The following is a 51,729-nucleotide window of genomic DNA, read 5'->3' on the forward strand; positions in this document are numbered from 1 at the left end:
CTGAGTCACTCCAGCACTGTGTCTATCTTTGGTATAAACCAGCATCTGCAACTCTTTGTTTCTACCAAAAACATCTCCTGTCCAATCCCTCTACAGACGCTGCCTGACCTGCCAAGGGACTCCAACATTTTGTGGGGGGTTTCTAGATTCCAGCATCTGCAGTTGCTTGTGTCCCCAAATATTTTGTGGTTCACGTAAACTGAGAGTTTGGTGTTAATGCCAAGAGATTTAATGGTAACAATTTTACTCTGTGAAAGTTACAATGTGCCTCAAAGCACTTCCCTGTTGGAGTATTGTATTGTATTGTATTGTATTGTATTCCTTTATTGTCATTAAGACTTTTCAGTCTGAATGAAATTTTGTGTCTTGAAGTCATAACATAGAATAAAATAACAAAACACACAATAAACACAGATTTAACATCCATCACAGTGAGTTCACCAGGCACCTCCTCACTGTGATGGAAGGCAAAAGTTTTAAAGCCCTTGTCTCTTCCCTCCTTGTTCTCCCTCTGCGTTGAGGCGATCCAGGCTTCCGATGTTGCGAACCCACCGCGTGATGGTAAGTCCCGCGGCTGAATCCGAGCTCCGCGAACGGGCCGATTCAAACTCCGCGTACGAAGCTGCCGCCCTCCAGTCCAGCAGACGAAGCTGTCTTTGCGGGAGCTCCAGAAAACAGGTCACCAACCTGGGACCTGCGATCTCCCGACGTTGTCGTCCACTGGGCCCGCGGCCGATTCCACTGGGCCCAGATCCAAGCAAGGTTAATGGAAGGCTGAAAAAAGCAATGGAAGTCTTTAAGATAGAGAGAGATAGGGAGAGGTTGGGCAGGTAAATATACAACAATCAATAATACAATAGACTATTCTATTGTATTTTAATGCCACTAACATATCTGCTTCAACCACCACCGCTGGCTATGCATTCCAGGCACTCACCATCCTCTGTGTAAAATAAAAACTTGCCCCCGCACATCTCCTTTGAATTTTGACCTCTTACCTTAAAACTACACACTCTATTATTTGACAAGACTGTTCTGAAGAAGTGGCCTGACCCGTAACATTGTCTGTCCATTCCCCTCCACAGGTGCTTCCTGACTCATTCAGTTCCTCCAGCAATTTGCTCAAGTTTCTAAATGCTGATGAACAAAGGAGGCTGCACGAACTGGTGGACATTTCCCGGTCCAACATGGGTATTCACATTCCCACAGTCGAAGGGATCGACAGGAAGCACTGGCTTTAAAAGGCTGCTAATATCATCAAAGACCCACACCACCCTGGCCACGTTCTCATCTCACTTCTACCATCGGGAAGACGGCACGGGAGCATGAGGTTCACGAACAGCCTAGGTGGCACAGTGGCGCAGCGGTAGAGTTGCTGCCTTACAGCGCCAGAGTTGCCCGGTTGGATCCTGACTACAGGTGCTGTCCGTATGGAGTTTTTAGGTTCTCCCTGTGACCGCGTGGGTTTTTTCCAGGTGCTCCAGTTTCCTCCCGCGATCCAAAGACATACAGGGTTGAAGGTTAATTGGGTTTAGTAAAAATTGTACAATTGTCCACAGTGTCAGTGTACGGGTGATGCTGGTCACCGCGTACTCAGTGGGCTGAAGGGCCTGTTACTATGCTGTATATCTAAAGTAAAGACAAAAGTAAACGAAAAATTGTTTAGAGATAGTGTGGAAACAGGCCCTTCACCCATCAAGTCCACCCCGACCAGCGTTCACCCGTACACTAGTTCTATCCTACACACTTGCGACAATTTATAGAAGCCAATTAACCTACCAATCTGAACGTCTTAGAGAGTGTGGGAGGAAACTGGAGAACCTGGAGTAAACCCCAGCGATCACAGGGAAAATGTACAAACTCAGTACAGGCAGCAGCCATGGTCAGGATTGAACTTGTATCTCTGGCACTGTACTGCTGCACCACTGTGCTGCTCTGCTTCCTCCCAGCAACCCACAGACTCTTGCACCACCATAAGAACAATCCTACCTCAGCAACAGCAACGATCTACTATCAACTTTGTTTTGGTTGCACTGTACTTCAAATTGCATGGTTTTGGCTTGGTCACCTACTAGAACTGACAATTAATTGTATTATTGTACATTTATCTGTTGCGTTGTTATGTCGAATGTACCTGTGAAGCCACTGCAAGGAAGAATATCATTGTCTCTATCCCTATGACGTAAACACTCGACTTGACTCCCTTGCCTTGACCTGCAGCTGATGCCTCAGAGTTTAATTCTCACTGGCAGCTGAGTATCAGACACCACACAATAATAATAATAATAATAATAAATTTTATTTATGGGCGCCTTTCAAGAGTCTCAAGGACACCTTACAAAAATTTAGCAGGTAGAGGAAAAACATGTAAGGGGAATGAAATAAATAGTAGAGACATGACTAGTACACAAAGTAAAGACAGAATTCAATGCAAAACACAATATGAGGCAATTGATGCACAGATGAAAAGGGAGGGGGACGTGGGGCTAAGGATAGGCAGAGGTGAAGAGATGGACCTAAACATGCATTGTTTAGCTTAAATACCTTATCTTGTTCCAAGATATCAAAAGCTCACATGGATATTTTAGACACCAATAAACGTGTCAAATTAATAAAGAGATTTTTTTTACATATCTGTTGTGTTGCTGCAAGTAAGAATTTCGTTGTTCTATTTCGGGACATATGACAATAAAACACTCTGGACTCTTCGAAACTGTGCTTAAAAAAACTCTTCAGACATTCTCTGTGTCTGTATATTTAATAATGTCATACTCAATAGTGATAGATGATCGTGAAGCTATCTTTAAACATGAACAGGTTTAAGGTGAAAGGGGGGGGGGAGACTTAACAGGAATCTGAGGGGTAACATTTTCACACAAAAATGTGCATGGAGCAAGCTGCCGGAGTTGAAGCAGGTCCTATCTTAACAAACATTTAGCCATGGACAGGATAGGCGTAGAAGGGAAATGGGTCAAACGCAGGCAGGTGGGACAAGTATAGATGGGCATGTGTTTTGGTCAGTGTGGGCAAGTTGGGCCGAACGGCCTGTTTCCACGCTGTATGACTCCATGAATAGAGGAGACGATGCACAAGACTGGCTGAATGACTCAGCATAAACTTTAGACCCCACCGCACTGAAGTGGGATCCGGGCCAAGACGTGATGAGCGGTCAAGGCCGGAGCGAAGGGAGGGGAGGGGGGGGAGGGCTTGGGGCGGAATGACGCGGCGGTGAAGCTCCTCCTTTGAGCTTCGACATCCTGCTGTAACCGTGTGGGGATGGCCATCATTCCGGCTGCAACCTTGTAGCGCGGGTGTCGGCAGTCAATCAGTCCCACAGCTCAGCTCAGCACACACAGCGCTGCGTCCAGGACCGAGCACCTCACTCCACAGGTAACATACACACACCTACATGCTCTACTCCCGCTCGGCGGTCAAGCGCGGGGTTGGGGTTAACCCCAGTCGTTATTGTGTTGGCCTTTATCGTTTGCTCCAGAACAATCAAAGAACAATCTCCCTCGCTATCCTCTTCCCACTTCCTCTCCTCTCCCCACTTCCTCTCTTTTCCCCTCTCTCCCCCCTCCCCCCTCCCCCCTCTCGCTGTCTCCTCCCTCTTCCCCCCCCCCCCCCTGTCTCCCCCCCCCTCCCCTCCCTGTCTCCCCCCCCCTCCCGCTCCCCCCCCCTCTCCCCCCTCTCCCTGTCTCTCCCCCCCTCCCTCCCTGTCTCCCCCCCCTCCTCCCTCTCCCCCCCCCCCCTGTCTCCCCCCCCTCCCTGTCTCTCCCCCCCCCCCCCCTGTCTCCCCCCCCCTCCCTCTCTCCCCCTCCCCCTCTCTCTCTCCCCCCTCTTATCTCTCTATCTATCTATCTATCTCATCTCTCTCCCCCCCCCCCCCCCGCCTCCTCCTCCTCCTCCTCCCTACTATTTTTAAACCTACTGTAATTTGCAAAATTGTGGAAGACTATTTCAGGTCTGGTTGAACGACAAGCTTTGGGCTCCGTTTTTCCTCCTGTGAGTTGATATAATTTTACAATCTTTGGTTACTCTGTTCGTTACAGGGAGGGTCACAGCCTGTACTGGCAAACTAATAGAACTTTCACAATATCCTCCCTTCAAAATGGGAAACCTGTTTGTAGCTCTTTATAAAGACGGCATTTCTTCGACCGCGTAACGTGATCCGGTGTGCTAGCATTTGAGATAGCATCTGCCTTAAGGCCATTTTCGTTGTGGTTACAATTCCTAAATTCTCATTCACAGCATAAATGTTTCAGTCTAAATAATAATGAAGCAATATTTCCCTCCGAGGTAAGGCGCTGTTATCTGATTTCAGGGAAGTGGATTGAATGTAGAACTTCTTAATGAAGGACTAACAACATGGTTGTAGAAACAGAATTTTTGGATTGCAAATTTTCTCCACTGATGTTGGTTTATTTGTCTTGTGTACTGCCATTATAAGGAGAGTAATGGTCGCCTTTTATGAGTGAAGGCTGAGTGGCTTTTAGTTTAATTTAGAGTCAGCATTGAAACGGGCGGAATCCACGCTGACTATCAATCATCCGTTCACACAAGTTCCATGTTATCCCATTTTTACATCCACTCCTTACACACGGTGGGGGGGTGGGGGGAATTTACAGTGCACCAATTAATTTTCAAATCCACACATCTTTGGGAAGTAGGAGGAAACCAGAGCACCCGGAGGAAACCCACAGTCACAGGGAGAACATGCGACCTCCACATGGACAGCATCTGAAGTCTGGGTGATGTGAGGCAGCAGCTCTACCAGCTGCACCACCGTTCTGCCCTATTGCGGTTTAGAGGGATAAATAGTTAGCACGCATCAAAAGCGTTTCACTGTACCTCTGTATACGTGACAATAAACTAAACTACAGTTTAAATGAGATGTGCATGGCAAGATTCTTTTACAGAGGATGATGGATTCTTGGAACGCACAGCTAGGGATGGTGGCTGATACAATAGTAGCATCCAAGAGGGTTTTACATCGGCACATGCTGGGAATGGAGGGATATGGAACATGTGTAGACGGGGGAGATTAGTTTAACTTGCCATTTTGTTTTGCCACAGACATTGGGGGCTGAAGGGCCATTTCCTATGCTGAGATGAGTTCAGCATAAATATCACCTAGATCTGGTCTGCGTATTCCATGTGGTGACAATATGTGCGGTATTAACTAAACATTTGGGCTGGATGGGTCTCATCTTGATTTCGTACAGAAACCTATCTCTGGGCAACTGTACTGGAGGATGTTGGAATTTTATAGGCTGCGGTATTTGTTTCTTAAGTCAACAGCATTGGATATTGAGTATAGAAACAAGGAACTGCAGATACTGGCTTACAAAACAAGACACAGAGTGCTGGAGTAACTCAGCAAGTCGGGTAGCTTCTCTAGAGAACATGGATTGGTGAAGTTTTGGATTGGGACCCTTCAAGGGTCCAATCCAAGTTTTCCAGAGATGCTACCTGACTTGCTGAGTTACTCCAGCACTTTGTGTCTCTTTGTTTTAGATATTGAGAGTAGTGGAGAAATGGCAACAGACTGCTGATTGAACAGTGGCAGAGCAGATTGGGTGAGAGGTACATGAACTGGTGGGATGGCTGCTAAGAGCAGTTGGTTGGATGCTGATGGTTTCCCCTCTACTCCTTCACCTATTTTCTATGTTTTTATGGTGTATCGCGTTGAGAAAAATATTTGATTGAGGGAGAGATGTAAAACTTCCAAAGGAAGTGGAAAATATCTTGCTTAATCTGGTGGTGAACTCGAGCCAATAGTAATGCAAATGGTTACACAAAGATGAGTGGGGAAATTCAAGTCCTGTTCATGACTTCATGCAAGGATAAGTATTGTGGGGAAAACTTAAAAATCAGAAGCCCATTTCATGAGGGGTTTTGGTGGATGGGGTCGTAGTTTGAAAAATTTTTAAGGAATATTTGTCCTTTTGTTTTTAGTGAGAGTTTCAGCTTCCATTGTAATCTTGTTTGATGCCTTTTCATTTTGCAGTAAATTGAAGTTGCATTTTGCTGGTGGTGAATGTTGCAATAACTCTAGTGGGGAAAGCAGAATGACTAGGCAGAAAACTATTCCCGAAGAGGAACTTGGGTGTTTGCAGATGACACAGTGAAGGCGTGTCATCTGCAAATGCACACCTTGAAATGGATTGTAGGTGTGTAACTACTGCAAAGCAAAAAGTGCTGAGTGGCGCAGCGGTGCTTTACAACACCAGGCATTCCTTCCTCAGCTGACGCCTTGCCCAGCTGATTTTAGATTTAGAGATGCAGGGTGGAAACAGGCCTTTCGTCCCACTGAGTCTGTGCTGACCAACACCAGTCATAGTCTTACTGCATGCGAACGGGCCCTTCGGCCCAACTTGCCCGCACCGGCCAACATGTCCCATACACACTAGTTCCACCTGCCTGTGTTTAGCCCAGATCCCTCCAAACCCGTCCTATCCTACCCACTAGGGACAATTTGCAGAAGCCAATTAACCTACAAACCTGCCCGTTTTTGGAATGTGGAAGGAAACCGGGGCACCTGGAGAAAACCCACACGGTCACAGGGAGAACGTACAAACTCCTGTAGTCTGGATCAAACTCGATCACTGATCATTTGAATCAGCACCCTTCCTCAGACTGTAACTGAAGAATGGGTTCTGGAACGCAGTCTTGAAAATCACACAGTGATCAAACTGCTCCTTGAGTCTACACTGCCTTAGTATAAGATAAAACGCAAGCAATTGAAGATGCTGGAATTGTGTGTAGTATGCATAGAGCTTGAGTAACTCAGTGGGTCGGGCAGCATCTCTGGAGAACAAGAATTGGTGATGTTTTGAGTTGGAGTTGGGACGGAAACGTCGCCTATCCATGTCCATCAGAGATGCTGCCTGACCCGTGTTACTCCAGCGCTTTGTGTTCTGTGTAATATGATCAGGTTGATGAGGATCCAATGTTCTTCTTTGCCACTTTCTTCACTCTCCCCATTCTCCTCGACTCCCTTGTGATTTGAATGTCTGTCGAACAATACTTTGAATATGGAAAGTAGAATGGGGTTGAGGGTGAAAGATAGATCAGCCAATGACTGAATGGTGCCAATAGACTTGATGGGCCGAATGGCCTAATTCTGCTCCTATCACATATGGACTTGTGAAACAAAGAACTGCAGATGCTGGTTTATACCAAAGATAGACACTGGTTTTGGAGTAACTGAGTGGGTCGGGTAGCATTTCTGGCGAAAAAGGATATATGACATTTTGGGCCAGGACTCTTCTTCTGAGGGAAAGTAGAGTCCTGACCCGAAACGTCACCTCTGACTTTTTCTCCAGAGATGCTGCCTAATGCTTTCAATATATTCTGTCTTCACACTCTCCAGGCTAAAAATTCACGATCCTTTGAGAATTTGTTTGCCATCTTTCTTAAATGAGTCGTCACTTCTGAAACATAGACACAAACTGATGGAGTAACTCAGTGGGTCGGGCAGCATCTCTGGAGAAAAAGGATGGGTGAAGTTTTGGGTTGGGACCCAACTACTATCTCCCCCTAAACCTGTCCTATCCATTTACCTGTCTAATTGCTTCTTAAATGTTATGATAGTCACTGCCTCAGCTACATCCTCCGGCAGCTTGTTCCATACACCCACCACTACATTGTGTGAAAAAGTTACCCCTCAGATTCCTATAAAACCTTTCCCTCTTCACCTTAAACCTATGCTCTCTGGATCTCAACTCCCCCTTTCTGGGCAAGAGACTCTCTGCATCTACTTGATCTATTCCTCTCATGATTTTATGCACCTCTATAAGATCACTCCTCATTCTCCTGTGCTCCAGGGAATAGTCCCAGCCTGCTCAAACTCTCTCTATAGCTCAGACCCTCTCATCCTGGCGACATCCTTGTAAAGGTACACAAAAATGCTGGAGAAACTCAGCGGGTGCAGCAGCATCTATGGAGTCGAAGGAAATAGGCAACGTTTCGGAACGTTGCCTATTTCCTTCGACTCCATAGATGCTGCCGCACCCGCTGAGTTTCTCCAGCATTTTTGTGTACCTTTGATTTTCCAGCATCTGCAGTTCCTTCTTAAACATCCTTGTAAATCCTCTCAGCACCCTTTCCAACTTCACACCATCCTTCCTATGACTTGATGCCCAGAACTGAGCACAATACTCTAAATGCGGCCCCACCAATGTTTTATAAAACTGCAAAATGACCCAACAACATCTATACTCAATACTCTGACTGATGAAGGCCAAGGTGCTAAAACCATACCGGTGGGACAAGTGTAGCTGGGAGGTGGGACTAGTGTAGCTGGGGCAGTGTGGGCAGGTTGGGCCGAAGGGCCTGTTATCACTCTATGATTCTATCTGTGACCATCCATTCTCTGCCTCTTGCAATCTTGTACTTCAGCAAGATCACCCTTCATTCTCCTGCATGCCTCCTAGCCACGGGTGAATTTTCAGTTCAGTGAGTCGTCGCTCTGGTCTGCTCTGTATCTGAGGTCGGTACTTCTCATTACTTTGAACTGATTTTTATTTCCCCGGCGTGTGCTTCCCATCTTTCTAGACCACTTCCCCATGCTTCTAAAAGAAGTGGCTGGAATCACAGTGAATGCAATGAACATCTTCTGGGCTGCCCCAGCAGACTGGGAAACTGTCAAATGCAGCTCTGCTGGTGGACAGACTGACAACAGAGGCTAGAAGAACAGTTAAGCTGCTAAATTACAACAGAATGCTTGGGGAAGAAAAGTCATAGAAACATAGAAAATAGGTGCAGGAGTAGGCCATTCGGCGCTTCGAGCCTGCACTGCCATTCCATATGATCATAGCTGATCATTCAACTCAGTATCCTGTACTTGCCTTCTCTCCATACCCCCTGATCCCTTTAGCCACAAGGGCCACATCTAACTTCCTCTTAAATATAGCCAATGAACCGGCCTCAACTACTTTTTGTGGCAGAGAAATTTCAGTCCGACCAATGATCACCCGTGCACTAGTTCTGTCCTACACACCAGGGACAATTTACAAAAGCCAATTAACCTACAAACCTGCACGTCTAATGAATGGTAGGAAACTGGAGCAGCCGGAGAAAACCCATGCGGTCACAGGGAGGACATACAACGTCCGTACAGACAGCACCCATAGCACAGGCTAGATTAGTTAAGGAAGTCAAACTTCCCTAAGAGGCAGTTTTTTTTTGAAAAACTATAGATGTTACTAGAGGTAGGAGATACTTGCAACTGAGGGTCCAATACTAACTTTAACTATAAGCTAGACCAGGAATCAAATTTCCTGGCTACTGTGGAGGGAATTGATTTTGGAGTGCAGAAAGAAACCATAGCACCCGGAGAAAAGCCAAGTGGCCACAGGGAGAACGTTACAAACTGTGTACAGACAGCACACGTACTCAGGATCCAACCCGGGTCCCTGGCGCTGTGAGGCAGCAACTCTACTGCTGCGTCACTGTGCATTTGTCTCCTAAGTGTTAGTTTACGCCTTGGAGTAGCGAGACAGTAACAGTTCCTGTCGCCTCATTGCCTGTGTCTTGAAGTTGGTTGTAAATTTGGGCTGAAACCTGAGGGTAACTGAGCGGTGCAGGCTCGAAGGGCCGAATGGCCTACTCCTGCACCTAGTTTCTATGTTTCTAACATATTGGGATGAGTGGGCAGATATTATTATTGCCAGAACGCTGGTGTTTCCGGTACAATTTTAAAATTATAACAAGGTTAAGTGGGCAGGAAGGAGGAAAGAAAGGTTTGACTCGGTGGTGATTAACCCATGATGAGATAAGCATTTGTAGTCACACAGCATGGGAACAGGCCCATCGGCCCAACTTGCCCACGCTAACATGTCCCATCTGCACTAGTCCCACCTAACTGTATTTGCCCCATATCCCTCTAAACCTGTCCTATCTATGTACTTGTTTAAATGTTTCTAAAACATAGCAGGTGTGATAGCACCTCGTTCCATGCACCCAGCACCCTTTGTGTGTAAAATGTACTCATCGGGTTCCTCTTCAAACTTTCCCCCGTCACCTTAACCATATGTTGTCTGGTTCTTGATTCCCCTACTTGGGGCAAGAGACTCTGATCTATTCCTCTCATGATTTTGTACACCTCTATAATATCAAACATATATAGTTACATATTTCTAAATTGCAGATAAGACAAAGTGATTTTAAGAAGTGCAAGTTGGCATTTATGAGCTCAAGAATGGGGGTCAAAGCTCAGTCTGGCTGGGGATAGTGACAGGGAGGAACTGTGCCTGTAGCAATTTGCTCTCCATTTCTGTGGAGTGAATGTCTTGTTTGTTGCTCGTTCATGTTGCCCACCAGTTTTGTCCAGTAAATGTCTTGATTTTTTTCCTTGCCGTTTCCTGTAACAGAAGTGGTTTGGGCAGGAAACCACATGATTAGCTTGTTTTTTATTCTCCCCTCCCAGGCTTGGTAAGAAGTCGGGCGGCCTTCACACTCTGCCGGCGATGGATGAAGCCGCTAAAACCAAGGGGCCCTATGACTACGACCTGATAGTCATCGGAGGAGGGTCTGGCGGACTGGCAGCTTCAAAGGTAAGGCTCGGTGCAATAGAAAATGGTTGAGGTTTGCCTCAGTGAGTTTTGAGGTTTATTGTGGGGGGGTGTGTGTGAAACGTCTCTAGATATAGTGTATGATAGAGAGGAGGATATCTTCCTCTCAGTCTGTAGTAGGGTCTCAACCAGAAACGTTACCCATTCCTTCTATCCAGAGATGCTGCCAGTCCCGCTGAGTTTCTCCAGCATTTTGTCTCTATCAAACTTACAAAATTTTGTCTCTATCAAACTTACAAAATTCTTAAGGGTTTGGACAGGCTAGATGCAGGAAGATTGTTCCCGATGTTGGGGAAGTCCAGAACAAGGGGTCACAGTTTAAGGATATGGGGGAAATCTTTTAGGACCGAGATGAGGAAAACATTTTTCACACAGAGAGTGGTGAATTTGTGGAATTCTCTGCCACAGAAGGTAGTTGAGGCCAGTTCATTGGCTATATTTAAGAGGGAATTAGATGTGGCCCTTGTGGCTAAAGGGATCAGGAGGTATGGAGAGAAGGCAGGTACAGGATACTGAGTTGGATGATCAGCCATGATCATATTGAATGGTGGTGCAGGGCCGAATGGCTTACTCCTGCACCTATTTCTATGTTTTTATGTTTCTATGTTTCTATCTTCGGTGTAAACCAGCATCTGCAGTTGCTTGCTACATGGGATATCTTCCTAAATTAGTAAGCCTTTGAGAAGGCAGGAATGAATTGAGCGGAGTGTTGGGGGGAGGGCGATCTTTAGAACGGAGGATTTGATAGTTAAAACCGACTAAACTAAATCTGATGGCAATCAAAAGAAAATGCTAACAATTGCTTCAGGCAAGGTGTGTGTTTGATGCTCTATTTTGTGTAACGTCGGGGATTTTGGATGGGGAAGGCCATGTTGATGGTGTCGTACAGCGTGAAAACGGGCCCTTCGGCCCAACTTGCCCATCCGGACCCAACTCGTCTTCATCTCCATCGCCACAAGTCCCACCTACCACATCCTTCTGAGCCTTTCCTGTCCACGTACTTGTCTTTTCATGGAGTCAAGAGTATTTTATTGTCAAATGTCCTGAAATAGAATAATGAAATTCCTATTTGCTTCATGCAATTCCATGTTTTTAACAGTAATGTTCTCTGCATGATACTAACTACTTCCTCTGTAAGTTTGATCCTAATACCCACCACCGTTTGTGTGGAAACGTTATTATATCTGATGCTTTTTGATATTAGTTTCCTGAATTGCTCGCTGGTTGGTGCGGACCCGGTGGGTGGGCCGAAGGGCCTGTTTTCGCGCTGTATCTCGAAACTAAACTAAATAGTCGGCACACTTAAGATAGATGCAAACTGCTCGAGTAACTCAGCGGGTCAGGCGGCATCTCTGGAGAAAAGGAATGGATGACGTTTGGGTTGAGACAGTCTGGGGAGAGGGAAACTAGAGGCATGAACTGGTAAAGAACAAATCGGAGCCGGCACCGATGGCCAAGGAAAGGTGGAGCCCACAATGCTCCATTGTTGGCTGAGGACGAGGTCATAACGAAGGGAAGGTAGACAAAAATGCTGGAGAAACTCAGCGGGTGAGGCAGCATCCATGGAGTGAAGGTATAGGTGACCCGAAAAAGGGACCACATCACCCCAATCCTGGCCTCTCTCCACTGGCTCCCTGTGCGGTTCCGTATACATTTCAAGTCCCTCCTCTATGTCTACAAAGCCCTCAATGGGCTTGCCCCCTCCTACATTAAAAGTCTTCTCACCCACCACTCCACCTCCAGGCCCCTCAGATCGGCCGACTTGGGGTTGCTGAATATCCCGCGGTCCAGGCATAAGCTCAGGGGCGACCGCGCCTTTGCGGTTGCAGCTCCTAGACTGTGGAACAGCATCCCCTTTCCCATCAGAACTGCCCCCTCCATCGACTCCTTTAAGTCGAGACTAAAATCTTATCTATACTCCCAAGCCTTTCCTGACGTCCACTGAGTGACGGTTATATGTATATATGTATGTAGTTTGTTTGTTTATACTATTCTTATAACAAATGTAAAGCACTTTGGCCAACGAGAGTTGTTTTTTAAATGTGCTATATAAATGAATGTGACTTGACGACGTTTCTGGTCGATACCCTTCTTCAGAAATTAACGAAGGGATATAAGGATGCAAGCAGTGAAATTGGCAGGATGACCAGGGTGGGGGAGGGACAGAGAGAGAGGTAACGCAAGGGTTACTTGAAACCAGCATCTCCAGTTCCTTCCTACACAGTCGGCATACAATTGGCTCTGCTTCTTTTGAACATTGAGAGTTAATTAAATTATCTCTTTGTAGATACAAAGAACCACAGATGCTGGTTTAATATACAAAAAGACACAATGTAATAATACAAAGTAACAATCCGCAGAGTTACTCCAGCATTTTGTGTCTATTTAAAGGATGCAGTGCTGGAATAACTCAGCAGGTCAGGCAGCATCAGCGGACAACGTGGATAGGTGACGTTTCGGTGTGAAGAAGGGCCTGATCCAAAACATCGCCCAGAAATGCTGCCTGACCCGCAGAGTTACTCCAGTAGTTGGGCGGCACAGTGTTGCCTTACAGTGTTGCCTGTACAGAGTTTGTATGTTCTCTCTGTGACCCCGTGGATTTTCTCCGGGTGCTCTGGTTTCCGCCCACACTCCAAAGACGTGCAGGTTTGTAGGTTGTGTAGGAAGGTAAGATAAGCATTTTGAAATGTTGGTTTATAATTACTCATTGGGAGAGTCGGTGGAAAATAGGCAGTATTGAAGAAGGGTCTCAAGAGACGCAGCAGCGCCTCCACTTTCTGAGGAGGCTTAAGAAAGCTCACCTGTCCCCTCAGATCCTGTCCAACTTCTACCGCTGTACCATAGAAAGCATCCTGACCACCTGGTACAGCGGCTTCCCCACAGCTGACAGGAAGGCGCTGCAACGGGTGGTGAAAACTGCTCAGCACATCATCGGTGCCCCGCTCCCTGCCATGGTTGCCCTTCACCGCACACGGTGTCTGAGACGGGCTGGCAAAATCATTAAGGACCCCTCACACCCCAACCATGGACTGTTTGCTCTCCTCCCATCAGGGAGGCGGTAAAGGAGCCTCAGGTCTCGCACCAGCAGGCTAAGGAACAGCTTCTTCCAAAACACCATTACCCTGCTGAACTCACAGGCCTGGCGCTAGCCCCCCTCTCATCAGTATTATTTATAGTTTATATAATTATAGTTAAGCTCTTATTGACCAGAATATAGCACATGTCAATCATTTGCACCTTAACAACTATCTATCTATATATATATATATATATATATATTTTGTTGTACCTGTACTATGTGCAATGACAATAAAGTTGAATAAAGTTGAATCTAATCTAACCCGAAATGTCACCTATTCCTCTACTCCAGATATGATGCTGCCTGACCCGCTGAGTTACTCCAATTTTGTATTTATCTTCAGTGTTGAGATAAAGTTTGTTTGTAATGTGTCTAGGGGAGAACAGGAGGAAACACTTTAATTCCTGCATTGCCTTTACCTGAGAGATAGATGATGGTGGATGTGTGATTTGACTCCCACATACCTTGCCGTTTTCTCCCCTTCTTGTATCTTTTACTTGAGTCTCCTCATCTCTGATTTTTTTTTTTTTTTACAATAACCAGTTGGCCTCACGTTGATTGCTGCTGATGGGAGAATTGTAAAATCCCAACCACCCTCATTTTGGAGCTGACTCCTGGAGAAATTTGGTCTCTAGGTCTGAGGGAAATATATGAATGCAACAAAGTCTCTCCAACCCATTCCCTGTCACTCTATCTACACTTCACGCTGCCTCGGCAAGACCATCAGCACAATCAAGGCCCAGTCACACTCCCTCTGCTCCCCTCGCCAAGGCAAGAGGTACAGAAATGTGAAAATTGCACCTTCAGATTCCGGGGCAGTTTCTTCCCAGCTGCGATGAGGCAACTGAACCATCCTATCACCAACTGGAGAGTGGTCCTGCCCTTCCATCTATCTCATTGGACTTTACTAGACTTTATCTTGAACTAAACGTTATTCCCTTTATCCTGTATCTGTACCCCGTGGATGGCTGGATTGTAATCGTGTATAATCTTTCCGCTGACTGGAGTGCAAGCAACAAAAAAGATCTTCACTGGACCTCGGTACACGGGAAAATAAACTAAGCTAAACTGCATTGAACTTTGAGGGTTAAGATTTTTAGTTCCTCTCGAGGGGGTGTTGCATTAAATGTGACAGGAAAGCAGTGTTGCATTGCTGCAGTTTAGCTTGCAGCAATGTCTTGTTGAGTATTCGGCCAAGTGCTGAAACACACTGAATCCTTCATTGTATCCTGTAAAGGCAGCTCCCTTATAGTACTTGGTAGCTTCTCAGTCTTGTCCTCGTTCCTTCACAGGAAGCTGCCTCGCATGGGAAGAAAGTGTTGGTCTTGGATTACGTGGCACCCACGCCTCGAGGAACTGCCTGGGGTAAATACCTAGAATTTGTTCAATAAACTCTGAATGTCACCCAAGCCCTGTAACGTATTCAGGAGACCTATCAATCTTCACTTTTGCATTTTGCATTGGCTTTGCAGCCACAATTACTTCCCTCCTGCAAATAAGACAGGAATTGCTAGATTATAAGATGCAAGTTGGGTCTGTTTTTTCTACCATCTTGGCAGCCAACTGACAGATGGCAAAGAATTGCTTTTTTTATTTATAGCGGTGAATAGTTACCGAGTTGGGCAAAGCCTAGGGGTAAATAGATTCAACGTTTGCTTCTACTCTGATGTATTTGCTGAAAGAACCATTTAGTTTAGTTTGAGGTACAGCATGGAAACTGGCCCTTCGGCCCACCATGTCCACGCTGACCATTGGCCACGCCTTCACACTAGTTCTATGTTATCCCACTTTCTCACCCACTTCCTGCACCTCAGGGGCAATCTTACAGAGGGCCAAACAACCTACAAACCCACACATGTTTGCCGTGTAGGAGGAAACCCACGCGGTCACAGAGGGAACATGCAAACTCCACACAGACAGCACCCAAAGTTGTGATTGTACCTGGGTCTCTGGTGCGGTATGGCAGCAGCTCTACACACGCTGCACCACCCGTTATATTGAATATGTTTGAATGACTCTATTAATGCTTCTGCCGGCTCTGTAGATTTCCCACTTTTTCATTCTCGTCGAGCTTGTGCAAGAACTCTCCATTTTTGCCTTCCAACCCTTTATCTTTTATTTTAGTTTGCCCTCTAATGGAATACATAGTTAGGGGAGGCACAGTGGCGCAGCAGTAGAGCTGTTGCTTTTCAGTGCCAGCGATCCCGGTTCAATTCTGACGAAGGGTAATGTCTGTACGGAGTTTCCACGTTCTCCCTGTGACCAGGTGGGTTTTCTCCGGGTGCTCTGGTTTCCTCCCACACTCTAAACACATGCAGATTTCTAGGCTATTTGGCTTTGGTAAAAATGGTAAAATAGTCCCTAGTGTGTAGGATAGTGCGAGTGTATGTGGTGATCACTCATCAGTGTGGACTCGGTGGGTGGAAGTGCCCGTTTCTGTGCTGTATCTCTAAAGTCTGATGTCTAACTCTGGTCCCATTTGGCTGGTTGTGCGGTAAGGTACACATTACTCTTGCCCTTTGATGCTTTGTTACGAACTTGTAAGTGTGTGTGTGTTTTTCAATATTCAGGCCTTGGTGGGACCTGCGTCAATGTGGGCTGTATCCCAAAGAAGCTGATGCACCAAGCAGCACTGCTGCACCAGAGTCTCGATGACGCCAGGACGTTTGGCTGGACGTTTGATGAGAAAGGTTTGTTCATGATCTGTCTGTAGAGCCACATCCTTCACGTGGTGTAGATTCACACATTTAAAACAGGCCCTTTGGCCCAACTTGCCCACGTCAACCAACATGCCCCATCTAAACTAGTTCCGCCTGCCTGTGTTTGACCCATATCCCTCGAAACCAATCCTATCCATATATCTATCTAAGTGCATTTACCCGATCTATTCCTCTCATGATTTTGTACACCTCTATAAGATTACCCCTCATCTTCCTTCGCTCCAAGACATAATGTCCTAGCCTGTCAACCTCCCCCTACAGCTCAGGTCCTCGAGTCCGAAAACTTGCCGCTCATCTCCTTTAAACTATGCCCTCTAGTTTTTGATGCCCTCTCGTAAAGCAACGGGACAGGCAGCATCAGCAGCTCTGAAGAGAAGGAATGGAGAATGGGTGAATCTTCAGAGATGCTGCCTGACCCATTGAGTTACTCCCACACTTTGTGTCTATTTCTGACTGCCTATCCTATTTATGCCTAATTTTATGTACAAATGGAACATAAACACATTGAATTTTATTGAGCCTTGACCCATGTACATTTCTTTGTTCTGCAGTCCGCCATGAATGGTCAACTCTGAGGGAAGCCATTCAGAATTACATCGGCTCACTTAACTGGGGCTACAAAGTCTCCCTGAGGGAGAATGCTGTTGCCTATGAGAATGCTAAAGGAGAATTTGTGGGACCTCACAAGATCAAGGTAATGGCCCCATCAAGTTCTAAGTTAGGCCGGCACGGTGGCGCAGCGGTAGAGCTGCTGCCTCACAGTGCCAGAGACCCGGGTTTGATCCTGACTACGGGTGCTATCTGTACAGGGTTTGCATGTTCTCCCTGTGACCGCGTGGGTTTTCTCCAGGTGCTTCGGTTTCCTCCCACATTCCAAAGACGTGCGGGTTTGTAGATTAATTGACTTCTGTGAATTGGCCCTAGTGTGTAGGATAGAACTAGTGTATGGGGTGATTGTTGGCCGGCGAGGACTCGGTGGGCTGAAGGGCCTGTTTCCATGCTGTATCTCTAAACTAAACTAGTCTATAAATTTCCAATGTTACAGAATTCAACCTGATGATTGAATTTAAACATGCCTTAAGCAAATTAACTTCCACCAAAAAAGATATGAACTTCAGCCACAATAGGAGTGCAGTTGTTTAGTTTATTATTGTCACGTGTACAGATGTGCAATGATAAGCTTTTTGTTGGATGCGATCCAGTTGTTTGCGGTGGGTTGCAATGCAACAACCTGTTTAGCTGCATTTTGCAATTGTGCTTAGTTTCATTTTATATTTTTTTAATTACTTCTGGGTTGAGCACATTGATGGCAATTGTAGCATTTTCTTGTCAATCCCCAACTATCCCCTGAATCGGAGAGTTAGTTGAATCTCAACCACAAGGGTGGGGCTGGTGGGTGTGTGGAACGAGCTGCCAGAGGAGGTAGTGGAGGCAGAGACTGTAGCAACATTTAAGAACCAATTAGATAGGCACATGGATAGGGCAGGTTTGGAGGGATATGGGCCAAATCCAGGCAGGTGGGTCTCGTGTAGATAAAACATGTTGGTAGTGTGGGCAAGTTAGGCCGAAGAGCCTGTTTAGTGCTATGTGACTCTATGACACATGATTGGGTCTGAAGCTGCGCTTGGGTCAAGCTTGGGGTGGGAGGTAGTCTTCCTTTCTTGAGCACTAGTTCTATCCTACACACTAGGGACAATATTTCACAGAAGCCAATTAATCTACAAAACCTGCACATCGTTAGAATGTGGGAGGAAGCCGGAGCGCCCAGCAGAGGCCCACGCGGTCACGGGGAGAACGTACAAACTCCGTACAGACCGCACCCAAGGTCAGGATCGAACCTGGGTCTCTGGTGCTGTGAGGCTGCAACACTACCTCCATGGCGCTGTTCCGCCCCATGTCATGAAAGGTTTTTTTTGCTGCAGATTCTCCAGCATAGTGAAGCTTGGCTCTCTTATTCCTTTTGTTTACAGACCACAAATAAAAAAGGAAAGGAAGCGTTTCACACGGCAGAGACCTTCATCTTGGCCACAGGAGAGCGTCCTCGCTACCTGGGGGTTGCTGGTGATAAGGAGTATTGCATCACCAGGTACTCATCACTTTCTCTCTCCCCTTGCGCTTGTGATCATTTTCAGCGGGCCAGGTGACGGCTGTGGGCGGCGAGTGTTTCAGGTCCACTCTTCATTACCGCCTTGAGCCGCAACATTAACTTCTTCGCTTTCCACAGGTGCTGACTAACCTGCCGAGTGTTTCCAGCAATTGCTTTGTTAAGTCTGCAATCTTAAAACCCTTCTACCTACCTCACTGGGGACCCTCGGACTATCTTTAAATCGCACTTTACAGGCTCTATCATGCACCAAATGTAATTCCCTTTACCCTGTACCTCTACATTGTGGTCGCTCAATTGTAATCATGTATTGTCTTTCTGCTGACTGGTTAGCACGCAACAAATGCTTTCACTGTATACAAGACAATAAACTAAACTACACTAAGGGGGCTTTCTGTGTGTATGTTGATCACCTATTTGCAAGTGTATTTTGTATCTGTCTTAGACTTCACCTCGCATCTTTTTCTCTATTCTCTCTGGCCTGTGTCCAACCTTCTGCCCATCAAAAGGCTCCCTTGCCTGTATCCACCTATCCACCCGCCTCCTCCTTTCCCCTCCTCTCCCCACACCTGTATCCACCTATCCACCGCCCCCCCCTCTCCCCACACCTGTATCCACCTATCACTTGCCAGTCTTTGTCCAGCCTCTCCACCCTTCCAGCTTTCTCTCTCTCTTCAACCCTCCCTCCCCACCACAATCAGACTGAACAAGGGTCCCGACCTGCCCATGTTCTCCAGAGATGCTGCCTGACCCGATGATTTACTCCAACACTTTGTGTCTTTTTGTTTGAACTTTGTCTTGCAACTTTGTTTTATGCCTGATGTTTATGAAGAGTGTTGTTCATAAAAATGCGCGTTGTGAAATGTGGAACTGATGATTTTCCCCGTCTGCTTGAACGCTGATTCCAGTGATGACCTCTTCTCGCTTCCCTACTGTCCCGGGAAGACTTTGGTGGTCGGCGCATCCTACGTCGCGCTGGAGTGCGCTGGGTTTCTGGCGGGACTTGGGCTGGATGTGACCGTCATGGTCCGTTCCATCCTTCTGCGTGGCTTCGATCAGCAACTGGCAAACCTGATTGGGGACCACATGGAGTCCCACGGAGTTAAATTCCTTCGCCAGTTTGTGCCGTCCAAGGTGAGCGCAAATCCTTTTCTCCACGAGCAGCAGTTCCACTTTACAACCAAAAGTCTGTAGCTGCTTTTTACTCTGGTACTTTACTTCCACAAGTTTAAATTATAATGTTTTATTTTTAATTGTCTGCTGTATATGGTGTTTTTATCCATTTGCGAGCAAAGCACCAAGGCAAATTCCTTGTATGTATGTATACATACTTGGCCAATAAAATGATCATTCACATTTTTTTAATCCATTCATCATTCATTCATCTATGGGATGTGTGTGTGGGTTGCTACGGTTAATTTTGTTTAGAGACACCGCATGGAAAGGGGCCCTACAGCCCAACGGGTCCACGCCGACCAACAATCACCCCGTACACTAGCTCTATCCTCCACTCTAGGGGCAATTTACAGAAGCCAATTAACCTACAAACCCGCAAGTCTTTGGAGTGTGGGAGGAAACTGGAGATCCCGGAGAAAACCCACGCGGTCACGAGGAGATCGTGCAAACTCCAAACAGACAACACCCGTGGTTTAGTTTAGAGATACAGCATAGAGACAGGCCCTTCGGCCCACCAAGTCCACAGCCACCTCCGCCACCCGTTCACATTAGTTCTATGTTATCCCACTCTCTCATCTCTCCCTACACACTAGGGGACAATTTACTGAGACCAATTACCCTACAGACCCGCACATCTTTGGGATGTGGGAGGACACCTAGGCGATCACAGGGAGAACATGCAAACTCCACTGAGACAGCAGCCGAAGTTAGGATCAAACCCTGGTCTCTTGCTGTGAGGCAGTAACTCTACCAGCTGTGCCACTGTACCACCCCTTGTGAAACTCAACACCAAAAGTAAAGCATAATTCCTGAATTAAGAGAATTTGATTTTGTGTGATTCCATTGGCTTTACTTTAGACCCAGTGTCAAATGTTATTTATCATGTATCAGGTTTATTATTTGCCCATGTAACTGAGGTAAAGTGAAAAGCTTTATTTTGCAATCTATCCAAACGGATCAGATATACCACAGATAAATACACCCGTCAAACTCGAGTATAATAGATACAGCAAAGGGGAAATGTAGAGTGCAGAATATACTTGGCATTGGAGCACACTGGCCAGTTCACATTAGTTCTGTTATCCCACTTACCCATTTATTCCCTGACTGAATCAGTTTGAGCTCGTGTACAAAGACATGCAGGTTTCTAGGTTAAATAGCTTCATTAAATGTTGTAGGATGTGAAATTGGGATAACATAGACCTAGTGTACGGATGGATGATCGTCAGAGGGCATGGACTCTGTGGGCCGAAGGTACTGTTTCCATGCAGTATCTCAAAACTACAACAGATAGAGCATAGGGTAAGAAAGAGTGCAGAATATAGTTCTTTGGGTCCAATGTTCTCAATGAGGTGGAGGTGAATCGAGCAGTGACCAAGCTTATCTGAAGCCTGATACCCGAGGGGATGAAGCTGTTCCCGAGTCTGGTGGTGCGCGCTTTCAAGCTCCTGTATCTTCTGCCAGACTGGAGCAGGGAGAGGAGGAATGACCTGGGTGGGACAAGTCTTTGATTATGTTGGTTGCTTTTGGAACAGTGCTGTATTTGGTCTAACATGCATTCCTTGTGTTTGCAGATAGAAGAAGTTGAAGCGGGCACTCCAGGGAAAGTGAGAGTAACGGCTCAATCTACAGTGGGCTCGGAGACCATTGAAGGGGAATATAACACGGTAAGTGGTGAAGACTGAAGGTGTGATTGGGGCAGCGTTTGAAGGTTAAAAGAATCTTGCTTGACCTGCCAAGACTACACAGTAGCAATTGTGACCAAAGTGCCCAAAATAGCTTTAGACTTCAGACTTTAGAGATACAGCACGGAAGCAGGCTCTTTGACCTACTGAGTCTGTGCCGAACAGCGATCACCCCACACACTGGCACCATCCCACACACTAGGGTCAATTAATAGAAGCCACACAGTCACAGGGAGAATGTGCAAACTTCACAAAGACAGCACCAGTGATCAGGATCGAAACAGGGTTACTAGAGCTGTGAGGCAGCAGCTCTACCAGCTGCACCTCTCTGCCAATGTCTACAGCCCCTAGAACATAGAACACTACAGGCCCTCCAGGCAGCTGTGTGTGTACTGAACATGATGCCAAGACCAACTCTTGCCTACCTTCACTTTATCCCTGTCCCCTCGTTCCCTGCATATTGCTTGAGTTAAGAATCTTTTACCCTTGTTCTAAATAGCATAATATAATGGATGTAATAAAATGATTCTAGGTTTGACCCATGTCTCCGTATCCTGCTGGCAATAACTGGAACAGCAATCTCTGGGACTCAACACAGAATCTACCCATTAAAACTAATGGCTGAAAGAATAGGACTAGGAATACTCTATTGGCACCGTGAGATTACTTGCTTGTATACACAATGTATACAAATGGCATCCAACTACAACTAGGAGCTGGCAAAGTTACAAAGCACGCCAGCTCCTCCTTTTTTCCCCCCCCCCCCCCCCCCCCCATGCCGGGTCCCCATTGTCCATCCCCCCCCCCCCCTCCCCCCCCCCCCCCCCCCCCCCCCCCCCCCCCATTGTCCCTTGTTCCCCCCCACATCCCCCAAGGCAGCCCCCCCCTACACCGGATTCTCCATTTGCCTCCCCTGCTGCTGTGCATTGGGTTGGGTAATGCTGCACACTATTTATGAAGGTGAAAGACTGTGTAACAATGTGGAAAAAGCCCACTGAGCACGCTGAGCTGCGATCCCCCCATACTCTAGTTTTGTGTTACACACTAGGGGGAATTTTACAGAAACCAAATAAGCTACAAACCTGCAAGTTTAGTTTACAGACACAGCACAGAATCGGGGCCCTTTGGCTCAACAAGTCAGTGTCGACCAGCAATCCCCATAACCAATCCTACACACCAGGGACAATTTACAACTTTTACCAAAGCCAAATGAACATTCTAGCCTGTACGTCTTTGGAGTGTGGGGGGGAGAAACCCGGAGAAAACCCAAGCGATTATAGGGAGAATGTACAAACTCTGTACAGGGAGTACCCCTTAGTCAGGATGGAACCCGGGTCTCTGGCGCTGTGAGGCAGCAACACCACCACTGTGCCGCCCAGGGGCAAAGTTGTTGGAAAGTCGCCCTTGCTGAGGAATGTTCTAACTAAAGCTTGTTCTGCTTTGACAGGTTTTGTTAGCGATTGGAAGAAATGCTTGCACTAAAAATATTGGCTTGGATAAAGTGGGAGTAAAAGTGAACGCAAGGTAAGCAGACTGTGCCTGGAATGTTTAAGCAGCCGACTGCCAGCGTTAAAGTGGTGCAATGGGTAGAGCCGCTCCCTCGCAGCTCCAAAGAATGGGGTTCGATCCTGACCTCGGGTGCTGCCTGTGCATGGTCTCCCTGTCACCACACGGCTTTCCTCTGGATTCCTCCCACATCCCAACGACATGTGGGTTTGTAGGTTAACTGGCCTCTGTAAATTGTCCCTTGTTATGTAGGATAGAACCAGTGTGCAGGTGATTGCTGGTTGGGGCCGACGTAGTGGGCCGAGGATCCTGTTTCCACGCTGTATCTCTACTCTAACGTGGTGCCTGACCCACATTTTGTGATATTCCATCATTTTGTGTCTCTCTTTGCTAAAAACATAAGTGATTGGAGTAGAATTAGGCTATTTGGCCCATTAAGTCTACTCCACCATTCAATCTTGGCTGATCTATCTCTCCCAGTTAAGCCCATTCTCCTGCCTTCTCCCCATAACTCTTGACATATATACTAATCAAGATTCTATTTATCACTGCATTAAAAATATCCATTGACTTGGCCTCCACAGCCTTCTGTGGCAATGAATTCTACACATTCACCAGCGTCTGCAGCTCATTTTTCTTCCATCTGTTTAGGTCGGGTTGCATTCCTGTCGATGACAACGAACAAACAAGTGTACCGTACATCTACGCCATTGGTGACATACTGGATGGCAAGTTGCAGCTCACTCCGGTGGCCATCCAGGCTGGTCGCTTGCTTGCCAAGAGGCTGTATGGAGGCTCCACTGTCCAGGTAACAAGAAGCAGCATGTGTAGATAAGTGGTAAAGAGGGCTTGTGGTACATGCTTGCCTTCACTGGTCTCGTCATTGAGCATAAGAGTCAGGGGGTCGTGATGCAGCTTTGTAGGACTTTGGTTCGGCTGCATCTAGAGCATTGCTTGCAGTTCCCATCGCCCCACTGAAAGAAGGATGTGGAGGTTTGGAAAGGGTGCAGAGGAGGTTTATTAGAACGATGCCTGGATCAGGAGGGTATTATCCACAAGGAGAGGTTGGAGAGACTGGGATTGTGTTCTCGGATATGCTGCGAGGGAGACCTGAGACGTTGTATGTGACAATGTGTAAGTGACAAAAAGCTGGAGAAAATAAGGAGACGTAAGGGTATCTGATATGGGGAGAAGAGGAATGAAATGCAAATAAAAGATGAGAAAGCCAAACATTTGGAGAGCAGTAACAGGATCGGTCTGAGTCAGCATGGATTTACGAAGGGCGAAATCATGCTTGACTAATCTTCTGGAATTTTTTGAAGATGTAACTAGGAAAATGGACAAGAGAGAGCCAGTGGATGTAGTGTACCTGGACATTCAGAAAGCATTTGATAAGGTCCCACATAGGAGATTAGTGGGCAAAAGCAGGGCACATGGTATTGGGGGTAGAGTGCTGACATGGATAGAGAAGTGGTTGGCAGACAGGAAACAAAGAGTAGGGATTAACGGGTCCCTTTCAGAATGGCAGGCAGTAACAAGTGGAGTACCTCAAGACTCGGTGCTAAACCCCAGCTATTTTCAATATGCATCAATGATTTGGATGAAGGGATTCAAAGTAACATTAGCAAATTTCAAGTCCAGTCAAATCAAGTCAGGTTTATTCGTCACCTACACATACGAGATGTGCATTGAAATTAAAAGTGGCAATGCTTGTGGATTGTGCAAAAAAACTACAAAACAGAATGGAACAGAATCACATATTCACATATTACATATTTGTGGGAGGAAAAAAACAGCAATTTTAAAAAGACACCACACAGCAGTAGAATGGTACAGTAAAGTTAGTCCCTGGTGAGATAGGAGTTTACAGTCCTAATGGCCTCCGGGAAAAAACTTTTTCTCATCCTCTCCGTTTTCACAGCATGGCAACGGAGGCGTTTGCCTGACCGTATCAGCTGGAACAGTCCGTTGCTGGGGTGGAAGGGGTTTCCCATGATCTTGTTGGCTCTGGAGTTGATTTATAGTTCCTGCAGGGGGGCGAGTGTAGTTCCCATAATGCGTTCGGCTGAACGCACTACTCTCTGCAGAGCCGTCTTGTCCTCTGCAGTTCCCAAACCAAATTGTGATGTTTCCGGACAAGATGCTTTCCACAGCTGCTGAGTAGAAGCACTGGAGGATCCTCAGAGACACTCTGAATTTCCTCGATTGCCTAGGATGGTATAGGCGCTGCCTTGCCTTACTCATCAGTGCTGCAGCGTGTGATGTTCATGTCAGATCCTCTGAGATGTGGACTCCCAGGTTTTCAAAGCAGATGACACAAAGCTGGGTGGCAGTGTGAACTGTGATGAGGATGCTATGAGAATGCAGGGTGACTTGGACAGGTTGGGTGAGTGGGCAGATACATGGCAGATTAAGTTTAATGCGGATAAATGTGAGGTTATCCACTTTGATAGCAAAAACAGGAAGGCAGATTACTATCTTAATGGCGTCAAGTTTGGAAAAGGGGAAGTACAACGGGATCTGGGGGTCCTTGTACATCAGTCTATGAAAGTAAGCATGCAGGTACAGCAGGCAGTGAAGAAAGCAAATGGCACGTTGGCCTTTATAACAAGAGGAATCGAATGTAGGTGCAAAAATGTCCTTCTGCAGTTGTACAGAGCCCTAATGAGACTACACCTGGAGTATTGTGTGCAGTTTTGGTCCCCTAATTTGAGGAAGGACATTCTTGCTATTGAGGGAGCGCAGCGTAGGTTTACAAGGTTAATTCCCGGGATGGCGGGACTGTCGTATGCTGAGAGAATGGAGTGGCTGGGCTTGTGCACTCTGGAGTTTAGAAGGATGGGAGGGGATCTAATTGAAACATATAAGAGTGTTAAGGGGTTGGACACGCTAGAGGCAGGAAACATGTTCCCGATGTTGGGGGAGTCCAGAACCACGGACCACAGTTTAAGAATAAGGAGTAAGCCATTTAGAATGGAAACGAGGAAAACACTTTTTCTCATAGAGTGGTGAGTCTGTGGAATTCCCTGCCTCAGGGTGGTGGAGGCAGGTTCTCTGAATGCTTTCAAGAGAGAGCTAGATAGGGCTCTTAAAAATAGCGGAGTCGGGGATATGGGGAGGAGGCAGGAACAGGGTACTGATTGGAGATGATCAGCCATGATCACATTGAATGGCGGTGCGGGCTCGAAGGGCCGGATGGCCTACTCCTGCACCTATTGTCTATTGCCAGAGGGAGGGATATAGTGGAAGGGAGGTGGGGAAAAGAAATGATTTTGGATGCATGTTTGGAGACATGAAAAAGTCTGCTTTGGAGTTGGCATGATCTCCCAGTATTCATTTTTCTGATGATAATGCCCAACAGTGTGACTATGTCAATGTGCCCACCACTGTCTTCACTCCCTTGGAATACGGAGCCTGCGGTCTTTCGGAAGAAGTGGCTTTGGAAAAGTACGGAGAAGGTAATTTGGAGGTGAGTCAAGAAGTTGCAATGATTTCATCAGCAGTATATGAGCACGGTACTGCCTGTCCCTATTCACCCACAGTACGATCAGAAAGCTCCCTTGTTCAAGACAAGCTTGATTGTCTCGATTTCAAGCTGGTTGTGATGGAGACAAACTTTAATTTAATTTTGGTTGAACTTAAATTGGTTCTGGTTTAACTTATTGTTGGGAGGCAGCAGCAGTAGAGTTGCTACCTCACAGCGACAGAGATCCGGGTTCGATCCTGACTAAGGGTATTGTCCGTATGGAGTTTGTACGTTCTCCCTGTTACTGCGTGTGTTGTCCCTGGATGCTCCAGTTTCCTCCCACACTCAAAAGACGTGCAGGTTTGTAGGTTAATTAGCTTTGGTAAAATCTGAAATTGTCCTTGGTGTTAGTGTATGGGGTATTGGGTCGGCATGGACTCAGTGGGCTGAAGGGCCTGTTTTGGCGTGGTGTCTCTGAAGTCTAAATTGAAGATTACCCATGTAGAATTTCTCAAAACAAAATTTGTTGTCCATAATTAGTCACAGAGTCATACAGTGTGGAAATGGGCCCATCAGCCCAATTTGCCCATACTAGCCAACATGTCCCATCTATACAAGTCTCTCCTGCCTTGCGTTTGGCCCATAACCCTCTAAACCTGTCCTATCCATCTACCTGTCCAAATATGATTCTAATAAAATAACCATTGTCATCATGCAGCCACTCAATGTTGGATGGTCTGCCTCATAGCTTTATATTTTTTATCTTTCTTTTTAGATCTATCACAGTTACTATTGGCCGTTGGAATGGACCGTCCCATCAAGAGATAACAACAAATGTTATGCCAAGATTGTTTGCAACAAGCAAGATCATGTATGTATTTTCTAACCTTTTTTTTCCAAAAATAAACTTGCAACCAGATAAAAGTTGCCTTTGATGATCTGATTAACTAGAGTGATGGCATTAGGTTTTTATAGGGTTGCAAGATCTTGGTTCATAACAGGAATATGTTTTCATCTTGCCATCAGGGGCTGGTGAGATTGTGACCAGCATTCTTTGCCCGCATCAATTTTGCTGCATTTTGAGAACTTCTCTGGGTATGCTTTCACTTTGGGAAGCTGAGCCAAGTTGAAGTTCAAACGTGTTCGGGCTACCATCGAGAATGGAGCGGTGTTTCCTGTCGGGACCGGCCGGGACTACAGCTTCGGCGGCGGCGCAGCGCTGGGATACCATCATGGAGCGGGTGATGCCTTACCGGGTCACCGTGCGGTAAGCTCCAGAGCGCTGTGGCCGCCGACTCCCAACCTCTCGGAGCTGTGGCTGCGGGAGTCCTGCCACGGGCGGCGCTGGATTTGGAGCGCCGCGGAGCCTGGGATCGATTTCGCCTGGGTCGGAGCTCCAACCAGCGCGGCCTGAGGACTACGAGTGCCCCGGTCTCCGGGGAGGAGGCAGCCGCTCCAGGCTTTCCAAGCCGCTGAGGAATGTTTCACCCGACGCCGGAGTTCCATCTTCACGGCAAGAGGGCCCTGAAAATTATCGGACTGGCTGCAAGGCCACAAATGGGCCCCGACCTCGGGTGTTTCAGAGGAAGAGGACTTAACTTTCTGGTGCCTTTCCCCACAGTGGAAATGTTTGATTCTGCTGTGGGGGGGCGTTTGTGTTGAACTCTATAATGTGTTATGTCCATTTTTTTAACCTTTTTCTATGGTTTGTATGGAAACATTATTTATTTTCTGTAAAGCACTTTGGTGTCAATGCGAGTTGACTTAAAACGTGCTATATAAATAAAACTTACTTACTAAACCTGATTATGGAGCTGCAACCTGATAATAAGATATAGGAGCAGAATTAGGCCATTCAGCCCATCCAGTCTGCTTCCCCCATTTGATTTTGGCTGATTTATTTATCCCTCCGAACCCCCTTCTCCTTGTAAATCTTGACACCCTTACAAATCAACAAAATCAATCTCTGCTCTAAAAGTACCCAATGATGGCCCCCACAGCCACTGTGGCAATGAATTCCACAGATTCACCACCCTCTGACTAAAGAAATTCCTTCTTGTCCCCATTCTAAAGGTACATCCTTTTATTCTGAGGCTGTGCCCTCTGGTCCTAGACTCTCCCACTAGTGGAAACATCCTCTCCACATTCACTCTATCCAGGCCTTTCCCTATTTGGTAAGTTTTAATGAGGTTGCCCCTCTTCCTTCCAAACTCCAGCAAGCACAGCCTTCTAAAATTGTAAATTGTCCCTAGCATGTAGGATAGTGCCAGTGTATGGGGTGATCGCTGGTCATCCTCGACTTGGTGGGCCAAAGAGCCTGTTTCATTGCTGTATCTCAAATGTTTCCAGGAAGTGCACAAACTCTGTATACAGACAGCACCCGTAGCTAGGATCAAACCCTGGGTCTCCGGCGCTGTGAGGCAGCAACTCTACCGTTGTGCTGCTCAAATAAGATACCACTATTTGGACTGTAAACCCATTGGTTTCAGTACTGTGGCTGTTACCTTACCCAAGATGGTGGGGAGGAAGATAAACCTGTGGCTTTATAATGCTTGAAGGTGGAACCAGCCCACGGGTTGAATTGCTGTATTCTGTCTTTCAGGAGCGGGTCATTGGTTTCCATGTACTGGGCCCGAATGCAGGAGAAATCACACAAGGGTTTGGTGCAGCAATGAAGTGTGGAATAACCAAGGAGCAGTTGGACAGCACCATAGGAATTCACCCAGTCTGTGCTGAGGTAACGTGCACGCTAACTGTCGCCTTGAGGCACTGGTTTAATGTATGTTTATGTCAATAATTGAGTTTATTGTCACGTGCACCGAGTTACAGTGAAAAGCTTTTTGTTGCGTGCTATCCCGTCAGCAGAATGACTATCTCAGCCCCAAGTCTACATTCAGACAGCTGCATGAATCTGACTCTTTTAGTTTAGTTTCTTGTCACGTGTACTGAGGCAAACAGAGGAAAGCTTTACAGTCGCAGGGGGGGAACATGCAAGTTCCACACAGACGGAGGTTGGGATTGAACCTTGCTTAACAGAGCTGTGAAACGGTACTAGTATTTGCTGATCCACTGTGCTGCCTGTATTGTGCCAGATCTTAAGCCAGGCGACACGGTGGTGCAGCGGTAGAGTTGCTCCCCTGCAGTGCCAGAGACCCGGGTTCGATCCTGACCTTGGCTGCTGTTTGTATGGAGTTTGTTTTTTTTTTTTTTTTTTTTTTTTTTTTTTATTTTTATTAGAAGTACGGTAAATTACAATTCTACACAACACATATATCTTGATACATTTTTTATACCGCTTCATTTTTTTTTTTTTTTAGAGCTTTAAGAAAAAAGTAGAAATTAGGAAAGTAAAGAAAGTGCAAGAGAATCGTGCAGTGCGAGAGTGTAAGGAAAAGAAAGCCCCTTAGGAAAGAAGTTAGAGAAGGAAGTAAAGTGAGAAAATAGACCCTAGAAAGGAAAGAAGGAGAAAGTAGAAACAATCGCTCTATTATAACATTAAACTCCGCAGAGAGGGGACTACCAACCAAGTCTGTTTTTGTTATTTTACCTCCCGTTATCAGGTCCTGATTCCGCTTATTTATATATTTGTTTTTTTTAGATTACTATTGCACCTCATACTTGTAATAGGTCCAGAAACATAGACCACGTCTTTTGAAATTGGTCTGCTTTACCTGCTAGGAGGAATCTCATCTCTTCCAGGTGTAATGTTTCAAACATATTTGATATCCACATTTTTATTGTTGGTGTTGGCGCATTTTTCCAGAATTTAAGTATAAGCTTTTTTCCCATTATTAGCCCGTAATTAAATAAATTCTTCTGAAACACGTTTAATTCAGGGTTATCTTCCGATATTCCGAAGATAATCCATTCTGGTTTTGGTACCAGTTTTATTTTGATCAATTTTGAAAAAATATCAAATATTTCATACCAGAATTTTTGGATTTTTGTACAAAAAACAAAAGAGTGCGCTATGGTAGCTTCTTGACATAGGCATTTATCACAGATTGGTGAAACATTAGGGAAGATTTTATTTGTATGGAGTTTGTATGTTCTCCCCTTGAACACATGGGTTTTCTCGGTGTTCTCCCGTTTCCTTCCACGTTCAAAGGACGTACAGGTTTGTAGGCAACTTGGCTTCAGTAAAATTGTAAATTGTCCCTAATGTGTGTAGGATAGTGGTAGTATGGGGGGATCGCTGGTCGGCCTGGACTCGGTGGGCCACAGTGCTGTTTACACACTGTATCTTTAAACTAAATGAATGCACGGGTGATCGTTTGTCAACACGGACTTGGTGGGCCGAAGGGCCTGTTTCCTCGCTGTATCTCCAATCTAAGCTGTTAAAATTCAAAGCACAGTAGCATCATAAAGTTGAAGTGCAATACTTAATGTCTAACATCTGAGGTTCACCATGCTGTAGTAATTAACTGGTTTGAGCCTGAATATTTATATCTCTGCAATTGTGCAGATGCTGTTTTGAGTAAATTTTAATGATTCAATTAACAAATTTTGCGTCTCAGCCACTTGAAATTAGATTGTGTTGTGAAGAAATAGATTGCTCGGCCGCGGTAGAAGATGTTTTGCCACGTTAGCTATGTTAAATAAATTAATTTTATTCTTTTCTTGGGAGTTTTACTTTGAAGAACACTTGTTGAGTGTTTTATTTATTTTTTTTGTCTGCCATCAAAAGGCTGCCACTGTTTGGTTTCCATAAACTATTTCCTTCTCACAAGACCCGCTCTAAAAATAACTTGTCCAAGCAAGGTAGAAAATACTGCTGGTGGCGTCTTGTGTTTAAAAGTTGCTGGACTAAAGGGGTCGTAGAATCAGAGTAACTTAGCATGACAACAGCCAAACGCATCCATGCAGACCAAGATTGATTTAGGTCATTAAGCTGGGAAGGGTTCAGAAAAGGACAGCTCACAGTGATGCAGCAGTAGAGTCCCTGCCTTACAGCCCCAGAGACCCAGGATCGATCCTGACTATGAATGCTGTCTGTGTGGAGTTTGTACGTTCTCCCTGTGACCACATTGGTTTTCCCCGGGTGCTCCAGTTTCCACCCACACTCCAAGGACATGCAGGTTTGTAGGTTAATTGACTTCAATAAAAAAATTCCCGTGTGTGCGTGTGTGTGTGTGTGTATGTTAATGTACAGGATGATCGCTGGTTGGAGCAGACTCTGAGGGCTGAAGGACATGGTTCTGCGATGTACGTCTAAACTCTGAAGGAACTGCCCAACCTGTCCATGCCAACCATGATGCCTTCTGTCATTAAGCTGAAATAGGTCAAGAAAACATTTCATGTGGATGTTTACATGGATAGGAAAGATTCGGAAGCTGCTTTACAGCGCCAGAGTCCTGGGTTCGATCCTGACTACGGGTGTTGTCTGTACGGAGTTTTGTACGTGACCTGCATGGGTTTCCTCCAAGAGCTCCGGTTTCCTCCCACTTCAAAAACGTATAGGTTTGTAGGCTAATTGGCTTGGTGAAATTGTAAATTGACCCTGGTATGTAGGATGATGTTGATGTGTGGGTATTGTTGGTCGGCATGGACTCGATGGGCCGAAGGGTCTGTTTCCATGCGGTATCTCTAAACTAAACATGGGACTAGACTATTGGCTTGAATACTGCTTCTTGCAGGATGCACAGGAGACTGCAGCTGCTGCAATCTAGAGCAAATTAAAAACTGCTGGAGGAACTTTGGGTTGGGCAGCATAGGCCGAATGGCCTAATTCTTCTCCTGTGCCTTCTGATCCTAATTAGAAGCCAGGTAAATATAGTGGAGGAAAGATCAGTTGGTTATCATGTGATTGGATGAACTTGGGGTAGAATCCTATCACCGGCTGGAGAGTGGTCTTGACCTCCCATCTACCCCATTGGAGGCCCTCGGACTATCTTTAATCAGGCTTTACTGGACTTTATCTTGCACAATACGTTATTCCCGTTATCCTGTATCTGTACACTGTGGATGGCTTGATTGTTATCACGTATAATCTTTCCACTGATAGAATAGCACTCATCAAAACACTTTTCACTAGTTTAGTATGGGAGTTTAACTAAACTAACCAGTGGAGAGCTTTTGGATGCGTGCTATCCAGTCAGTGAAAAGACTATACATGATTACAATCAAGTACCATGTACCTCGGTACACATGACAATAATAATGAACTAACCTAAAGAAGGTTGGAAAGTACAACCAGTTGGGCTGAATGGCCTGTCTGTATGGAGACAGCCTCTTTAGAAGCTTTATTCTATGGGCATCTTAGGTTCTGGATGAAAATAGGATATTATTGTCCATTTTGTTTCATTAATCACTTGCAATTGATTTTTTTTAGGTATTCACCACACTAACAGTCACAAAACAATCTGGGGCAAATGCTCAACTCTCTGGTTGCTGAGGTTAGTCCCTGCTGTTGTCACAGTTGCTGTACTGGTTCACTACATCACTAACTCCCACTGTCCGGTCTGAAGCCTTCGTTTAGAGACGCCATCCATCCTCCCCTCCACAGGAGAGGTGTTCTTCAGGAACACTCGCAGGCTCTCTTGACAGTGAGATGATGTGGGTGCCATCGACAGCCAGTGCAACGGCAGGGTTACTCCTTGTTTTTTAAAGCGAGATGATGCATTGTAGAGCCTCAACCTGATGCTGTTATGAAGTCCCGGCCTGGAACCATTTTCACATGGAAGGCTGTGATGGAAAACTACAAGCAAACATCTTGCAACTCTCAGCGATTCACGAGCATGGTCTTCCAACACCATTCAAACACAGACCAAAATCAGAAGCAGAAAAAAAAACTTGTGTTTTGTGTCATCTGCAGTTTTTGTGTATTCCTTATCAAATTATGGAAATTCCGTTTTTATAATCATCCTGCACACTTCTACCACCTCGTTGGGTGTGAGTGAACTTTTTTGTATGAATTGTTTTATCATTAAAACATTATATATTTTGCTCTAGTTCTTTGAGTGCAGAATAATGTAGTTGCATTTATTTAATCTGTGCCTCGGTTTGATCTATTGCCTGTGGCCGGCCAGTTCCAGGTCATCTTTTCCCCCATTCAGACAGTGTAAAACAATCTACTGTACCGATTATAGACAGAAAATGTCGTAGTAACTCAGCAGTAACTCTGGAGAAAGTAATGGGTGACGTTTCAGGTCGAGACCCCTCATCAGACTGAGATTACTGACTAAGACTGTACCTGTTATTGCTCTCCACGGCCTAATGTCAATTTGATCCCCAATGTTTGCACGTTACTTTTGTGGGTCAGTCCGTAAAGATGGACCATAAGTGGATCTCTTCCCTTGCACATTCCTCGCATCATTGCAACCTCAGACTCTGTGATACAGTATCTTTCTTCTATCATTCTCCAGCAAAGAAATCCTCCCTGATACAACCTTCAATGACTGAATCTTCACTTTCTCTTATAGAAATGACTTTGGTTGTTGGACTTGCAAGTAAGTGGAGGTTCACGGTTTGCACCTATACCAGAGTGATCTTAAACGGTTCGTACCTATGCTAAAGTTGTGGTAAATCTGCACTTTTAGACTGGCCACAGTCTGGAGCATCAGGACATTCTAAGCGGTAAATGTAGTCTCAGGGTCTCGCTTAAGAACTGCTCAGTAAATGTTGAACCGTTTTGTTTGCTGGTTGGGCTGTTGTCAATTCTGCCTTTGGGAAGCTAACTTTCTGCAAGCTCTTGACTTGGAGTCCAGGACTGCGCAGGTTGAACCACTTTGTACTGAGGTATGATTCTGTGCTTGGAGCTAGTGTATCATTCCTTTACAATGTTCTGCCTGAATTGTTCTGGTGAAAATTAATTTCTCCCCACAGCCCTGTTTGGATTATGAATTCTCCAATCCATTGTACTTAACACAATCCTTCAATCACTGGCTTATTGCATTTGGCGCTGGCAGCTTGAATGTTCTTAACGCATTGCCTGACCGTCCCGAAATGCACAAATCTGCCGACTGTACCTCTTAGTGGCAATGTTAATGAAATTAATGGGTTATTACTTTTTCAATAGATTGAACCCCAAACAATGTACACTAAGCCAATTTTCTATCATGATTGAAATTTCATTGTGCTATTGTTGACATTGGTTCTGAAATGAATGTGTTTGACTTTGTAGAAAAATAAAGTTGTTATTTGCTTCAAGAAATTGCAGTTGTTTTTATTGAATACAAGTTCTGCATGCAGCATGTCAGGAAGAGGGTGGCACGGTGGTGCTGAGGCAGTGTTGCAGCCTTACAGCGCCAGAGACCCAGATTCGACCCTGACTACGGGTGCAGACTGTATGGAGTTTGTACGTTCTCCCCGTGGGAGAGTGGGATAACATAGACCTAATGTGAATGGGTGATCGGTGGTGGTCGTGGGCAGAAGGGCCTGTTTCCATGCTCTATCTCAAAGCTAAACTAGTGTAAATGCAGTATTAGCTCCAATAATCTGGCACACATCGGACTTCATTGGCATTGGGCTGGCTATTTTTCTGGATTATTTGATGTTGCTGTTATTGCTGAATTGTTGATTCTACAATTCACATGAGGGTGTTACACAGCAGTAGAATGATTCCAGTGAACCGGGACGGCACCGTGGTGGAACGCTAGAGTTGTTGCTTCACAGCGCCAGAGACCCGGGCGGTGCTGGCTCGCAGGGCCGATTGTCCTACTCCTGCACCTATTGTCTTTTGATACTATGGTCGCTGTGTATGGAGGTTGTATGCTCTCCCTGTGACCTCGTGGGTTTTCTCTGGGCATTCTGGTTTCCACCCACATTCCAAAGACTTACAGGTTTGTAGGTTAATTGGCTTCTGTAAATTGTCCCTAGTGTGTAGGACAGAATTAGTGTGCGGCTGATCGCAGTTCGACACGGACTCGGTGGACTGAAGGACCTGTTTCCACGTTACCCCTAAACTAAACTAAAAAGAGTGAATGGGATTGATGAATCGGACACTAAACTCTAAATAATCTGATGACAATATAATGAGCACATTTCCTGGGTGATTTGCTTTAAACTTACTCCAATTCTGAATTTCACCTTTTTTCTTTGTAATGTCAAATTAATTTTTTTGGTGTTATTTTTCCCTTTGGCCAATTAAAGGTGATAACTTTTTCTGGTGGGGAGAGGAAAAATCGAAGACGTCTTCATGTCCTGCAATGGCATGAGCCACTTTCAGGTGCTGAGTCCAGGTGCCTGGTTAAGTGTACGCTATGCAGTGTATAATTAACAAGTGTTGTAATCCAGGGCCAGACCCTTGCATGAATGGCAGGGGAGTGTATTGGAGCAGAGGAATCTAGGAGTGCAGGGATATATTTCCCTGAAATTGCCATCACAGTGTGCTCAAGGATGCTTTCGGTACATTGGCCTTCATCAGTTAGGCTATTGAGTGTGGACGTTATGATGTTTTAGTTATACAACATGTTGGTGAGGTCATGTTTGGAGTATTGAGTTCAGTTTTGGTCACCCTTCTATGGGAAGGATGTTGTTGAGCAGGAGAGAATGCAGAGAAAGGCACAACATGCTGGAGTTCTGAAGAAGGGTCCCGACCGATAATGTCGCCCATCCTTTTTCTCCAGAGATGCTGCCTGACCCACTGAGTTACTCCCTCTTAGCTATATTTAAGAGGGAGTTAGATGTGGCTAAGGGGATCAGGGGGTATGGAGAGAAGGCAGGTACGGGATACTGAGTTTGATGATCAGCCATGATCATATTGAATGGCGCTGCAGGCTCGAAGGGCCGAATGGCCTACTCCTGCACCTAATTTCTATGTTTCTATGTTTCTATGTTACTCAAGCACTTTGTGTCTATATCTTTGGACTAAACCAGTTTCTGCAATTCTGTGTTTCAGCTAAACGATAAAGTTCAGTTGTTCAGCATTAGTTAAATTGATTGAGGTATAAATATCGACTGAGCCACAGAATAGGCTCATGGTTCAAAAGAGCATGAATGGATGATCTGAAACAGACACAAAATGCAGGAGTAACTCAGCAGGTAGTCAACATCTCTGGAGAAAACGGATAGGTGACAAAGTCTGAAGAAGGGTCCCAATCCAAAACATCAACTATCCACGTTCTCTGGAGATGTTACCTGACCCACTGAGTTACTCCAGCACTTTGTGTCCTTTTGCTTTGTCAACCAGCATCTGTAGTTGTTTCCATGAATGCATGATCCTTATTTGAGTAGAGGTTTCAATATGTTGTGTAGGAAGGAACCGCAGATGCTGGTTTACACTGAAGGTAGACGCATTCAATATGTTAGTCGTACAGCGTGGAAACGGGCCCTTCGGCCCGACTTGCCCAGACCGACCAACATGTCCCATCTACGCTGGTCCCACCTGCCAGCGTTTGGCCCATATCCCTCTAAACCTGTCCTATCCATGTAACTGTCTAATTGCTTCTAAAACATTGCAATAGTCCATGCCTCAATCACCTCCTCTGGCATCTCATTCCATACGCCCACCACTCTTTGTGTGAAAAGTGCTGGAGTAACTCGGATTCCTATTAAATCCTTCCCCCTTCACCTTAAACCTATTATTCCAGCTGTATGATTTTTGCCAGCAAGTATCCACTTTAACCACCAAAACATTCACAAAAAATCTCCAGCAAAATATGAATGAAAAAATATGCAGATGCAGTCATCATGAATATTTAAACAAGACATCCACTTTGAACAATGAGGATAAGGTGCAAAAATTATTGAGACAAAGTGCTTTAGTGTTGAATATTAATGTGGTAATTAAATAGCTAGCTATGGCAATAGAGAAATTTACTTTGCTTATTGTATAATTAAATATATCCTAATTGAAAAATGCAATAAATGCAATTTATACTTCAATAAATGATAAAGTTGACCTGTTTGATGATGTTATTATAATAAGGTATTCTGCCACATGAAAATGTCTTGCCACTTGCCTCTATAAAAAAGAAATATACAAATATTATTCATGCAAGTTAATTGTTATATAGAGAGGCATTTAATTTATTCATTGTATTTCCTTTCTTGGCATTGGAAATACAGATGAAAAATTAGAAAGGCATCCCCTGATGAAACATCCTTTGGCCAACCTCGCCCAAGTTGGCATATTGGGATGATTCTGTTTACCTGCGTTTGGCCTATAGCCCTTTAAGCCCTTCTTATCCTTATATCTGTGCAACTGTCTTAAAATCCTGCCCATTCTCTATTCCATCTTTTCTGCCCCCCCTGCAATCAGTCTGAAGCAGGGTCTTGACCTGACACGGTCCATGTTCTCTGGAGATGCCGCCTGACCTGCAGAGTTACTCCAGCATTTTGTGTGTTTTTTTTTTACAAGGTCGTAATTGTATTCCCTTGTATAAGTTGGCTTTATAGCCCTCTGCTTCTTTCCGCAACAAAAGTCCAACCAACCCTCTCATCCGCCCCCAGCTGAATGTTTCACAACTCTTTAGATTCTGGAGTAGTTCCTGAAGATTGGCGGGTAGCAAACGTAACCCCACTTTTTAAGAAGGGAGGGAGAGAGAAAATGGGGAATTACAGACCAGTTAGTCTAACATCGGTAGTGGGGAAACTGCTAGAGTCAGTTATTAAAGATGGGATAGCAGCACATTTGGAAAGTGGTGAAATCATTGGACAAAGTCAGCATGGATTTACGAAAGGTAAATCATGTCTGACGAATCTTATAGAATTTTTCGAGGATGTAACTAGTAGCGTGGATAGGGGAGAACCAGTGGATGTGGTGTATCTGGACTTCCAGAAGGCTTTCGACAAGGTCCCACATAAGAAATTAGTATACAAACTTAAAGCACAAGGCATTGGGGGTTCAGTATTGATGTGGATAGAGAACTGGCTGGCAAACAGGAAGCAAAGAGTAGGAGTAAACGGGTCCTTTTCACAATGGCAGGCAGTGACTAGTGGGGTACCCCAAGGCTCAGTACTGGGACCCCAGCTATTTACAATATATATTAATGATCTGGATGAGGGAATTGAAGGCAATATCTCCAAGTTTGCGGATGACACTAAGCTGGGGGGCAGTGTTAGCTGTGAGGAGGATGCTAGGAGACTGCAGGGTGACTTGGATAGGCTGGGTGAGTGGGCAAATGTTTGGCAGATGCAGTATAATGAGGATAAATGTGAGGTTATCCATTTTGGTGGCAAAAACAGGAAAGCAGACTATTATCTAAATGGTGGCCGATTGGGAAAGGGGGAGATGCAGCGAGACCTGGGTGTCATGGTACACCAGTCATTGAAGGTAGGCATGCAGGTGCAGCAGGCAGTAAAGAAAGCGAATGGTATGTTAGCTTTCATTGCAAAAGGATTTGAGTATAGGAGCAGAGAGGTTCTACTGCAGTTGTACAGGGTCTTGGTGAGACCACACCTGGAGTATTGCGTACAGTTTTGGTCTCCAAATCTGAGGAAGGACATTATTGCCATAGAGGGAGTGCAGAGACGGTTCACCAGACTGATTCCTGGGATGTCAGGACTGTCTTATGAAGAAAGACTGGATAGACTTGGTTTATACTCTCTAGAATTTAGAAGATTGAGAGGGGATCTTATAGAAACTTACAAAATTCTTAAGGGGTTGGACAGGCTAGATGCAGGAAGATTGTTCCCGATGTTAGGGAAGTCCAGGACAAGGGGTCACAGCTTAAGGATAAAGGGGAAATCCTTTAAAACCGAGATGAGAAGAACTTTTTTTCACGCAGAAAGTGGTGAATCTCTGGAACTCTCTGCCACAGAGGGTAGTTGAGGCCAGTTCATTGGCTATATTTAAGAGGGAGTTAGATGTGGCCCTTGTGGCTAAGGGGATCAGGGGGTATGGAGAGAAGGCAGGTACGGGATACTGAGTTGGATGATCAGCCATGATCATATTGAATGGCGGTGCAGGCTCGAAGGGCCGAATGGCCTACTCCTGCACCTAATTTCTATGTTTCTATGTTTCTATTGAACAACTTCTCATTCGGCTCCTCTCACTTTTTACAAATCTACGGTGTAGCCATTCCTATGCTGCTCGTCGGATCAGTATCTGTAACAAACATTCTTCACAGCCAAACCCAGCAGCTCTATCTCCTTCACTGCCCTAGTGTTGCTTCCTGCCCTTGCAGCACAGTGGCGCAGCAGTAGAGTTGCTGCCACACAGCGTCAGAGACCCGAGTTCGATCCCGACTACGGGTGCTGTCTGTAAGGTGTTCGTACATTCTCCCCGTGACCTGCGTGGGTTTTCTCCGGGTGCTCCGGTTTCCTCCCACACATCCAAAGACGTGCAGTTTGTAGGTTAATCGACTTGGGTAAAATTATAGATTATCCCTAGTGTGTAGGATAGAGCTTGTGTATGGGTGATCACATGTCGGTGTGGACTCAGTGGGCCGAAGGGCCTGTTTCCACACCAGACATCTAAAAACAAAGTCTAAAAAACCCTCACAATGATCTGGAGGGAATTCCAGAAATTCAGCACAAGCTGTGAGTTCTTGCAAGAGTCCCCTGCTCTTGTAACAATGACAGGTCTTAGAATTGTTTTGTGATACAAAGGAGATGCTGCCTGACCCGCTGAGTTACTCCAGCACTCTGTGTCTACCTTCCTGTGACTGTGTTCCTATATCCCAGAATCTCCCCGTCAACTGAATCGGAAGAAGGGTCCCGACCCGAAAAACGTTGCCTATCCATGTTATTTGCCTTCCTCGTCACTTGCTTCACCTGGTCACTAATGTCTTATAGTTCATGAACAAGAGTGCCTGGGTCCTTCTTTCAAGTACCATTCTCAACTGCAATCTTTCTCCCGTTAGGTAACATGGGTGACCTGCAATAATGGACTGAGGTCTCCCCTCTGCCACGGAGGTGAGGCATTTCCCCAGTAGGTGGAGCTGATGAGTAGATTTTAATGCAGGGTCCCAGCCAGCTCATAAAAAAGATTTAGTTGGGACTAGAGGGCCAACACTTCCACACATATGGTGGTAGGTCTACGGAATGAGCTGCTACAGGAAGTGTTCGAGGCATGTACAAAAGTACATTTGGGCAGGTAGGTGGATAGGAAAGGTTCAGGGCCAATGTGGTCAGGTGGAACTATCGAAGATGGGGTATGGATGAGTTGGGCCAAAGGGCCTGTTCCATTGGTGTGCTATTCTATGTCGTGGCAATCCCTCAAGGTCGAGGATGATGGTCTACATTCTGTTGTTTTTATGGACTCTCGGGGGCTTATGAATCTGATCCTGGCTTTGAAAGTCCTTCAACATTCAGGACGGGTAATTCTAGACAGCAGATCGGGCTTTGGTTGTTGCTGCCTCACTTTCCGTTTTCTTCTCTTTTCTTCTAATTCTGCACATCTCTTGGCTTCTATGGTTGCAGCTCCTTCTTGGATGATGGTTCGCCAGAGTTTCCTGTCGATGTCCATTTCACATTTCTTCATGCTGGCTTTTAAGGCGTCTTTGAATCTCTTCTTTTGTCCGCCTCTTTTACATTTGCCTCCTTTAAGCTGGGAGTAGAAGGTTTGCTTTGGTAGACGCTCGTCTTTCATCCGAACATAGAAACATAGAAAATAGGTGCAGGAGTAGACCATTCGGCCCTTCGAGCCTGCACCGTCATTCAATATGATCATGGCTGATCATCCAACTCAGTATCCTGTACCTGCCTTCTCTCCATACCCCCTGATCCCTTTAGCCACAAGGGCCACATCTAACTCCCTCTTAAATATAGCCAATGAACTGGCCTCAACTACCTTCTGTGGCAGAGAATTCCAGAGATTTACCACTCTCTGTGTGAAAAATGTATTCCTCATCTCGGTCCTAAAAGATTTCCCCCTTATCCTTAAACTGTGACCCCTTGTTCTGGACTTCCCCAACATCGGGAACAATCTTCCTGCATCGAGCCTGTCCAACCTCTTAAGAATTTTGTAAGTTTCTATAAGATCCCCCCTCAATCTTCTAAATTCTAGCGAGTACAAACTGAGTCTATCCAGTCTTTCTTCATATGAAAGTCCTGACATCCCAGGAATCAATCTGGTGAACCTTCTCTGTACTCCCTCTATGGCAAGAATGTCTTTCCTCAGATTAGGAGACCAAAACTGTACGTAATACTCCAGGTGTGGTCTCACCAAGACCCTGTACAACTGCAGTAGAACCTCCCTGCTCCTATACTCAAATCCTTTTGCTATGAATGCTAACATACCATTGGCTTTCTTCACTGCCTGCTGCACCTGCATGCCTACCTTCAATGACTGGTGTACCATGACACCCAGGTCTCGTTGCATCTCCCCCTTTCCCAATCGGCCACCATTTAGATAATAGTCTACTTTCCTATTTTTGCCACCAAAGTGGATAACCTCACATTTATCCACATTATACTGCATCTGCCATGCATTTGCCCACTCACCCGGCCTATCCAAGTCACCTTGCAGCCTCCTAGCATCCTCCTCACAACAGGACCGACCCACCCATCTTAGTTGGTTCTTGATGACGAAGGCTTCGATGCTAGATGTTTGTGCTTCATTCAGCACGCTGGCGTTCCCAGCTGATATTTAAACTGCTTCAAAGACATCGTTGATGGAGCTTTTCAAGTGTTTTCAGATGGCGTCGGTATGTTGTCCAGATTTTTGATGCATACAGGAGCGTTGGAATCACCACTGCCTTGTACACTAACATTTTGGTGTCTGTTTGGATGTCACGATTTTGAAAGAATCTCGTTCGAAGACGTCCAAAAGCTGTTCCAGCACACTTAAAACGATGTTGGATCTCGTCATCAAGGTCGACATTGGAGGAGAGGTGACTTCAAAGGTACGGAAAGTGATCCACATTTTCCACAGTTATTTCACCAAGTTGAATTGATGGTTCTTTCCAATTTGTCTCAGTTGGTGTAGATAACCCGAGTCTTCTTGGAGTTGATGGCAAGTCCAAGTGCTGTGTATGTATGCACTGTTGAAGGCAGTCAGGATCTGTGGCAGATGATTTTCTGACGGAACTGCAACACAGTTGTCGTCTGCGTATTGGACCTCGATGAGGGAGCTCACAGATGTCTTAGTTTTGGGCTTGTGACGGGCAAGATTGAAAAGTCTGCCATCTGTTCTGTAGATGATTTTGATTCCTGGGGTTAGGTCGTCCTGGATGGTTGTCGCAATGAAGATGGTGAACAGCGTTGGGGCAATCACGCATCCCTGGTTCACTCCTGATCTGACTTGAAACGGCTCACAGTTGCTGTTGCTGGCCATGACTGTGGCAAGCACGTGATCGTGGAGGAATCTCAGGATTCAAATGTACTTCTCTGGACATCCATAGGTGGATAGGACATCCCATAAGAGTTCCCTGGATACCAAGTCGAAGGATTTAGTGAGGTCGATGAATGCCATGTGCAAAGGTTGAAGTTGTTCACAACATTTTTCTTGTAGTTGACGCATTGTGAAGATCATGTCGGTGATCCAGATCAAGAGTATTCTATGACTCTATATGACATGGGCCACATTGTCAAATAGCTAAGAAATAGAAGGCTGCAGACCAGGAGATAGGACGTGCGGTGAGCATGGATGGATACCTGGTTTCAGTTTCTCCACAGCTGTTATCAGGCAACTGAAGCATCCTCTCACCAGCTAGAGAGCGGTCCTGACCTGTCACCTACTGCATTGGAGACCTTCAAACTATCTGTAATGGGATTTGATTGGGCTTATAGTGCATTAACCCATTAAACCCTTTATCCTATATCTGTACACAGTGGACGGCCTGATTGTAATCATGTGTAGTCTTTCCGCTGACTGGATAGCACGCGACAAAAAGGTCTTTCTCCCTCCTTCCCCTACCCCTTCCCAGCTCTCCCACAAAGCCTACTGTCTCCGCATCTTCCTTTCTCTCTCCCACCCCACCCCCACCCGGACATCAATCTGAAGAAGGGTCTCGACCCGAAACCTCGCCTATTCCTCCTCTCCTGGTGTGGCCTCACCCGCTGAGTTTCTCCAACACTTGTACCACGGTACACATGACAATAATAATAAACAAAACTAACTAAACGTAACTGTTCTCTGAGTAAATGAGATGTTCCTCTTGTATCTTTTACCCAAAGTTTTACATTCATCAGCGGTCTGATGGGTTCCGACCCGAAACGTCACCTATTCCTTTTCTCCAGAGATGCTGCCTGACCCGCCCGCTGATTCACTCCAACGTTTTGTGTCTATCTTTGGTGTAAACCAGCATCTGCGGTAGCTCCCCACATGTTTGACCTTTGCCCCGTTGTCCTTTGATATCTGCTAGTTAGAAGAGCTGACGTCTATTGACGCCGTCTACACCAGCAAAGATCTTGTGGTGGTAATCCATCAAGTCTTCTCCCGTCTTTACTTTAGACTTTAATTTAGACTTTAGAGATACCGCGCGGAAACAGGCCCTTCGGCCCACCGAGCCTGTGCCGACCAGCGATCGCCCCGTACACTATCACTATCCTACACACGAGGGACAATTTACAATTTTACCGAAGCCAATTAACCTACACACCTGTACATCTTTGGAGTGTAGGAGGAAACCAGAGCACCTGGGGAAAGCTCACGGGGAGAACGTGCAAACTCCACGCAGGCAGCACCTGTCGTCAGGATCGAACCTGGGTCTCTGGCGCTGTAAGGCAGTACTGCTGCGCCACCGTGCTGCTCTCTCCTCTCCCTCTCCTCCAGTGTTTCCTGATCGCCCTCATCCCCGCAGCAAACCCTCTTGTCTGGCTGAAGTCAGCAGCTGGTGTCTCTGACACGGCCCTGATTGGAATAAGCACCACAGGCCCAGGCAGCATGCGGTGTGCAACATATTAAACTGCTTCATCGTACGTAATGAGAAGCATGTGATTCTTCCCTCTCTGCTGCCTGTTGTGTCAATTAAAACAAAAAACCTCTCGACTGTTACACTTTACTTTAGACTTTAGAGATACAGTGCGGAAACAGTCCCTTCGGCCCACCGAGTCCATGCCGACCAGTGATCACCCCGTACACAAGCACCATCCTACACACTTCTTCTTTTCGTGTCCATCTTGTTGACCTCGCTGTCATCCTCCGTCCTGTAAAGGACACAAGCTTCCGGCGACAATCAGTGGAAGCCATCACTTGTCGCCACAGATGATGTTGGTAGCAGAATTAGCTCAGGATACTTACAGTTTCCAGTCCCATGACGTGGACGCTTCTGCTGTGGGGCCGTCCGACACACTAGGAAATATTGACAATTTTACCGAAGCCAATTAACCCTAACAACCTGCGCATCTTTGGAGTGTGGGGGGAAACCGAAGCACCCGGACAAAACCCACGCGGTCACAGGGGGAAAATGCAAACTTCATACAGACAGCACCCGTAGTCACGATTGAACCCAGATTGGCTCTGTGTAGATATTAACAGGTCCATGGACAGGAAGAGTTTATTATGATACTGGCCAAATGTAGTCGGATGGGATTAGCGGGAATGCCAACTTGGTCAGCATGGACAAAAGGACACGAGGTGCTGGATTAACTCAGCGGGTCAGGCAGCAGATTCAATCCTCTGATCGGCTGCGGAAGTCCCAATGAGGTTGAGATCGGCCTCCTAGGCGCCACATTATCGCGGGGACTTCCGTTGTGGGTGGGGGCGGGGGGCGGATTAAAGGAGGTGCTGGAGCACCAGTTGCCTGTAAACCGGTGGTGGACCTGTACTTAAAGAAGGTAGTCTGGATTACTGGATTTTAAAAAAGCATCAATTGGTACGGGGAGAGAGAGAATAATAATATGGATATTTAACCATGATTGTATTGAATGCAGTTCAGGCTTGAAGCCCACAAAGCCTACTCTAGCTGATTTCCACGCTAAAATGGAGGCACAATTCAAATCCATCTTCAATTCATGCTTTATTTTTGACTTGTTAAAATTTCTATTTATCTGTGCGGGCAAATCTTGTAATACAGGCAATAGCCACTAGATGGGGTTATCCGCACATTATAGATCAAGAAATAGACACTGAAGAAGGGTTTCGGCCCGAAACGTTGCCTATTTCCTTCGCTCCATAGATGCTGCTGCACCCGCTGAGTTTCTCCAGCTTTTCTGTGTAACCTTCGATTCTCCAGCATCTGCAGTTTCCTCTTAAACAAATAGACACAGTGCTGGATTAACTCAGCGGGTCAGGCAGCATCTCTGGAGAAAAAGGATGGGTGATGTTTTGGGTCAAGACCCTTTTTCAGACAGGTCCCAACCTGAAAGTCACCCATCCCTTTTCTCGAGAGATGCTACCTGACCCACTGAGTTACTCAGCACTTGAGAGTCGTACAGCGTGGACACGGGCCCTTCGGTCTAATTTGCCAACCGACCGACATGTCCCATCTACACTAGTTCCACCTGCCTGCGTTTGGCCCATATCCCTCTAAACCTGTCTTATCCATGTACCTGTCCAAATGTTTCATAAACATTGTGATGGTACCTGCCTCCGGCAGCTGGTTCCATATATCCACCACCCTTTGTGTAAAAAGGTTACGATGCGATACAGTAGAACTGTATTCATCCCTGGAGGGAAATTGATCTGCCAACTGTCATAAAAACACAAGATACAAGTAACATGAAGTTAAAGTGACAAGCGGGAAGGTACTGGGGATGTGCAAAGATTGTGGTGGTGGTGGTGGGGGGGGTGGTGGCGGGGGATGGTGGTGGCGGGGGATGGGGGTGGGGGGGGGGGGGGGGGGGGGGGGGGGGAGTCAGTCTCAGTCTACCCCATGACAGAAGAAGGAGAAGTTGTACAGTTTGATAGCCACAGGGAAGAAGGAACTCCTGTGGCGTTCTCTCCTGCATCTTGGTGGAACCAAGATCCTCAGGTTAACCAGTGTGTCATGGAGGGGGTGAGCTGTTTTGGCCCGGATGCTCCACAGTTTGAGGAGCATCCTCCCCTCCAAGACCAACCTCCCATGAATCCAACTGCACCCCAAGGCGGAGCCAGCCTTCCTGATGAGTTTATTAATCCCGCGGCCTTTGCCCTGCTGCCCCAGCACACGACTGCGAAGAAGATGGCACTGTCTACCACCGATTGGTAGAACATCTGCAGCATCTTACTGCAGATGTTGAAGGAGCGGAGCCTTTGGCAAAGTACAGCCGGCTCTGTCCCTTCTTGTACACGGCCTCAGCGTTCCTGGACCAGTCCAGTTTACTGTCCAGATAAACTCCAAGGTATTTGTGCTCCCTAGTAAACTGCACATCCACACCATTGATGGAGACGGGGGACAAGGGTGTTCCTCTCCTTCAAAAGTTCACCATTAACTCCTTAACACCAATTGCATCTCAGGTTCCTATTAAACCTGTCCCCCTTCACCTTAAACCTATGTCACCTGGTTCTCGATTCCCCTGCTCTGGGCAAGAGATTCTGTGTGTGTTAACCCGATCTATTCCTCTCATGATTTTGTACACCTCTATAAGATCACTCTTCTTATTTTGTGTCTATCTTTTGTATAAACCAGCATCTGCAGTTCTTTGTTTCTACATTTAGACTATCTGTATGATTGGTCAATGGCTATTATTTCTACTGGGATGTTTTCATGATGGTGTTGTATTGACAATGAAACTCTGATGGCCTTGTATAAATGGAACAAAATATGACGGTCCCAGAGTCACTAATCACTATGTAGGTGGGCAGATACACAGTAATAACAAGGAACCGCAGATGCTGGTTTACCCAAATGGACACAAAGCATTGGAGTAACTCAGCAGGCCAGGCAGCATCTCTGGAGAGCATGGACAGGTGACGTTTCGGGTCAAGACCCTTCTTCAGGCTGATTGTAGTGGGTGTGGGGGAAAGACCACTGGAAATAGGGAGGGGGCAGGACAAAGGATGGCAGGCAATAGGTCGACACTGGTCAGCGTTTTTCTTTGATAGGCAGAGGATTGGATGAAAGCCCAGAGATAAGAATAGAGGGTGTGAGACAGGTTTGAGGAGTTGTGGATTGAGAAGCCAGAGGCAGGAAAGTAGTGGTGGTGGTGGTGGGGTGGGGGGTGGGGGGGGGGGGGGGGGGGGGGGGGGGGGGGGGGGGGGGGGGGGGGGGGGGGGGGGTGTGTGATGAGGAGAAGTACAATACAATACAATGCAATACCGTTTATTTGTCATTTGAACCTCACATGAAGTTCAAACAAAATTTGGTTTAGTAGATGATAGTCTAGGTGGGGCTCTTGAAGAGAACATGGATAGGTGACGTTTCAGGTTGGGTCAGGCAATAAATAGGTACAGCATTGAAGGGTACAGGTCGAAAATGACTTTAAAGAGATACAGCATGGAAAGAGGCCCTTCGGCCCATCAACCAGTGATCACCCGGTACACTAGCACTGTCCTACACACTAGGGACAATTTACAATTTTTACCGAGGTCAAATAACCTACAAACCTGTATGTCTTTGGAGTGTGGGGGAATCTGGAGCACCCGCGGAAAACCTACGTGGTCACAGGGAGAATGTACAAACTGCAAACAGCACCCACAGTCAGGATCGAACCCGGGTCGTGCCGTCCAAAACATGGGCAAATGGGATAGGTGTGTATGGACAATAAGGTTGGCATGGACATGGTGGGCTGAAGGGCCCAATCCCACACTGTACAATCTGTGGCTGCCAATTTGAAGGGTAATCTGGCAGGATTTCAAAAGGTTTGACAGGATAAAGAAAACCAACAGTTTCTATTTATACAAAGCTGTTAATCCAGCAAAATGCCCCAGGGCGCTTCATTGTAGTCATAAAATAAGATGATACTGAGCAATAAAGAGAGAGTTGCGGGCAGGCGATTGAATGCTTGATCAAAGGAGTGTTTCAGTGGGGGAAGAGAGAGTTGGAGGGTCGGGGTGGGGGGGGGGGGGGGGGGGTGCGATTCTAAACTTCTGGGCATTGACGATAAAAGACACGGGCACAGGAGTTCACAGGTGGCACGGTGGCGCAGTAGTAGAGTTGCTGCCTCACAGCGCCAGAGACCCAGGCTCAATCCTGACTATGGGTGTGCTGTCAGTGTGATGTTTGCATGTTCTCCCTGCGACTGCGTGGGTTTCCTCCGGGTACTCTGGTTTCCTCCCACATCCAAAAGACGAGCGGGTTTGCAGGTTAACGGGCTGCTGTAAATTGTCCCCAGTGTGTAGGATAGAACTGGTGTGAACAGGTGATCACTGGTCGGTGTGGACTCGGTGTGGACCCTGTGTGATGGACTCTGTGTGGTCGGTGTGGACTCGGTGTGGACTCGGTGTGGACTCGGTGGGCCGAAGGACCTGTTTCCTGCTGTATTTCAAAACTGAATGGAAACTAAACTAATACAGTGTGGCAATTTCACGTGGTGTGGGAGGTCTAGTGCAAGGCAGCATAATAAACGTAACCTCAATATTAAAGTTAAGGAATCAAGGGTCATGGGAATCAGAGAGAATACTGATTGGTTGCCAGAGATTAGGGCAGCAGAGCAAGACACTGGCACAGCGTTAGAGTCACTGCCTCACAGCGCCGGAGACCCGGTTCGATCCTGACTGTCTGTACGGAGTTTGTACGTTCTCCCTGTGACCTCGTGGGTTTTCTTTGGGAGCTCCGGCTTCCGCCCACATTCCAAAGACGTGCAGGTCTTTAGGTTAAGTGCCGTTGGTAAAGATTGTAAATTGTCCCTAGTGTGTAGGATAGTGCTAGTGTACGGGGTGATCGCTGGTCAGCGCGGACTCGCCGGGCACAAGGACCGGTTTCCACGCTGTATCTCTAAAGTCTAAAGTATGACCCACGTCGGCATGGATACGAGCTCGAGAGAACAGGGAAAATAAATCAGGCTGCAATTTTTCATCCAAGGGGGTTATGACAAACCTGAGTTTTGGTGCATTAGGGCTGGGGATATTTGGGATTGAAAGGGCAGAGAGGGATGGATACGTCAGCCATGATGCACACAAAGAGAGGAAGGGTACAGGTGCGTGGAGTGGCCTTCTCCTGTTCCTATGAAACAAGCTCCCATAATAACATGGCCCCAGCTTCCTGTGTTGCTATATTTGCAAGTGGTTTGGAATAATTTCCTATTTACTGTAAAGGTAGGACGGCCAAATTTTAAATAGTAATTCTCCTATTCTGCATGTGACTGATTAAATGAAAGCTAATATTTTTTTATCCGACAGCCAACACATTTAGTATTTCCCAACATTAATCATCACACGTAATGGTAATGCATACCCACAATGCAGGAAGAGACGGCTGTTGTGGATCTCACTCACTCACTCACTCACTTGCACTCACTCACTCACTCACTCACTCACACACTCACTCACTCACTCACTCACTCACACACACTCACTCACTCACTCACTCACTCACACACACTCACTCACTCACTCACTCACACACACTCACACACTCACTCACTCACACACTCACTCACTCACTCACTCACACACTCACTCACTCACTCACTCACTCACTCACTCACTCACTCACTCACTCACTCACACTCACACACACACACTCACTCACTCACACACTCACACACACTCACGCTCACTCATTCACTCACACACACACACACACACTCACTTACACGCTTACTCACAAACTCACTCACACACACACACTCACTCACTTACAGACACACGCTCACACTCACTCACTCACTCACTCACTCACTCATTCACACACACTTACACTCACTCATTCACTCATTCATTCACTCGTTCCTCCTTTTTCCTCATATCCCTTTTCCTTTAGCCAAAGTGGATAACCTCACATGTATCCACATTACACTGCATCTGCCATGCATCTGCCCACTCATCCAACCTATCCAAGTCACTCTGCAGCCTCATAGCATCCTCCTCGCAGCTCACACTGCCACCCAGCTTTGTGTCATCCGCAAACTTGGAGATGTTACATTTAATTCCCTCGTCTAAATCGTTTATATATATATATATAGTAAATAACTGGGGTCCAAGCACCGAGCCTTGCAGCACCCCACTAGTCACTGCAGGGGTTACTTGAAACTAGAGAATTCAAGATTCATACCACTGGGGTGTAAGCTGCCCAAGCGAAATATGAGGTGCTGTTCCTCCAATTTGAGTGTGGCCTCACTCTGACAGTGGAGGAGTCCCAGGACAGAACGTCCACCCCTAACACGTGGATTCCACTGACATCAGGAAAGGGCTCAGGCTGAATATATCAGAGACCAGCACTGCTGTTCAAACATTGCTGTTCACCATACACTGAACTGGCCCCACAGTAAAGCAACCAAACAGACAGATGATGTGGACAGACTAGTCTGAGCGCTGCGGAAATAATGAAGGGCACTCATTTTCCACAATGACCTCTTGCCCCACAGACACACCTGGCAGATCACTTAGATCTCTGTGAACCAGATTTTGCACTGATATCTTGTACATTTTAAACTCCAGCCAGCTCACCTGCTCACTGTGATCTTGTTAAATTGAATTTTATTCCCCAAAATTAATTTGCTGCTTATAGTTAGAATATAAAACACAGACCAGTGCAGCTTAAGAACAGGCCCTTCGGCCCACAATGTCCATGCTGAACATGATGCCAAGACCAAATGTTATCTGCCTGCACATATTCCATGTCCCTACATTCACTATCCAAAAGTCTCTTAAATGCATCTATCGTGTCTGCCTCCACCATCGCCCCCAGCAGCACGTTCCACGCACCCACCACCCTCTGCGTAAACATTTTGCCCCGCACACCACCTTGAAAAATTTCCCCTCTCACACACCCTCTCTCTTACACACACCCTCCCCCTCTCACTAATGTGATTGTCGCTCCTGGAGTGTGTTTGTGGGTATACGTGTGTGCGTGTGTGACTCTTGTGTGTGCGTGTGTGTGACTCTTGTGTGTGTGTGTGTGAATCTTTTATGTGTGTGTGTGTGTGTGAGAGAGAGAGAGTGTACACATAATTATGTGGGTGAGTGTGTGTATGAGTAGGTAGAAGAGTGTAGGTGTGAGCAGGTGTAGGTGTCTATGTGGGTGTAGATGTGAGAGAGTGTGTAAGAGAGCAAGTGTGTGGGTGAGAGTGGATAGTGGTATATGTATGTGACAGTGAAAATAAGTATCTGCCTGTGTAAGTGAGTGTACAGGGGTATGTGTATGTTAGAGAGGGGTCTCGAGTGTGTGTTTCTGTGTGTACGTGAGGATGCATCTAGGTATGTGTGAATGAGTGGGGATAAGTCTGTGTAAGAGAGAGTGTGTGAATGAGCGGGAGGAAGGGTGTGTGTGTGTGTGGTGTGTGTGTGTGTGTGTGTGTGTGTGTGTGTGTGGGAGGGGAAGGATGGGTGTGTGAGAGAGGGGGGGAGAATGTGTGTGTGAGGGAGAAAGTATGTGGGTCTTCTTATCGAGTCCACATCACAAGATGAGAAATTGTTCAGCCAGAGTTGAACGCACTTCTCGGCATCTGCGTACAATGGTGTCTTGTGCTTCTTGTGGAAACAGGGCCGCGACGTGAACGCTCTTTCCTTGACCCCAGTATGTGGGTGAAAGAGTGTACATACGTGTGTGCGTGTGTGTGCGTGAGAGA

The 51,729-nt window shown here is 46.2% G+C and overlaps 1 protein-coding gene and 1 long non-coding RNA gene across 2 annotated transcripts; one reads left to right on the forward strand and one right to left on the reverse strand.

Annotated features, from left to right (window-relative positions):
- Nucleotides 1–213: 213 nt before the first annotated feature.
- Nucleotides 214–6,082, reverse strand: LOC129706376 (uncharacterized). The gene is made up of 2 exons (XR_008725044.1): nt 3,932–6,082; nt 214–774 (listed from the first exon to the last, which is right to left on the reverse strand). It is a non-coding gene; the product is annotated as an uncharacterized LOC129706376 (long non-coding RNA).
- On the forward strand, nt 3,231–34,465 carry LOC129706373 (thioredoxin reductase 1, cytoplasmic-like). Its single transcript, XM_055650646.1, has 14 exons — nt 3,231–3,390; nt 10,433–10,559; nt 14,949–15,021; nt 16,227–16,346; nt 16,928–17,070; nt 18,347–18,462; nt 19,389–19,614; nt 21,231–21,323; nt 22,789–22,865; nt 23,499–23,655; nt 26,209–26,316; nt 27,089–27,184; nt 28,916–29,050; nt 32,645–34,465. Exons 2-14 carry the CDS (start codon nt 10,473–10,475, stop codon nt 32,705–32,707), a joined length of 1,494 nt encoding a protein of 497 aa, XP_055506621.1. The 5' UTR covers nt 3,231–3,390; nt 10,433–10,472; the 3' UTR covers nt 32,708–34,465.
- Nucleotides 34,466–51,729: the final 17,264 nt, after the last annotated feature.

This window comes from Leucoraja erinacea, chromosome 19 (genome assembly GCF_028641065.1).
Source record: "Leucoraja erinacea ecotype New England chromosome 19, Leri_hhj_1, whole genome shotgun sequence".
NCBI lineage: Eukaryota > Metazoa > Chordata > Chondrichthyes > Rajiformes > Rajidae > Leucoraja > Leucoraja erinaceus.

Coding starts and splice junctions, on each gene's coding strand:
- LOC129706373 (XM_055650646.1), top strand. CDS start 10,473: ATGGATGAAGCCGCTAAAACCAAGGGGCCCTATGACTACGACCTGATA. Junction 10,560..14,948: donor GCGGACTGGCAGCTTCAAAG/GTAAGGCTCGGT, acceptor GTTCCTTCACAG/GAAGCTGCCTCGCATGGGAA. Junction 21,324..22,788: donor TTGAAGGGGAATATAACACG/GTAAGTGGTGAA, acceptor CTGCTTTGACAG/GTTTTGTTAGCGATTGGAAG.